Below are 72,089 nucleotides of genomic sequence, written 5' to 3'. Positions count from 1 at the left end.
TGGATGTTAGGAAGTTCTTCACAGAAAGTGTGATTTGCATTAGATGGGGCTGCCCAGGGAGGTGATGGAGTCACCATCCCTGGAGGTGTTTAAGAGGAGACTGGATGAGGTGCTTAGTGCCATGGTTTAGTTAATTAGAAGATGTTAGGTGATAGGTTGGACTTGATGATCTTGAAAGTCTTTTCCAACCTGGTTAATTCTATGATTCTGTGATTCTATTATTCTGTGAAAGGAGACAGGGACACTGATATCCTTTCTCCTCTTCCACACCATCACGTTCTGATCAAAGAATAACATACAAAAATTGTCATCAGGGAAGCCACCATGAACAGCTGGGAAGCTAAAAAGCAGCTATCATACAAATCATGGACTCTGGCTGAGTCTCTTCCATCAACCATTAGTAGCCAAACAACCAAGTAAGAGATACAAAGAGAGTGAAAATCAAAATGCAGTCTGTTTTTCTGCTTGTTTTTCCAATTAGTGTGCATATGATGGTGGAGTCACTGTCCCTGAAAGTGCTTACAAAGAGACTGGATGTGGCACTTTGCACCATGATTTAGTTGATTAGATGGTGTTGAGTGATAGGTTGGACTTTATGATCTCAAAGATCGTTTCCAAGCTCATTAATTCTGTGATTCTGTGATATGGGAACACTTTTTAATCAGTTTCCTGTAAGAAAACACCAAATACAGGTAAACTCTGTGACGTATTGAGAACATGTTACATTACAGAAGCAAAAATAACTCACTTGTCACTGGCTGTTCAACAGAAAGATGAGCACAAGAACATCTGCTGTCTAGAAACTGGCATCAGTCAGTGAAACTTGAAAACATGTAAGGATGTGAAAATGGCAGAGAAGGCAAAGGGAGAAAAAATCATGGTGGGAACTGGCACTGCTTCATGGCACTGACATTGCACGTTTTAGGATAAGAAGCAGCAGTCTGCTGAAGCAGCCAAGCAGATCCATTTTTCTCCATTTGGATGAAGTTTACCCCAAAATGGCCCCATGCCCATGAGGAACAGGTGCCAGGACAGAAGGAGATAAAGGACAACAAGTCTGACATTTTTGCAAGCAGACAACCCGAGGTAGGCAAGAAGCACAATAAATTAGAAGAGGAACACCCTGGGACAAAACAACAGCAGGTCTCGAGTGTCAGCATGTCATAGTAATGGCTTTTGGCATTGGCAATCGAAGAGGCTGCCCAGGGAGGACGTGAAGTCATCATCCCTGGAGGTCTTCAAGAATCATGCGGACACAATACTTTGGAACATGGTTTAGTGGCCATGGTGGTGTTAGGTTGGACTTGATGATCTTGGAGGTCTTTTCCAACCCAAACAATGCTATGATTCTATTGGTATCCCAGAGGAGTTGGCAGTCTCAAGCCAATCACAGTGTCACCTGCTGCTTCTTTCATCTGATCAGATCAAATCCAGTCAACATTACTATTTCTGTTACATAGGCATGGCTGGAAAAAGGATGTGTGCACAGCAGGTGATAACAATTCTTGTGCCAAGTATAAGTCAGACACCAAAACCGTGAAACAGACACCATGCATTGGAATAATTTTTGTGCAACATGTGGCTCACTTCAAGTCCATGTCAACACTGACACCATGATAGTCCAACTTCCAAAATTAACTACTGATTCTTCAAGTTTCATAGTATTTCCAGGCTCTTTTACCAACAACAGCCAACAGCAACTGTTTGAAAAGTGGTTTGGGGAAAGTGAAACTGAAATGTCTTTTGATACTGAATAATGTAACTTGACATGTTATAATTTAGATAGTTCAGTGCTGTGGCAAGAGTCTAATGGAAGGAAGGAGAAAATTGTTCTCTTTTCTTTCACCCTCATTAGGTGGTTTATCACTTTTCCTCTTGTTTTGTGCCCCTGACGACCCAAGCAGGGCAGGTGAACAAAAGAGTGAAGTATCTGCAGCAGACAGAAGTTGGCTTGTAGGATGATTTCAGGCCTGAGTGAATTATTTATCAGTTAATCAGCACAGCTCTTCTATGAGAAGGAGTAGTGCAGCATGTACAATGTGTGCTGGCTCATTTTTATGTCCAGGAAAAAAAACATCTGATCAAGATAAACAAGTGAAAAACAAAGTTACTGCTTATCTCCAAAGTTATAAATAACAGCTGCAAATGAACATCTTCTGGCAATGCTACTTGAAGATATTTTTAGATGCCTTACACTAACTCTCCCATTTAATCTGAAATGTACTACAGTTAGGAATGAAAAAGAGTTAATAATATTAACTCCTCTTACGTTTCCTAATGTCCTATTTTTCTTTCTGCATAAGAGTAGGACACAGTAGGAATATCTGATGCAGTATTTACTACACTGTAGAGACAGTGTGGATTATCCCAAAATAAGAGTTACTTTTAATTTTCCTTTCATTTGCCTATAATCCTGAGACTGTTTGAACACAGAGCAGTGTAGAAGGACACAGATACTCTGACACAAGTTATTCCTTTTCTGTTGTAAAATCAAAAGTCTGATTGTTAAGAATCGTGGAGGCTTTTAACCATGTATCACACACACCTATAACTTCTATCACCAGATAAAATTATGCCCTATATACTCAGATAGAGATCCTGGCCTTCCATACTCAGAATTAACATGGGATTTCCTTTAAAATGGGCAATGCTTCTTCTGTGATGTCTTTTGCTTCAAGAGCAAAGTCAAAAAGCTCAAGGCACTGGCTTTGTATTTTTTAATGCTATGACACAGGCACAGGATGGTTCAATGAAAAATCCAAAAGCCTTTCATGATACAGAATGGCAAGTGAGGAACTTGCCTACACTCAGAATGCTTTGTGCTTTGTACAGAATATGGTTGTTCAGCCTAGAGAAGAGAAGACTCCAAGCTGACTTTATAGATTCCTTACAGTACCCGAAGGGATCCTACAGAAAGGTTGGAGAGGGACTTGAAAAGGGTGTCTAGCAACAGGAAAAGGGGGAATGGTTTTAAGCTGAGGGAAAGTAGATTTAAACTGGACCTTAGGAAGAAGTTCTTCATTAAGAGGGTGGTGACACTCTGGAATAGATTGGTCAGGGAGGTTGTGGGTGCATCTTCCTTGGCGATGTTCAAGGCCAAACTGGATAAGACCATGAGCAGCTGAGTCTAGTAGAGAGGTGTCCCTGCCCATAGTGAGGAGGATGGAGTAGATGATCTCTAAGTGCCTTCTAACTTAAGCCATTCTATGGTTCTGTGATTCTATGATTCTATGTTTAAAAGCAGGCAGCAATTCTATGTTCTCAGCAGAGGCTTCCTCTCCCTTCTGTAGCACATGGTGGTCCCCTAGCTTACTGCAGTGTCAGAGATTGTGTAAGCACACTCTAATCTAGACAGTCTGGGCATTCATTGGCATGTTAGCCACAGCAGTACAGAGCTCAACATGAGATAATCTTCATAGCATTTACCTGCCTTCTCAGATGAGTTTTACAGAAAACTGTGCTCCTTGATCTACCAGTCCAGAGGCAGCAGTAGCAGGGAAAGTACTTTAAAGCTAGCTTAGCTATAGCTCCCTGTAATGTCATCATTGCTTCAGAGAGGCAACTTGAGAAAGCTTGACTGCAAAAGGTGTTTAGCAAAGTACTGTGGAAATTAGAGACTTTTCAGGAGTCCTAAATCATCTCTCAAACACTTGGAATGAGGAAAGGAAAAGGGAAAGGGAAAAGGGAAAGGAAAAGGGAAAGGGAAAAGGAAAAGGAAAAGGAAAGGAAAAAGAACACACACAAAAACCCTCAAACAAATAAACACACAAACCCACCAAAATGACCAAAAAAAAAAAAAAAAAAAGACAAAAGCAAGCAAACCAAACAATACAAAACCAAAGCAAAACTCCAAAAAACAAGTAGGACTCAAACAAGCAAAAGAAGCATACAGGGAAACTGCTATTGGGATTCTGTGGGATTTGTTTAAAGCACAACAGTCCTAACCCCCCAGACTCTCACGCAGTGCAACAATAAACTAAGCAACACAAGAGCTGAATCACCATGACTCAATCTGTGCCATACTAGAGTAAATGCAAGGATTAACCCTGCAAATCAGTAGCTCTATGGGTTACTCTGCACAGCCTAAAGAAAAAAACAGAACAGGGAGGACGTGCTACATTTAAGTAAAACTGGGGGATAGAGCCTGTGAGACAGGTATTCTCTAGCTAAGAGATCATTAAGCCTTGCTAGGTGAAATGCAAGACTAATAACCAAACACAGTGAATTTTGCAAACATTGCTGGATGAACTCAAAGTAAGGCAATCAACGGTGAAAAGAGGATTCTCAGAGAAAACACTTTTCAGATGTGATTTTTTGCTGCTGGTTCTTAAATACAGGAGAACCAACACACATCATAGAAGGGCAAAAAGGCCTGGTAAGTGATCACAAGTACCCCTGGCTCAGAGGACAACATTGTGTTGATAACTTGTGTATTATGTTTTGGTTTATGAGCCAGCTTAAAAGACACTTTGCACAAAGTGCCTTTGGATCTATACTGAATTAGGACTGATTCATTTAGCCACCACAGCAGAGCAGGAAAAGTGAACGAGTCAGAGGACCACACAACCAGAATTACATTTTACACTACTATTTTGTACCTGTAGGGTACTCCAACTTGCAGGCAATGCCAGTATTAGATTTCAATTGATTTTCACATGTTGGCATGCCACTTAGCTACTGAGGACACCAGACTGCACTACACCAGACGTATTCCCCTATGTGAGATTTGTAACACTTCAAAGTGAGTGAACTGCACTGCATAGAAAACTTACCAGAAGTCATTGGAAATCAGCCCATAAACTAGAATAGTTGAATATCAAAGATGGTGTTTTCAAGATCATTCACTATGAGATACTGCTTTACAACAAACCATTATTCTAGCATTATTAAGGAACAAACATTCAGCAGGGACAAATAACTCACTTTGTCTGACAAGCCACAAGAAACTTACATCATAATTCTGTAATACATTTCCACATTCTCTCCTAAATCCCATTAAGTAAATAGTTTTTACAGGATGACTGGAAGAGGGAAATATTCAACTGCATGCAAGAAAAATAATTTTTAAAAGAGGGAAGCAGAAGAGAGGTCCCCTTTTAAAAGAAGAGTTAGGTCTAAAGGAACTAACTCCTAAACAAAGTGGAGTTTACTTTGCTGTATTCAGAAGCCACTGACTGTAGCTCTTCAACACCTCTGTTTTGAGGTAAAAAGGAGGAAAAAATAAGCAAGCACACTTCTTTCAAGCAAGTGATATTTGTTCAGCATTTAGGACTGCATCAGATAGGATCTGGCTTCTATAGATCCAAATAAAAGACTTAAGAATAAAATTTTCTCCATGCATTTTCATGGCAAAAACAACAGCAAGAAAAAAGCTAGCAAAAGGAAAATGTGCCCATTAAAAAAGGGCTCTGTCTGCAGATCTTGTTGGAGACAATGAAAGCTTTATCACTGTCTTTAGGGAAACCAAAAGCAAGGCTGTCCTGTGACATGAAAGTAGGACTTCCCACTACTCTGAGAACACACTGAAAGACCACAGCCAACACATTTCTTACAACTGAGATGACACAGAACATGCCGGAGGGATTGTAAAGGCTACATTGGAGGATGGCATAGGGAGAATATGTCATAGAGTGTAAGTAACAGTGACATATAAATATGTTCACAATGAAAATTTACACTGGCTAGCAAAGGCCCCTCTACATCTATTCTATTACATTCATCTTGAACCAAAAAAGAGCTGGAGACTGCACATTTAAATAAATTTACATCAAGTACTTCATCAAGCTGTCTCATAAACAGCTATGCAGTTTTGTTTGTGGTTTTAATCTGATTGTCCAGACAACCTACATCCTTCTAGCAATACATGTAAGTATGCCTTAGATCTGGTCTTTGAAAAAGGTCCCAGAATTCACAATGTTAAAACAGAATGACCTTTGCTGACAGTCATAAATACAAGGACAAAACCTTGTAGTTACTGAGGCAGCTCTATAAAACTTAACCTGATGCATAGAGAAGCTCTTACTGACTACTGGTCAGGTGTTTTCAAGTTCAGCTCATTAGAGAACCTATCTCTTCCCACGTGAGATCTTTGCTTGCAGTTTGTCAAGGTGGGGTTGGTCTCTTCTCCCAGACAACCAGCAATAGAACAAGGGGACACAGTCCCAAGTTGTGCCGGGGGAAGTATAGGATGTTAGGAGGAAGTTGTTGGCAGAGAGAGTGATTGGCATTGGAATGGGCTGCCCAGGGAGGTGGTGGAGGCACCGTCCCTGGAGGTGTTCAAGAGAAGCCTGGATGAGGCACTTAGTGCCATGGTCTAGTTGACTGGATAGGGCTGGGTGCTAGGTTGGACTGGATGATCTTGGAGGTCTCTTCCAACCTGCTTGATTCCATGAATGTTCCAATGGTGAAAGGAAACAACTGATCCTTAATGACACGTCTTATAAAAAAGCACTGAGGCTCTCCACTGCTATTTCCAAGGCAACAATTGCATAAAGAGGAAAAAATCCCACTGGATTCTTGTGAATTAGCCTTAAAAAAAAACAAACAAAAAAACCTCAAACAACAGATTAAACATGAATATAATCCATAGAATGAGTCATGCAGGAGTAAAACTGGAGTACAAAAAATGAAGGAATTAATAAGATGTTCTTAGTACTTGCTAAGTGCAACTGACTGCAGCCAGTTCTGCCTTGGCAACTTAAAGGGAAAGGAAGGGTTTTTCCTTCAGGTTCCTTCAAATATACTTCCTGCAGAAAGTGGGACTTGTTAAACTCATAACACTGACATTTAAAAAGTAGAGATTATAAAGAGGGCAAGCTAAACATACCAAGCAAGTGGGTTTAAGTAGAATGCTTATAAGGTCCTTTTCTTTTCTTTTTTTCTTTTACAGCATCACAGAATTTCTTAGATTGAGAAAGGCCTTCAAGATCATCAAGTCCAATCATTAGTTTCACACTGACAAGTCCCTGACTAAACCAAATCCCTCAGCACAACATCTAATCACTATGGTTGGAAAGGACCACCAGGATCATCCAGTCCAACCTTCATCCCAGCATCCTTAATCACTAGACCATAGCCTCAAGCATCACATTCACTCTGCTTTTAAACACCTCCAGGGAGGCATTTCTTTTTTTCTTTCCTTTTTTTCTTATTTTCTTTTCTTTTTTTCTCATTTTCTTTTCTTTTTTTTTTCTCTTTTCTTTCATTTTTCCTTTTTCTTTTCTTTTTTTTTCTGTTTTTTTTTAATTTATTTTTATTTTAAGAGCTAAATATCTGCTAGAGAACTTTAATGAGGCAGTGCAAACAGGAATTATCTCAAAAGACATTCAGCCAGAGATAACACTGTGCAATTTCTGTTTGCTTCAGAAATTCACTCACGGTATCAAACACCTTGTTTAATTAAAAGAAACACTCATATAAGGGACATGAGGATCTTGAATATGAATTTACATATAACAGCCTAAGAAAGCAGTTAAGGTTGAGAATGGATTGCAATTCTAAATGAAGTTATCTACAATCCCTACACTTCTGGAAGTTCAATAGCTCTACAGATACAATAAGCTTTGGATTCAAGGTATCATATCTGAGCTGATGTAATCTCTTCAGAATAATTGATAAGATCACCTGTACCTGTGTGTTTAAGGAGCCTAAACCTATTCATACTGGAATCATTGCCAAAGCTCTCCAATACATCTGTGATTATATGACTCCCTCCAACACAATGCAGCACCCAATGTTTTGCTATTTTACTGCTGGTTTGATAAGCCTGTGCAGTACAAAAAGCAAACTATCACTCTACCCTCCAATCACAGAATCAACCAGGTTGGAAGAGACCTCCAAGATCATCCAGTCCAACCCTATCCACTCGATTAGACCATGGCACCTCCAGGGATGGTAACTCCACCACCTCCCTGGGCACCTGATTTACTTGGGCAATTAATGAGGCAGGAGTTCCAGCACCACTTTCCCTTTTCCACCACACCTGCCCCTTCCCCACCCTACATCTAATTTTCCCCTTTTTACCCCAAACCCAGAGCACCTGGCTTCTGTTGGAGTCTCCTCCCACCCCAGGTGTGACTACTTTGTCCTCCCTGCCCACTCCCCTTTATAATCCCCCTCAGGAAAGGCAGAAGCCCTAAGCTTGCCCAATTGGGCAGAGGATCCTCCTCACACCGTGACTGGTGAGTGCCCATGGTGCACACTGGGTGACTGGTGGAGGTGATCTAAAGGCCGGGGGGCCTGGTGGCCCCCCGGTTAGCTAGGCTAAAGACTCAATGATTGCTCTAACATCCCCCCACGGGTGCTGGCTGGGTCTCCTTACTCTCCTATGTTTAGCTGCTGCTTTCTGCTCACCTATGATGGGTTGAAGTGCTTGGCTGAACTGGAAGCCCAGGTTGGATGAGGCCTTGAGTGGTCTGTTCTGGTAGGAAGTGCCCTTGTCTATGGCATGGGGTTGGAACTGGATGAGCTTTGAGGTCCCCTCCAAACTGAACCATTCTATGTAAATATACCTTTATTTCTAAATATCAATGAGGTCACTCCTCAGTCTCCTATTCCCCAAGCTAAAGAACCCCAGCTCTCCTCAGGAGGAAGAGGTTCCATTTCCTTAATAATTGTTGTCTCTGCACTGGGATGTCAAGCAGCTCCCTGCCCTTCTTGAGCTGAGGGGCCCAGAACTGGGCACAATATTCTGAATGTGGCCTCACCAGGGCAGAGTAGAGAGAACCTTCTTGTAGTTAATTATACCACTTGTCCACTAGATAGAATAGAATCAACCAGGTTGGAAGAGACCTCCAGGGTCATCCAGTCCAACCAAATAGCTCACTAAGTTTGTTCTATCAATACTCAGACATCCCAGAGTCATGGGATTGCTTTGGTTTGAAAAGAACCTTTAAGGTCATCAAGTCAAATCAATACCTAACTCCACCAAGTCTGGTGCTAATAGATGTTCCTTGGCACCGAATTGGTGTGTCTTTTAAACACCTCCAGGGAGGGACATTCAACCACCTTCTTGGGAAGCCTGTTCCAGTGTCTGATAAGCTTTACAGTGGAGATGTTTCTTTTAATATCCAATCTGAACCTTCCCCGGTGCAACTCAGGGCCATTTCCTCTTGTCCTATCACTTATTAGAGAAGAGATGAACACTGATCTCACTACAAGCTCCTTTCAGGTAGCTGTAAAGAGTGAGAAAGTTTCTCCTCAGCCTCCTTTGCTCCAGACTAGGCAGTCTCAGTTTCCTCAGATGCTTCTCATAAGACCTTTACTGGGATTGTTGTCCTAGTTTGAGGACACAAGCTACTCTGGGCAACAGGAGTGACTCTTACTCCTTGTAGAGAGTAAGAATGAAGATACTGTACACAGATTGGAAGTTCAAAGAGAGATGCTACTTACCAGTGCATACATGGAAAAGGCAATAATGTACAATGAATACATCAACAGGCTAAGCCAAGCCTATCAGACTAAACCATCTAGAATCCTCCACCCGTTCCACCCTTGGCAGGCCTGAGAGCAGGCCACAACTGTCCCACTCCCCCCTCCCCATCTTAGGCCTACATAGGCCTCAGTAGGCTGCATGACAGCTCAAAATTCCCTGCCAGCTAGAAGCCATCTCCCCACAGTCCATGAGATAAGGATGTGTGCTCTTTCCAGAGAGAGAGGTGAGGAGAAGGGAAAGAGAGAGTGATGTGAACCAGGCACCACCTTGTTAGCTCTGATACTGGGAAATGGAATGGAATAACAACGTCACAATATCCTGGGACGACCAGGTCTGTCACCGTGGGACAAGCCTTAGTCTCTGCAGTCTTCTTAGGGGAACCTGGGACCCTTCAAACTACGACACTGCAGCACCTCAATGTCTTGCTTGCAGCGAGAGTCCCAAAACTGAACATGCTTCTCAAGGTGCGACCTCACCAGTGCTGAGTACAAGGGGGCAGTAACTTCTCTGGTCCTGTGTGCTGGTTTGAAGCAAGCTAGAATGTTTTGGTGAAAGAACTAGATAATGGGCAGTGAAAAGGTAAACATGGTTGTCTCTTCGCTCACAGTCCTGCTGAGAACTCTGGGAAGAAGAAGTAAACATTCTCCATTTTGTCTTTTCATTTCTGCCTCTGCCTTCAGACCTAGTCACATCTTCTTAACCCCACTGCCACTAACCTTCCTTCTTAACCTCTTGGCTGCACCTCTCTTCTTCCTGGGAACTGGGGTAAGGTTGAGAGGGGCCGGGGAAGGTGTTGGGGTGGTTTGAGAGCCCTTCCTGGGGACTCAGGTTTCTGGGAAGGGAGTTGTGCTTTTGTATTGTTTATCCTTTGTATATTTCTGTATATAACTGTATATATTGTAAATAGCTGCTTGTATATTTGCTGCTGTAAAATAAATAGCTTCATTTATATTTCTGGAGTTCCTTCTGAGTTAGCTGGGGCAAATTCAAAAGTGGGAGGGGGGGGCGGGTAAGAGCCCAAACCATCACATCCTGCTTCTCAAAATACTACAGGTCAGGATGCTGCTGCCTTCTTGGCCACTCGAGTACCTTTCTGGCAGTGTGGCAGGCATTTGTCAGCCAACATTGTGTACAATTCTGGAGCTCCCCACAGAAGAAGGACATAGAACTGCTGAAGCAAGTCCAGAGGAGGACCACAAAGAGACTGGAGCACCTCTCTTATGAGAACAGGCTATGAGAGTTGGGGCTTTTCAGCTCAAAGGAGAGGAGGCTTTGAAGAGAGAGACCTTGTAGTGGCCTTCCAGTATCTGAAATGGGCCTGCAGGAAGGCTGAGGAGGGACTATTTAAAAGGTCTTTTAATGACAGGGTGAGGAAAGATTTATACTACATGTTAGGAACAAGTTCATTACAGTGAGGTTGGTGAAACATTGGAACAGGTTTCCCAGGGAGGTTGTGGATGTTCCCTCCTTGGAGGTATTCAAGACTAGATTGGAAGGGGCCTTGAGTAATCAGTGGTAGTGGGAGGTGTCCCTGCCTATGGTGGTGTCCCTTCCAACCTAAACCATTCTACTATTCTGTGATTGTAACACCCCCAGATCTTTCTCTACTGGGCACATTTCCAACCACTCTTTCCCAGACCTGCAATGTTGCACGGGGCTGATGTGACCTGAGTGCAGGACATCCCCTGTACATTGAGATCTTTGAGCAGTTGGCTGTGCTGTAGCCCTGGGGCAAGATCAGATGGCTGGGCAAGGCTGGGCCTTTGTCACCAGTGCTCCATTTTGTATCACTCACTGTATATAACATTTCACAGTATTATTACTCAATAATTAGTATAATTGATATATTTGATTTGTTTTAATGTCTTTGTGATGTTCTATTAAGCTCTCCTTATTTCAATCCATTATTTCTCCCAGTTTTCTTTCCCATCCCACTGGGAGGTGAAGGAGGGCAGTTGTGTGAGTTGGCTGTGTGGGGCTCAGCTGCCAGTTGGGTCTGAACTGGGACACCAAAAAAACAGAAGATAGCAATAACAATGCATAAGCAAAGTGAAAGAAATGCTGTATGACACTGCACGTGTGAAAAGTCCTCAAACTATACTTTTAGAGAATCCATTTCCACACTTTGGCTTCATTTTGAGCATTTTATATGTTGAATCATCCAACCAGCCATGGGTGCCATGGACTGACTGCAACTAGGCAAAAGCCTTGGGCCCAGGTGATCCTCATGAGGTTCAACAAGAGCAAATTACAGGGTTCTGCACCTGGGCTAAAACTATCCTTGCTATCAATACAGACTGGGGATGAGATGAGAGAAAGCAGCCCTGAGGAAAAGGACTTGGGTGTGCTTATGGACAAGAAGCTGGACATGAGCAGTGTGCACTTGCAGCCCAGAAGGCCAATGGTATCCTGGGCTGCATCAAAAGAATCATGGCCAGCAGATCCAGAGAAGTGATTCTGCCACTTTGCTCTGGTAAGACCTCACCTGAAGTACTGTGTCCAGCTCTGGAGCCCTTAATATAGGAAGGACATGGACCTGATGGAGCAGGTGCAGAGGAGTGCCATAAAAATGATCAGAGGATTGGAGCACCTCTGCTCTGAGGACAGGCTGAGAGAGCTGGTTTGCTCAGTCTGGAGAAGAGAAGGCTCCAGGGAGACCTCGTAGAGAACTTCCAGTACCTGAAGGGGGCTACAAGGATGGAGGAAGACTGCTTACAAAGGTGTGTAGTGACAGGATGAGGGACAACATCTTCAAACTAGAGAAGAGCAGATTTAGATTGGATGTTAGGAACAAGCTTTTTACTATGAGGGTGGTGGAACACTGGAACAGGTTGCCCAGAGAGGCAGTTGAGGTCCCAGCCCTGGAGATCTTCAAGGTGGGACTCAACAGAGCTCTGGGCAATCTGATCTGGTTGAGGATGTCCCTGCTGACTTCAGGGAGGGGGGAGTTAGACTAAATGACCTTTGGAGGTCCCTTGCAGTCTGGACCATTTTACGATCCTGTGATTGTATGATTCGGCCTTTCAAAGGGCTAAGTTTGCCTAGACAAATGTATGTATAGCCCTGTGCACAAGGCCACATCCCTTTCATTACACAAGATCATGTGAAAAACTCTGTAACATATAACACAATAAACTTCTAACTGTTAATTACTAAGAATAAATACTTTGAGTGCATTATGTGGTCTATATTATCCTCACCCCTCTGATTTTCAGAATCAGTTAAAAACTGGATCTGTTCAAATGGGGTGTGTGTGGGAAGAAAGCTCAAAATCAGTAAAGTGTGACTGTATTGTAAAGTGAAGTGTATAGGTAGTTCTCATTGTAAAGGTTTATGGTCTTGCAAAGATTAGATAATATGTCAGAACAGTTAGGAGGGGATTTGGAATCCTATTTGTAGTTCCTCTCCAGTAGCCTCACTTCTCAGGCTGACCTGTTAATAAAGGCAACCCCTAGACCATGGAGAGAACTACTGAAGCAGAGCAAGGTGTAATGACCCAACCCAGTATTAATGCCAATTATGAATTACACATTATTTATGCCAAGTGGTAATATAGAAAAGGGTATTTCCAGTGCTGGCTAAATGAGGAGAGAGAAGAGAAAATTGCTGACTTTAATCATGATTTAGTATGCTGAAGGAATTTTTCCCTTCCTATGAACAATAGGAAAAATTACACATTTCTCACTTAAACTTATTGATATGAAAAAGGCAGACCAAGCTGTCAATAAATATCAGGTTGATACATCAAAGGCTGGTGGATAATTTCAAACACAATAATGTCTTGCTAGGAATTCAAGCAAAGCAAGACAGAAATGAAAAATGGCAGAAAGTGGAACCAATGAAGACACCAAGGAGAACAAAACTTAGATCTGTATTCTTACTTAAATACCTGTTGTATCTGTAAACCATATGTATTGAATCATAGAATCAACCAGGTTGGAAGAGACCTCCAAGGTCATCCAGTCCAACCTAGCACCCAGCCCTAGCCAGTCAACCAGACCATGGCACTGAGTGCCTCATCCAGGCTTTTCTTGAACACTTCCTGGGACAGTGCCTCCACCACCTCCCTGGGCAGCCCATTCCAATGGCAATCACTCTGTCTGGCAACAACTTCCTCCTAACATCCAGCCTAGACTTCCCCCAGCACAACTTGAGACTGTGTCCCCTTGTTCTATTGCTGGTTGCTTGGGAAAAGAGACCAACCCTCACCTGCCCACAACCTCCCTTCAGCTAGTTGTATACAGCAATGAGGTCACCCCTGAACCTTCTCTTCTCCAGGCTAAACAACTCCACCTCCCTCAGCCTCTCCTCATTGGGTTTATGTTCCAGGCCTTTCACTAGCTTTGTCACCCTTCTCTGGACACATTCCAGCATCTCAGCATCTATCTTGAATTGCGTGGCCCAGAACTGAGTATGGGTGATGTTAAGATTAGTTACAGAATCACAGAATTCCAGAACTTTAGAGGCTGGAAGGGACCTCCAGAGATCATTGAGACTAAACAGGCAAAATAGTCATTAATGTGGAGGCTTGTAATGGGTCTCTTGGCATTTATAGAGGACTTTGTCCTGTCCAGCTTTTTGTTGAAGACAAACAAAGTGTCATAAAACAGGGCAGTTCAATACTTTAGTACACTTTAGTGCTTCACTTCCCCCAGAAAACATAAGGCTCCTCGAAAGGGTATGGTCTTCATACTATATAGTATTATTAAACTTACAAGGCTGCCCATGAACAAAGAGGAATTTGCACCAGACTTCTACAGAAAACTATTTTCAGCTCTAAGCAAGCAAGATAGCAGAAAAGCTATGGGATAAAGATTTGAAGCAGTGCACAAAGCAGCAAAAGCTATAAAATCCTAGTTAATATACATGAGAAAATAATTAGTATGCATTGAAGCCTTAGGAAGAAAGCAGATGCACGAGCATTTCTACTGTAGATAAATGCTGTGTGGCTGCTGCTGAATGTAAAATACAGAAGACAAATTTTTCTTCCTATTCTTCGTCACAGTTGATGATCTTGCAGCAGTTTGGGATGGTAATTAAGTAGCAAAGTCATGGAAATTAATGTTTTACCTAGGCCATTTAATCTCATTTCCAGGATGTGACTGTGTGGGACAGAATCATGTGTCCCTGTGGTATCCCTGTTCTCTTAAAGATACTATTGCCGTACGCTGACAAAAGATGCAGACATAATGATACTCCACACTTAGGATCTGATGGAATTGTGGGCAGGGTGTGCAGAAGTTCTGGACTAGAGACCATAACTAGCTTTGTAAGTCATCATCATTGTTATAAAATACATTAAGAAAAATGATTTTGCTTTCCCTGCTTTTCTTGCTCCATTGGGCATCTTGTGCAGTGGCACTCTTAGGAGGGCAATTCAAGATCTCACTGCCTTGTAGTCTTTTGAAAGGAAAGTCAATAAATCACTCTAGCACTGTAAGGGATAATCACTCCAGCACTATGGAGAAGACAATTTCCTTTCCCATGCCCAGAAAACTGATGAATGCACCACACCAGAAACAGATATTCTGAGCAGCTGCTGATGTCTTAGTATTTGTGCTTACTACAGATATTCACACTATTTGGGGTCAAATATAGTATTTCCATATTCTCCTCACTGTAACTATTCAATCTACAACTAAAATGTGGTTAAGCCATAGCAATTTTCTTCTCATCTTTCAGTTATAAAACTTGCTGAGAAGTAGGGTCTGGGTTGTTTCAAGATTTGAAATGCAAAAAATCCATTGTGTGCTGTAGTAGTGGGACATTTTTTAAGTCGATATAGACACAGGATCACAGAACCACAGAACTTTAGAGGTTGGAAGGGACCGACAGAGATTATCAAGTCCAACTCCCCTACCAAAGCAGGAGCCCCTAGGGTGGTTCGCATAGGAATGTATTCAGGCAGGCTTGGAAAGTCTCCAGAGAAGGAGACTCCACAACCTCTCTGGGCAGTCTGGTCCAGTACTCTGTCACCCTTACTGTAAAGAAGCTTCTCCTCATGTTGTGGTGAAACCTTCTATGTTTCAGTTTGTAGCCATTGCTCCTTGTCTTACTGCTGCTGACCAGCAACAAGAGATTGGCCCCATCCGCATGGCACCCACCCCTCAGATATCTGTACACATTGATCAGATCTCCTCTCAGTCTTCTCTCTTCTCCAGACTAAACAGCTCCAGGTTTCTCAGTCTCTTTTCAGAAGGGAGATGCTCAAGTCCCTCAGCCATCCACATGCCTCTCTTCTGGACTCTCTCCAGCAGGTCTCTGTCTCTCCTGAACAGAGGTGCCCAAAATTTGACACAGTATTCCACATGTGGTCTCACTAGGGCAAAGCTGCATCCTATGATGCAATAAAATATTCAAGAACTATCCAAACGTGACTTTTCTGATACGTAGCAAAAACTGAATTAAAGGTGTGGTCTATGTCATTGATGAAGAGACATTAACGAGAAAGCAATTTTAGGGCCAGATTGTAGCCTACACCAACAATTAAGGTGATTGATTTTAAATAGTTTGCAAGTGCTTATATGTGAACCTCAAATGAAATCATGAAGTGAGGAGGTTTCATCAACTCTTTTCTTTTATGATAAGGCTTTCCAGCATCTATCAGACCAAGAGCTCAGCTTTTCTCCTGCATGACCAATAATGTGCTGGAAAAAAGGTATAAGCCAGAAGAGACAAAGAGCTTCTGGGAGGAGGGGGGGGGGGGGTGGGAAAGTGATAAAATGCAGTTCTGTGACAGGTTGTATGAATCTGGCCATATTTCTAATTTCTTAGTAGTCCTGCCATGAAGAAAAGCACCAAAATCTGAACAGAGGATATTGCCCAGTCCTCCTGTCAAAAGCTTTGGCATTGCCACCACAGTCCCACTGAAAATCAGCCCTGAAACACAGTCATCTTGCCAAAAGCATCCTTTCCTCTGCAGTAGTCCAAACCTTTCTTCTCTCTCCTTGTCATTAAGCAAAAAAACATTGCAAGCCCATTATGCACTTCCTATTGTTCCCAGAAGCATATTTCTACTACTGAGCTGCACAGCAGAGAAGTACAAGTAGCCACATGTTCATCAGCTCTCTTAATTTACACTCCCTCTAAAAACAGCACATATCTGAAACCTCATCAGTTGCTGAAACAAGTTACACATCACTTCTGACTTATATCAAAATGGAAGCAAAGCTCAGTAGGATTCATCAATTGTTAGTGAAAACTAAAGAGCATAGCAGGAGATTTCTAATGCCTGTATAAAGAATCTTTAAGCTATGCATATGGATGCCTTTTGATAGCACATTTCATCACATGTAACTAACAGCAAAGTGCAGTTGTCAGAATCAGAAAATGAAGGAGATCTTTGCAGTACATTAATATTTTGTGTTGAATTTGTCACCAGCACACAACACATCCTATCTATGCTACCTCTCTGATATTTCAGGCCAAATTGTACCATACAGGGGCTGAACTCCCCCATGATTCTTTGTGCTCTTTCAAGTATCAGGAGAAATCTGTTCTGTTCCTCTGGCAGGCAAAGAATTTTTCAGTGTTTTGAAATTAAAAATACCAGTGAGGAGGGAAAAAAAGGAAAGAGGAAAAGAGCTACTTCTTGGTCTTTGTGCATGTACTGCAAAGAAGAATCTGTAAGTAACTACCTGTTAGAATCAGATGCAACTGCAAGTGAAACTCAGTGGCTCTTCCAAACATTACCTGGTCTGCCTTTCCTCTTAAAGAAAACTCTACTTAAAAATATCAGTGGAACAAAAATACCCAGAGCACACATATCTAAACTCAATGCTCCACACAGTCAGCATCTATTCCCCATTGTCTGGGGCTCTATTTTCCTTCAGTTTTAGAGTTAGTTTTAGACTCAGGTAGAGGCGAAGAAGAAGAAATTTCTGCCTGTTGGAGATGTTTCAAACCGAGTTGGTCACAGGGACAAAGGATACTCCTTCTGATGTCCTTGATCTCTTTCCCAGCATCTGGTGTTCAGCCTCCAAACAATGGTGGTTTTCTCTCCAACTATACCTCTGAGTGCTGCCACTGCAAGGCACAGCTCATTGGGTACAATTCAGATTAGCACATAAGGTTACAATTCACTCATATCTGTGAAGCATCATTTTAAGGTGGTGAATAAAATTCCCACCAAGTATCAAACCCATTTTTTCCCCAAAATTTAGATTTTTAAGCCCATATTCTATTGGCAGCCCTGAAAATCAAGGTGGTAATACACATGCACCTTCGTGCCTTTGTGAACATAGACTGGATGCAACCTATCCTATCGGAGATGACCTCTTAAATTAAAGATTACAGTTTTGTGCTATGTCATGATTCATAGAATAAAAGGCCAAGGAGTAGCTGCAGTTCATTTGGTCCAGAAGAAGAATATTCTTCACTTTGGTCCAGGATTGTGTAACCAATTTACGTTGATTGTGCAACTTACACTTCACAGACATAAGCTGCTCTAAAACCCCTGATGGGAAAAGAAATCTTTCCATTGACCTTAGTATTTGAATCCTGTTTGTACTCTACAATACAATGAGTATTTCTCTCTCAGATCAATAAAACACAAACCAAAATATTCACTATGTAGTGTAATCCATCCTGCTCCAGTTCTGCAGCAGACAAATGAGATGCCCTTTATTGAAGCTCACAATGAATAAATGAGACTCTCTGCAAGTTTTATATGTTCATCAATGTTCATTACTTCTCAATTGATTTTCTAAGGTCTGAAATATTCTTCTGCCTGCATTTAATATATGTCCTTACTTTAGTTTCTTTGGCTGCAGTTGAAAGCCTCCTGGCTCTTCCTCCAGAATGAAAGTTCTCAGTTTGTTGTTTGGTGTTTTTTTACAGATGTAAGATGAAATAGTGCTAATTGCATCCTTCACTAAAGAGGGGTTGATACCTTATAGCTCATCAAGAATTTGTAGGTCAGCGAATGAGTTTACTCAATTGAATACCTCTAGCAATGAAAAACTTTCAATTAATATTAGTGCATATTCACAGAAAACAAAACTGAACCCAACCTTAAGGCTGTAGTTTAGGAGATTCTCTTCTATGAGTTATGTGCATTGAATAAGGGAATGAAAATGATAGTGCTATGAGTCACATAGATAATTTAAATTGTCTTAGAATTTCAGAGCCAAATATCCAGGATGTCCCTTGGACTTGCACTTTTCAGATCAACATTTAGTTTCAGGAATTATTTATTAATTGTTTTGAAAGATAAACAAGTTTCCCCAATTTTATCCACTGTGATGCCAGTGTATTTGTGAATGCCATGGAGACAACAGGTTATCAGTATAGAAAACAACAGGTTTCCATAAGAACTATGAGAACCTTTTGGGAGAATAGGTAGTGGCCTGCTGACAGCCAAGACAATCACACCAGGTCTCCATACACACGTCTCACACAGCCATTCCTGCTGTAAACTAAAATGCCTGCAGGAATCTCACAATCTCCCCATGCTGCTTCTTACCAAGCATTGGGTTTCAGCCAGTCTCCCTCCCAAGGGTGCAGAGTTCACCTGAAGGAACTCACCTCACCCAGCTGTGTGCTGCTACTCCTGATCTTCTTTTCATCTGGCTGTGACAAAGCTCAAATCTTTAAGACACTTAGGATGTGGTTTCACACTGATTCCAAGACTTACATCACCCTAAACAGGAGCCCTGCTGAAATCTGATGACACCGAGTTTCATCCTCGCTGGATTAGCTGCTGTGATAACCCAAGAGCACAGCAGCACAGATGCTAAAAGAGAAGGTGGCTAAACACATGGTCACTGCTTGATGAGAAGTGATCCTTTGGCAGCAATGGAAGATTTTAGCTGATAATGAAACTGCAAGTAAGAAAGACTTTGCAAGGTTGAATCAAAGCCACTGGGAGCAATGCAGAGACTGGAAGTACTGCTCAAACAGAATTTAAGCCATTGCTGCAGAATTATTGGGGGAGCCTCTCAGGCCCATTTGGAGGTCAAACCATACCAGAACAGAAGATTTTTACTTCAGAATCTCTGATTTTTTTATTTTTAATGTTATTCAAGGCTTCTGATTCATCAGGCCTGGAGAGCAGATTTTATTTGGGACTGGCAACAGCAGCAGCAAAGAGAGTATCTGTCCTCTCAAATAAGGGGTTGTAATGCAGAGATCTAAAGCCTGACAATGTGGTGTATCAGCTGCAGCAACGCTGCTGGCTTCAGTTCTCCCCTATCCACTTGCTTGTGCTCAGCTCTGCTGGCTGTTGCTAAAATGGTTTGGGACAAGGATACTTCTCAGCAGCTTTGTTACACAGTGAATCACTTCAGTGACACAAGTTTGTAGCGTCATTGCCCTGGAAAAATATTTCCTTAGAGCAGCTGTGGTTGTGGACATAGGTATGATGAGCAGGAAGAAGCTGACAAAGGCTTAAGGAGAACTGTAGGTCATTACCACCTTTGGAAATAAAATACACTGGTCAGGCCACACCTTGAGTACTGTGTCCAGTTCTGGGCCCCTCAATTCAAGAGAGATGCTGAGATACTGGAACATGTCCAGAGAAGGGTGACAAAGCTGGTGAGGGGGCTGGAGCACAGATCCTCTGAGGAGAGACTGAGGGAGCTGGGGTTGTTTAGCCTGGAGAAGAGGAGGCTCTGAGGCCTCATTACTCTACAACCACCAGAAAGGAGGTTGTAACCAGATGGGGGTCAGACTCTTCTCCCAGGCAACCAGCAATAGAACAAAGGGACACAGTGTCAAATTGTACCAGGGAACGTCTAGGCTGGATCTTAGGAGGAAGTTCTTCCCAGAGAGAGAGTGATTGGCATTGGAATGGGCTGCCCAGGGAGGTGGTGGAGTCGCTCTCCCTGGAGGTGTTCAAGAAAAGCCTGGATGAGGCACTTAGTGCCATGGTCTAGTTGACTGGATAGGGCTGGGTGCTAGGTTGGCCTGGATGATCTTGGAGGTCTCTTCCAACCTGCTTGATTCTATGATTCTAAATCAAGGAAGATCAATGGCCTATTTTGTGTATTTTCTGGTTTAGCCTGAAAGGAATTTTTCTCTTCCTAATGAAGATGGAGTAATTTTCAATAAAGGTAGTTAAAATGTGCTTTGCAGCAGTCAATCCATACCCAAGTCACCCTTTTCTCGTCATCCATCACTGCTCTATTTAGAGAGCACACCCCATTACAATCTCAATTATGAAGCTTTGAGAGCTCCATGGTATAGAAGGACTGGACATGTTCAAGGGCTTGCTTTTGGTGTGGCCTCACTGCTGGCACACTGGAGTCCTAATCTCAGCTGGAATTCCAAGCTATGAATATACAAGTAACTACAAAAATCTTAATTTCAGTAATAACAGTACCCTTATTCTGATTGACCTCAGTCCAAGCACACAAGTCCCAAAGATACCAGAAGAAAAGTCAGAACAAGTTGTGCCAGGGTAGGTATAGGCTGGATATTAGGAAGAAGTTCTTCACAGAGAGAGTGATTGGCATTGGAATGGGCTGCCCAGGGAGGTGGTGGAGGCACCGTCCCTGGAGGTGTTCAAGCAAAGCCTGGATGAGGCACTTAGTGCCATGGTCTAGTTGATTGGTTAGGGCTGGGTGATAGGTTGGACTGGATGATCTTGGAGGTCTCTTCCAACCTGGTTGATTCTATGATTCTATGATTCTAACACTATATATATACTTCTTTTTTTTTTTTTTTTTTTGTTAACAGTGCTGTTTTGTCCTGAAAATAGACTCACAGAGATACTAAAAATAGATTCAGCACAAGGCTGTGGCATAATGGTCAACAGTTTCCAGCATTTATGAATAATTTTAGCTATGCTGCCGACTCTTAAAAGTGGCATCAAAATTAACTCCAATGTTACATCATTTGGCTTTGAAAGATTTTTCGGTGTAAGGTTTGGGGGTTTGGCTTATTGGGGAGTTTTTTGTTTGGGTTTTTTTTTGGGGGGAGGGGGGGGTTTCTTTTCAAGCACTGCTGTTTCAGGTTTGGCTGGCAAATAGTGCTGAACTCACTCGATCTGTTTGCAGAGTTACAGTCGCTGCAGCTTTAGTTACACAAAGAACACCGGGGTTTTTTTTCTGTTTCTCTGTTAATCTTGGCCTGAAAAGACCACACATTACCCTGCCCAATTGAACAGTTTAGCCTTTGTTCCTTTGTTTGGGTTCTACTATTAATCTGCTAGGTCGATAGCAAAAATGTGTGAACCGCTAGTGTGCCAGGTGATGGACAGGCAATTAGCAGCTTCTAGAGAGCCCTGCTTTGAATTCCACACATCTGTGGCTGCATTGGGAGGCAGAGGCTGCTAAGCTCCCACACACACCCCTTCCCCCATTTTTTTTCCTCTTTTTTGTAAACTTTTGCTGCATTACTAAACCCAGGACCTTTAGAATCATAGAATCATAGAATCAAGCAGGTTGGAAGAGACCTCCAAAATCATCCAGTCCAACCTAGCACCCAGCCCTAACCAATCAACTAGACCATGGCACTAAGTGCCTCATCCAGTCTTTTCTTGAAGACCCCCAGGGACGGTGCCTCCACCACCTCCCTGGGCAGCCCATTCCAATGGGAAATCACTCTCTCTGTGAAGAACTTCTTCCTAATATCCAGCCTATACCTACCCTAGCACAACTTGAGACTACCATAACTTTCTCACAGTATCACAGTATCACAGTATCACCAAGGTTGGAAGAGACCTCACAGATCATCAAGTCCAACCCTTTACCACAGTACCCAAGGCTAGACCATGGCACCAAGTGCCACATCCATTCTCAGGAGCTTCAGCTGCAGGAGACCCCCAAAACTCAATCAGAGGCAAATTGTTAACCCGTATTTATGCCAACCTCTCAGAAAATAAGGTTTGCAAAGCAGGGTCAGCTTTAAATTTCACTTAATGTGCAAGAAAACTTTCTCATTAAAATACACATCTGAGAAAACATTCTTCTCCAATAGCCAGTTTCTGTGGGAAAGATGCATAAGCCTATGAATAATGAAACTTTCAGGATTGCTAGCTTTTTGCAGCGCTCCCTTTCTTTTCACCCTGTTACTTTCTTACTAAGATGGCCATATCCTTTGCTCTCTGTTAAGCTGGCTAGTGACAGAGTACACTGCAGAGCCACAGAGATTACTGAGGGAATGGAATATCTCTCTTACAAGGAGACACTGAGGGAGCTGGGGATCTTTAGCTTGGAGAAGACTGAGGAGTACCCTCATCAATGTTTACAAATAAGTAAAGAGTGAGTACCAGGAGGATGGAGCCAGGCTCACCTTGGTGATGCCCAATGCCAGGACAAGGGGCAATGGGTGGAAGCTGGGGCATAGGAAGTTTCATGTAAACATGAGGAGGTATTTTTCACTGTGAGGGTGGCAGAACACTGGAACAGGTTGCCCAGAGTGGTTGTGGATTCTCCATCTCTGGATATATTTAAAACCTGCCTGGACATGTCCCTGTGTGAACTGGTCAAGGTGATCCTGATCTGGTAGGGAGGTTGGACTGAATGACCTTTCGAGGTCCCTTCCAGCTACCCACACTCTGTGATTCTCTGGAAAGATAATAATGTGAGCAACATTCTAGAATGGTGCCCCTATACTCTTCATTGATATATGTGCTAGCTTTAAGCTTAGACATTGAAAACATGTACCTGTGGTTGATGTCTTCTCTCAGGTGGCCAGCGCCAGAACGAGAGGACACAGCCTCAGGCTGCGCCAGGGGAAATTTAGGCTGGAGGTGAGGAGAAAGTTCTTCACTGAGAGAGTCATTGGACACTGGAATGGGCTGCCCGGGGAGGTGGTGGAGTCGCCGTCCCTGGGGCTGTTCAAGGCAGGATTGGACGTGGCACTTGGTGCCATGGTCTAGCCTTGAGCTCTGTGGTAAAGGGTTGGACTTGATGATCTGTGAGGTCTCTTCCAACCCTGATGATACTGTGATACTGTGTGTGATACTGTGATATTCCATTTCTCTGTATATAAAATAGGTCAAGGCTGTGATAGTTACATATCCTTCTCTGACAACATTAGACCCCACCTGGAGCACTGTGTACGGTTCTGGAGCCCCCAGTACAAGAAGGACATTGAACTGTTGGAGCAAGTCCAGAGGACACCACGAAGATGATCAGAGGGTGGGAACAGCTCTGCCATGAGGACAGGCTATGAGAGTTGGGGCTTTTCAGCCGAGAGAAAAGAAGGCTTTGAGGACACCTTATGATAGCCTTGCAGTATCTGAAGGAAGCCTACAGGAGGGCTGGGGAGAGACTATTTACAAGATCTTGTAATGACAGGATAGGAGTAATGGGTTTAAACTGGCAGAGAGGAGGTTTAAACTGGATGTTAGGAAGAAGTTCTTTACAGTGAGGGTGGTGAAACACTGGCACAGGATTCCCAGAGAGGCTGTGGCTGCTCCCTCCCTGGAGGTGTTCGAGGCCAGGTCAGAAGAGGCCTTGAGCAACCTGTTCCAGTGGGAGGTGTCCCTGTCTTTGGTGGGGGCTTGGAACTGGATGATCTTTAAGGTCCTTTCCAACCTAAATCATCCTATAGTTCTGTGATTCTACAATATTTTGTCTGTGCCCCAAACTTCATTGTCTTCAGTACCAGGAGTGCAGGTCATTTATTACAACGCACATGTGCACCAGAATACTGCCCACTTAGAAATGATTTCGACATTTTTCCAGCCACCACAGGGATGGCTGGTTACAGATTTCCTTTCTTTCCCTGTACTCAGCACTGGTCAGGCCACACCTTGAGTGCTGTGTCCAGTTCTGGGCTCCTCAATTCAAGAGAGATGTTGAGCTGCTGGAACGTGTCCAGAGAAGGGCAACAAAGCTGGTGAGGGGCCTGGAGCACAAATCCTATGAGGAGAGGCTGAGGGAGCTGGGGGTGTGCAGCCTGGAGAAGAGGAGGCTCAGGGGGGACCTCATTGCTGCCTGCAACTACCTGAAGGGAGGTTGCAGCCAGGTGGGGGTTGGTTTCCTCTCCCAGACAACCAGCACCAGAACAAGAGGACACAGTCTCAAGTTGTGCCAGGGGACATATAGGCTAGATGTTAGGAGGAATTTCTTGCCAGAGAGAGTGATTGGCATTGGAATGGGCTGCCCAGGGAGGTGGTGGAGTCATCATCCTTGGGGGTGTTGAAGAAAAGCCTGGCTGAGGCACTTAGTGCCATGGTCTAGTTGACTAGACAGGGCTGGGTGCTAGGTTGGACTGGATGATCTTGGAGGTCTCTTCCAACCTGGCTGATTCTGTGATTCTATGATTCCTTATTCATATTTCATACAAGCGAATCTTCAGTAACTCAAGCAGGTTAAAAACCAGATGCTGTTCACAGTTGCTGTGACAGCCGGAGAGCAAGTGGACAAAGCCCCTCAGTAGCACCACTGCTGGACTGCACACCCAGCTGCTGCCCACAGACTTGCACAGGTCTGAGTATAACTGCAAGGAGAGAAAGAGACTTTGCAAAAAAATTGAAGTGGCTCCCACCTAGCCCCCTTTCCATACCTGCTGCAAAAACTTCTTTTGTGTAGAATCACAGAATCTCAGAACTTTAGAGGATGGAAAAGACCTCCAGAGGTCATCAGCTCCAAACAGGAATGTATCCAGGTAGGTTTTGAAAGTCTCTAGAGAAGGAGACTCCACAACCTCTTTAGGCAGCCTGCTCCAGTGCTCTGTCACCCTCACTGCAAAGAATTTTCTCCTCATGTTGAGGTGAAACTTTCTATGCTCCAGTTTGTACAGACACAGAGTAGTCAAAATCTTGATGTTTTAGCTTTTGCCCACAAGATTTGTGAGTTGTAAGTAGCATTCCATTGAGTATTCAGTTTGCTTTGCCTGGATGAAGCCTGGATGATGAGCTGAGTGTAGTACCATGGATTTGCATCTTTGGCTCCCAAGAAAGATGGAATTTTACAACCTGAGGCCTGGGCCATGATATTGTCATATTCTTATAGCTTTGCAAAAAGTAAGTGTGCAACAATTACAAGATGTTTGCTAGAGAGGATAATGGCATTGCACTTCAGTCAGGTAAGAGCTGTTTCCAAACAAATGAAGTGCAATCTGTTCACACTTAAACTCCCCAGAATATCTTTGCCTGTTCCTTTTGCAACCTGCAGTATCTTTCATGTTAAAATGTCTGTGTTTAAAAAAAAATCAGAATAATTAGGTAGTTTTGTTTCTTTTTCTTTTAATCCAGCAGCTGCAAAGCTTTTCAGATGTTCTACAGTGGAAATAATTTTATCCAGCTAGGCCTTCCTATTTCAGTACATGACTCCCTTTTGGCTTTCCCTCCAGCAAATTCTATTCATGCAATAATTTAAGTTGCTCCCAATTAGGCCTTGGAAATTAGGCATTCTAGACATTTCCATTAGAAATTCTTGATATTGGTTTAATAAGTACTTTGTTACACAGCTTTACAGCAGGATGCTTACTTCAAAAGATGATAACCAGGACAAACCCTGAAATAAAGGTTTCTTTTCTTGTAGCATCAAGGGAACAAATGGAAATGGATAGAAACAAAGTCTGTGTATGTAGGAAAGAGGGGGGCATATTCCTCAGTTGCTATTCATTCTGCTTTGCCTCAGACATTTTCATTACTGAGCTATCAGCTGATAGAGCTTAAATTAGTCCCCACCACTCCTGTTATTCCAAGATAAGCATAATATTCAGCCTAGCTTTTCTATTCTTTTAACTTCCAAATGGTTCAGGTATTTTAGCTTTCTTTTTTCCTACTGATAAGAAAAATAGGGAAGCACCGAAAAGAGAGGGGAAAAAAAAGAAACCAAGACCTAAGCCAGACATAGCTGATACTGTTTTAAAAGAGTTGAAGTTTCACAACCTGAATACTTTCAATTATATTAAATGATTGAAATGTAATAGAATTGAGGAAAAAAAAAAAAAACATGACTTGTTGCTAATTAAAAAAAAATGAGATTAAGATAATGCCTGATTCTGCCTTCTGTGATAGCTCTTAGAACAGTGACTGGAGACAAAGGTGAGTATTTAGGCCCACAGTAGCTCTGAGTCAGTCATAAAAATATTCCTCTTCTTTCAGGAAGCCATTTATGAACCCATTCATCATTGTTATACACCAAGGCCTGTCTGCTACTGCAGAAATTGCTTTGCATCCTGTTGTACAGCTACAATTTAGCTCAGTTACAGCAGGTTTCATATTCACTGAGAGATACAGTTGCCTGAATCTAATCTTGAACCGTGACGGGGCTGAGCATCATCCCAAATCCCATTGTGTCTCATCCAGCTTAAGTTTCATTGCACAATGGGCAATATCACCCTTCAGGACAGGGTTTTAGTTATGCTGCACAGTATACTACACAATGATGCTCAGAAACTGTGTAGTGACCAGAGGCACCTGCAAGGGCAAAACATTTCAGGAAGCTTACATTTGGTGGGAACGTGATCAGGGTTTGAACTGATAAAAGCCTCCAAACCTGCTTTGCAGTCCAGGGTCTCACAGGGAATTAAAGCTAACTCTACAGATCTTTCAGGAGTCTGAGACTTAGCATCCTTAGAGCTTGGCTCTGGGTCTGTTTCTTCTGATGATGGGAAGGTGTGTGCAGTTAGACCCTTGCTTGCAGCATCAGGCCTAACATAATCACTTATTTAGGCATCAAATCTTACATTTCAGTAATACAGTATCATGATCTGAAAAAGCAAGTATCAATGGATCGGGAAAGGAAAGTAGGAGAAGTAAATAAGTAACAGTAGGTATTGCTCAGTATACCTTCTACGATTTTGTTAGCTCCAAATTTAGCTGGATATCTGTATTTCATAGAATCATAGAGTCAACCAGGTTGGAAGAGACCTCCAAGATCATCCAGCCCAACCTAGCACCCAGCCCTAGCCAATCAACTAGACCATGGCACTAAGTGCCTCAGCCAGTCTCCTCTTGAACACTTCCAGGGACGGTGACTCCACCACCTCCCTGGGCAGCCCATTTCAATGCCAATCACTCTCTCTGGGAAGAACTTCCTCCTACCATTCAGCCTGTGCTTCCCCCAGCACAACTTGAGACTGTGTCCCCTTGTTTTGTTTCACTCATTAGCAATTCATCTATTCCTTACACAAATGATGAGTTTCTATATACCAACAAAATCAATCTAAGAGTAGGCAACGTTCGATTGGATTGCAGACCTATTTGGTTGGATGTGGAGGAACAACATACAAACAGTGCTTTTAATGAGGCACTGAACTTGTGTTTTCTGCTTGGTTGTCAGCAATCCAGTGTTTCTCCTCATGTATCAAAAGAACAATGATAAAACTCAGCCTTCCTGTAGGTTGTAATGCTTGCCGTGTCAAATCCCAGCCAAACACTCAGCTTCTTTGGATAGCTGGAAGATTTAAAGTCCTCTTTGGAGGATGCCTGTTGGAAAGCATCAGGAGTACTGATTTCCATCAAGAGACTGTCAGGAAGTCACTAACACAGCAGAAAAAATCTTCTGTATCTCTCAAAATCCCACTGCACCTATGCATTTAACACAAAAACATTACCTTGGGAAGTACTTCTTCCAAGTACAGAAACAAGCAAGCATTATGACCCCCTGTCCATAGCCAAACAACTGAAATATCAACTGAAGATTTTGTAAAGTCCCAAAGAGTTTTGTTGTGGTTTGTCTGAGTTTATGTGCTGTAGCTTTCAGTATCCTTTACAGACCTCAAACCATTTGTTTCCACCTAATACTTAGGACTTCTCATGTTCAAGCTGAATTCTGGTGGAAACAAACTTGGGCTCAGACACCATCTTCCACACATTTTCTCTTGCTCACAACATGCTGTGCATCTAGCCACACTTCACCTAGTCTAGCAGCAGAATGCAGGTCTGCCCTTACACAATGAGTGCCAAATATCTTGTGAGATGCCATTTTAGACTGTCAAGTCTGCTGGGACATATTTGGTACATCAAGGGCATGCCAGCTCCTGTCAGGCCCAGGGCTCCTATAATTTAGCACATTTGGATAGACAATGTTTGAGTAAGGCACACTCACCCTACACTTTCTTCCACTGTTAAACCACTGGGCGTCTCTGACCTTGTGTCAATATGTAGGCACACAGATGACCTAAAATTTGGGCACTAAGCCCAGGCCATATCCTTGGGGAATATGCCTTCTAAAGCCACATCCACTATAATCAGATTTTTGAATGCAGATTTCAAGAAATAAGCCTTCCCTCACCTCTGGCTTGCTTGCTCGCTCTCCAGGGACTGTGGATTTGTATCTCCCTATGAATTTCTCTCCCTCATTGTACTTACATTTCAAAACAAACCAAATCTTGACATTTCTCAACCTTCTCCACTCCCATCATACTTACTCCCTGTGCTGAATTCCTTTTCCATGACTTGTTTTTCACCTTGTGCATCTCACTCTTGTGCCTGTACTCGCTCATTGCAATAATCACTGAAGTCAAGGCTTCTGCTCTCCATTCTCCTGTCGCTTTCTGCTGCCAGCATTTTCTTCATGCTGCTACCTGCTCACATGAGAGCATACATATTCCACTCATCCCAGTGATGCAGAGGATGACAGCAGGTTATCAAACAATAGACACAGTACAGTATCACATCTTCACTGCTTTAACCACACTTTTCCATTTTTGCAACATCACGTCTCAGGTTCCAAATCAGTATCTGTTGTTCTGGGTTTTTTTCAGAGTAAAAGTCATGTAGGTTTCAGAATTGAAGTGAAAAGAATTATTAGTTACTGAAAATGTGAAAAAGAAACCTGTATATAATGAATAAATTTCCCCACTGGAACAAGGTGCTCAGTATAGGTTCCCATTTCAACATGTGGTCTTATTAGTTACCACTTTTAAAGCAACTTGGTTTCCAAATGGGCTCTGTGACACTCAAGCACCTACCTTGTTCTACGGCCAGGTGAGATGGAGAGGTTGGTAAGCCGTCTTTAGAATGAAAAACTGAGTATCAGACATATTTATTAACCTGAGTAGAATGTTCCTTTTCAGCCCACCCAACAGAAAAACCATGGCATCTCAGCTGCATACACACTCCACTCAGAGCAAACCAGGCACATTTGCTTACTGTAACAATTTCTTTTTTATTTCAGTTACTTTTTCACATAAAACTTTATGTCAGCTACAAAAACTGTGAAATGCAGAAATGGTATTAAAACTCCAAACTCAAAAAGTTTTGATAACACACAAAAAAAAACCCCAACCCCAAACAAACAAACGAGTCTTTCCCTGCTACCAACGACCATTTAGAACAAACCGTGGTTTGATGGATTTGTTTAATAAACAATACCACACACTTCCCCCCAAATAAATAAAGAACAACATCAGAAAAAACAATGCCATCAACAACATGAAGCATTTAGTTGTCTTTCTTTTTTTTGGTGTTTTTTTTTTTTCTTTTTCCTTTCAAGACAGAAATGAAATTTCTAGGCACAGTTTTAGGCATTATAGAGGACACGGAGGCAATAGGTTAGTGTGCACTGCGCTGTACAAAAATACAGTCTGAATAAATTACATTGCTAACCATTAGACTTCACTTACCAGTCAGTTCATTGCATGTTTAATAATATACAGTTACATGCTAATCCATATATATCATTTATGTTTCAAACACGTAGGTCTCTCTATAGTTGTTTTGTTTCTCTTTTAATTTACAAAAGCTAAACAGAGTTGTGCAAGAACTTCAGAAGAGGTGCTAGGTACTTGTCAGCACCGGACGGTATACTTTAAGCTTAAAAAATACAAATAACTAGCCCTGCTTGCAAGTTTGAGATATATTTATATATATATATATATTTATTCATATGTATTTGGAAGAAAAAAAGACAATGGATTTATTGTGAGAATCATCCTGCCAGTGAAATAAAGGCAAACAACTGAAATAAGCGTGACATGACACAAGCGCTGCGTACAAAATGATTGATTTGTCATACGTACACTGAAGACACAGATTTGTGGCTAGAAAGAATGCAAGATCAGTATAATGTTGTAGCTACTTTTAGTTCAGTGCTGGGGAACAAAATGCTTGCCAAAATTGGCATGGTAAGGAGGGGTGGGAGGAGAGAAATGACAGTAGCAACATAAGCTAAAGGTAGGTACATGAACCCATAATAGTAGATGCACAAACACAAAGGACCTGAGGAGCGTGAGAGATGAGTCCTCATACACTTTGCTGCCTTCAAGAGGAAAAGTAGGTGTTGAGATTGAAAACCAGATCTCTGACTCGATGAAGAATTTTGTCTTTAGGCATTTGTGTTGATGAATGTTTTGCCTGAATACCTTCCATATTAACAGCCAGGTGACTTTCGGCACACATGCCACTAATGTGCATATGCCTTAGGCCTGACAGTTGTTTTCACTCAAACTCTACATAAAGAAAACAATGGATCCGATAAAGTAGTGGACATGATACAGGTTCAGCACTGTACCTTCTTGTCAGCACAGGCAAAGTGCCACGCAACGTCAGCACCAAAACACCGCCCTCCTAGAAAGGTACAGACAACTTCTCACAGTGGGCTTCTCTACATTAACCTAATTCCCATGCCAAACTAAAGTGTTTTCCATGCTGCTAAATAAAAGCAGAGCTACACAGCTGTTCAGAAAGATACACTGAAGATACACTGAATATCTGCCTTAAGTCAGTCTCAAGAGAAAAGAAGTCCCACACAGTTACAAATGCTCTCTGGTGCCTGTGAAACAAGAGGATATAATTTTTCCTCCCATCGTTTTGGTTCTCTGCCATACAATCCCTTCCAAGTCGAGCTATCTTTTTGCTGCATCTAATCTAACCAGTCACCACTGGTCTTGGAAAGACTGCTGAAACAGAACATTTTGCCACAGTAGGGAAGATTTAACACCAGAGAGCTGCAGAGTTCTTTAATAAACTATCTCCATACATCAGCAATCCTTTCACAACAACCTCCTAAAGGCAGCCCTGTGGTTCCACAGCTATTGCAGAACCTCTGTGCCCTGCAAACAGCAGCACAAGCACTAACACTGTAGATTTGCTCTTAACATTGAGTAATTTAGCAGTCTTGTCCATGTAACAAGCAAAACCACTTGTGTAGAGGTGGATGTGCAACCCTAGCATATTTGCCTTTGCACAGGTTAGCATAGAATATAACTTTAATTTTCTCCATTAAAAAAAATAGGTATTTCTAGAGATTAGAATTGTATAAAAATATGTTCACAATTAATTGAAGATATCCAAAGAAGCAAATAGTAAACAAAAATAAAGGTGATGCAGATTAAATTCATGTGAGAGCTATTATCTTGGGGTTTATGGATACAGTCTCTGGATGCTTTAAGTGGGAAACATACTAGGCAAGGAGAAATTAGGTGCACAGAATCATCAAGCAGTCCATTATAAACTCAGCTTTTAAAAACAAGAGATCAGATTACCTCCTGAAGTGTTAATGTTTTAGTAGGGACATGATGGGGTCTCAGTTGTGCTCTTGATGATCAGAGATGCTCACAGTCTGACTAGATGTTATTTTTTTTTAGCATGGCAGTTTTTTCTTTGCAATAGCCTCAGAAAAGAATGTTTAGTAAGTACTAGATTACACATGGAATAACAAGGAGTTGTTTTGTCCAGGTCTGTCTTAACTTGATGTGAACTTTAAAGCATTTCCCATAACACAGAGTCTGTACAAGAGCATATACAGAAGACAAACTGGTTTATGTTGATTTTGTAACACCAACCAAAATTGGGGACACCAGTTAGAGACTTTCAAAAATGTAGACAAAGTTAGCATTTTAACCACTGCATCACAGCTCCTATTACCATTTTAAGATGGATCACCTCTCTCCCTCTGCATTTATATTTGTATTACATATTCATTTTTACTCACAAATACCTCCGAAAAACAGAACTGAAGTTGTTCCAGATTTGTTATTTTCATGATGGCACTGAGAAGTTTAAATGGGTACTCAGGACACCTGCAATTCATTCATACACTTTAGATGTCTCAGGGACAGATCAGTCTATTTCTGCTCCCTCTTATCTCCAACCTACCAGCACGACACTCACTGCTGAGACACCTTCCAACTAAACAGTCTGAAGCACGTGTCTCCTGCTTTGGACTTCCTTCAACAATCTGCCACAGCTGGCACACTGAAGCAAATTATCAATTCATGAAATCTTGTGTGGTTGGTACCTTGCTTTTATTTTTTTTAATTATTATTACTCTCCCAGAAGACTGTTGAATGAATATATTAGAGAAGTCATTAACCAGTTACATTCACTGCCCTCAGCACAGTCACTTGCAACTAATTCCATTTTTTAAGCAAGTAACAAGGGGCCAACACAGCCTACTGTACAGGATGCCTCTACCTGCTTATCAGCCATCTGAATCCTCTATGATACAGGGAAACTTCTAAATGGAGCCTATCCCAGCTGCCCCCCTGAAGGCAACAGCAGATGCTGGCATTGCACTCTCATTCCAACTAGTTTTCTCACAACGATCGCAGTCACGTAGATCCTCTTGCTTGTTGTCAGGAAAAATGAAGCTTATGTATCAGCAGCTTGCAGCATCTGCCTATGTAAGATCAGCAATCCTAGTGTCTGCAGTTCTTTTTGAATGGTTGTAAAAGCTGGTTACAGTGTTCACACCCAAAAGGCAAAGGCTATTTTATCGAGAGAGCAGACTGTTTGGTGCTCCACAAGTGTCCTAAAAAAACGGTGAGTTAGAAAAGATGGGGCAATCCTTTTGCTAGTGTAGTTTTCATTGAGTTATTCTAGTAATAGTCTTCATAGTTCTTAGGGTTCAGGCAATAAAGAATGGCACCCCCAAATGAAAATATAGTTGCACCCCAGGCCAGGCCATAGCCCCAGTTGAACTCATGATATATTTTCAAGCTGACCGTTTCGATGAACTTGATTGGGTAAAGGACTAAGCTGCACACTTGAAGGACGACTGAAAGAGAAAAAAAACCCAAACAGCCAAATGTCAGAAGCAGCCTTCATTCATTTCCATAAAACAAGGAAAACATCACATAACTCACATTCACCTTTAAAAGGCTTTTGGTGCATTTTTACCTTGTAAGTACTGCTCTTTTTGAAAAAAATATCACCTTCATTTCATTCACAGAGAATAGAGAAGTTCCTCCACATTGCCTTCTTGAGGAACAAATGTTACATGCTATGGTATAACAATGATCCTTCAGAAGCAAACAGTGAAATCAATCCATTCCTAATTCTGTTTTCTCCTCTGTGTTTTACTTTGCAGTCATCATTCTTTCAATACCAAAAAAAAAATTCACTAAGATCACTTGCTCTTAAGTCAAAACAAGAAACAAGTATTAAAAAACACTGAGCAATAGCTCAGAATTAGTTTACTTAGCCTAGAAATAATTCATTGTAGTAGGTGATAATAATATTTATGTTCAGGAGATGCTCTCTGAATTAATATTTCACAAAACTGTGTACTGTAATTAGAATTAATGATACTGTTACACGAATACCACAGAATATCTAAAATCTCATCAGTCACTAAACTTCCAGCCAGCAAAGCATTGCCTCATGTTACAAAGTTAGGGCGTGGATCAGAAATGCTTGATGATAGAAATCTAATAAAGCAGCTCAAATCCAAGGCAGTAAAAGAGCTTTAAAATCATTACTTTTTACAGCCCCCTCTCCAATAACAGCTTGATCCTCAGGTCTGCAGTAGAATTCAGCAAACCTGTTAATTATTGTACTACATAAAAAAAAACAAACCCACATGCAACAAGTCTGAAAAGGAAAATGCAGAGATGAAGAACACCAGTTTCACAAGAAGAGTCTGTTTCATCTGTTTGCTTTTAAATTCAGGCACAATGCTAACAGAAAACTGGGAGAATAGTTTCCAAGGTAAGCAGGTGAAAACTATACTCAAAGACAATGAGCTGCAAGATGTAGTGATTCTTCAGGCCTTTAGTTCTGCCACCCACAAAAGACTAAGTATCACAGGAATGTACAAAACATCCTTTTTGGACCTGATATATATATGATGGAGTCTTTTCACAATGCTCCCTCCCAGCATCTAACACAGGGAATTTTTATGGATGTCTCTCTGCAAACTGCCCCAGCCCTTGGATTACAGGCAGGATTGGCACACTCATATAGCTAATTTTAAGCATGTGCTTAAGCATTTGCAGGTCTGAAATATACCTGATGGGAGTTTGCTGGCACACAATATAATGCCATAACAGCTTTCTTCAACACTGGGTTATTTTTTAGTTTATTAGGTATTGTATAAAGAATGAACACAGTTTAGAGAACTGTTCCAAAGCCAGAGTCAGTTTAAAATGCCAGTAGATAACAGGAACACTACTTTGGAGTACAGAAGCACATCTGAAATTACACTTTAGAAATTATAGGTAAGTAAAATAAGATTAATTATCTTCTCCTCCTGCTTGAGCTCGCACACACTCAAAATCCATCATTTGCCTTTTTATTCCCACATATGCTCTTCGGTGTTTCCAAACTGGCATCTTAGGCCTGGAGTCTAATGCTTGCCTGCCCTCTGGATGGGACTGGTATGGGGAGATGATTTCCAATGTTCATTACACCCTCAGTGGTAACACTTCACAAAACACTCACTGAGTATTTCACGGCTCTACTCTCAGCATACAGAAGTCTTTGGAGCCTTACTTGAGACTGACAGCCTGAATAATATTTTGGACAGTGGATTTTCTAGTGTGGAGACCAAAATCCACAGGATTTTTTTAATCCTGAAGTTATTGAAGTATTACATTTGTGTTATTCCATTTTAATATCACTTTTTTTTTTGCCTGCCAGCTCATAAAATATGGAGAAATTTTGACAGGGTACACTAGGGGACGCACCTACTTTTATGAAGAGATTATGCATTCCAATGCTGTATAATGAGAGCATCACTATACCTAAACCCACCTGAACATATGCTCAGCTTTCAGACACATCTTTAAGACCATTCAAAGTCAAAAAGGATTTCCTAAAATGAATGGAAATAAGCAAAATTTTTAGTGGCTTCCTGAACTGCCAGATGAAGAATCTCTGCTGAGTCAACACAGAATCAGCTCTGTGTGTCAAACGCCAGCTAAGGAAGGTTTCCATCTTCACTCAATCCAACACATGAAGTACGATGAATTTTAATCTGCAGATTGGACTTGTCAAAACAAACAAAAAAGTGATTCTTTTGGAAGAGAAACCTGTTTCTAAAGCAGCAACATCCACAACAGGTATCTTAGTCATTTTTATAGTGAGGGCTCTTGCTTTTGCCACTACTGGCCCAACTACACTACTGTAAAAGTCATAAAAAGTCCTGGCAGCAACTAGCCAGTGGAAACAGCTAATTACCAGAATGACCCTAAAAGATGTTAAAAACAATGCTTGCAACTACTAATCTGCTTCCAATGAATTAAAAGAACTCCATGCTACATTGATTTGCTTATGGGAAGTGTGTGCACTACCTTTCTTCAATGTGCTAGTTTTCTCCTGTAGGAAAGAAAAGTGATGTGATCTGGGACAGTGTCAGCAGTGGTGGATTAGGTTAGGGATGACATAAGAGTTGCACCCACATCTACGGAGGCAGATGAGTTTGACCAAAGGGTGATGAAAGAGCTGGTCAGATAAAAAATGAAATCACACTGATCAGGAGATACTGGGATGACTTGGAAAAGGTTAATGTGTCCATTTTTAAAATGCTAGAAGTGAAAAACTCACTGAATTATAGGGTGGTTAGTCTCAACTCGATCCCTGGAAACTTTGAGGATGCCAGGGCCAGTTCGGTTCATCAGCGCTAAGATACTCCAGGAAGTACCTAAGCTAGCGACCTTGGCTAGACCAAAAAACTCTGGGAAGAGCTGAATGAGCCTCCACACAAGTGCTTCTCCTGCAACTCCCTCTCTGTATACTCCACATTTTCACACTACCTGAGGTATTGCTGGTCCTCTCCCATTACGGAATGCTGACTGTATTTTAAACACACATCTGCTCATCACTTGCTGGTTTACTCTCAGTACCTAAGTTGAATTTGTTTTTGGTCCCTTTGCTTTCTCATGTCTTCTAGCTCTTCCAGTCCTAGTCAGTCCATCTTATTCCTTACCTAAAGAGTTACTAACTGAAATCTGAGGCTGAGAAAAAAGAGAGAAATAAAGGCAGAAGGAAGGAAGGAAGGAAGGAAGGAAGGAAGGAAGGAAGGAAGGAAGGAAGGAAGGAAGGAAGGAAGGAAGGAAGGAAGGAAGGAAGGAAGGAAGGAAGGAAACTAACTACAAAAGGGGAAAAAAATAAAAATCAAAGCTAGAAATAATAAAAAAAATTGCCTGAAGCCAACTCTTTAAAGTGCCTGGAACCACTTTTACATTTTGTCCTTTCTCCCACAAAGTTGTGCTTCCTACGTGACACTCATGCAGATCATTAAATGTGTCCAGGCAATGCAACCTGTGTCCTTCCTCCAGAGGCAGCTGGTAGATCCTAAGCGCAGCCATACAGAATGTTTAGTCCTGCCAGCAGAGTCACAGCTGGGGCCAGGGTTTACCCTAAAAGATCTGTGAAATTCACATGAGATGCTTTGAATCCATGGACAGCTGCATAAGGCATGAACTCCACTGTACTGCAATCTTAACCTTCCACTCTTCAGTAGGGAATTCTTTCCATAACTCTTTCAAGAAATGCCAGCCTGTATTCAACTCTAAAAATAGCTGATACGAAAGACAAAATCTGTAGGAAATTACACTAATGATGTCAGTGTCAAATCCTAAAAGGATTCTCCTTAGATTTTCCAGATAATGAAGAAGAACAGGGCAAGGTAACCTTGGCCTCATCATCTCTCATCTTCTTATCAGCTTCAGGTCATGGCTATTTAAAATGCACATACACACACACACACAGGGGCAAAGGAAAGAGCTGAACACCACTCAAGCCTTAAAGGACCATTATATTTTCCTTTTTGATGTAAGCAAGCATTAAACCTCTCTAACCTCAACCTTTTGTAGTAAAGACTAGAACTAATTTTATGCAGAAGAGAACACACTAAGCTCTAAGACAAACAGCAGGATTTGGGGATTTTTTTTCCTTGAAGAAAGTGGTTTCTTGGTTGGTTTTTTTTCTCCACTACAAACTTAAGTATAAACTACCTGAGCAATATGGCAGCTTATGGCTGAACAATTACTAAGTTACTACACAAGGTTATGAGAACTTAAGTCAAATGCCAAATAAAAAAATCCTGTTTCCTTCAAAGTTAACTGCCCAGATTGCTTCATAGCCTCAGAATGCAAACAAGATTTTAAAATGATGGCACTAGTGCCTTTTTCTATTTAACCAAGCAAGCAAAGCAACACAGAGAACAACAAGAAACGACTTCTGCTGAGGAACTCTGATCTGATCCTAGATTGCACCCATTTCCTAACAGCAAATTAAATCCAACCTACCAAAGTGTCTTGAGCAAAGAGAAGTGCATCTTGGAGAGCTGAGGCTCAGCTAAGGTAGTGTTAACAGCAGGGGGCAGCAGGAGCCTTCCCCGGAGCTTTGTTTCATTGCTGAATACAAATTCTGCGCCCTTATCTTTTCATAGCCTGGTACATGCTTTTGCTTTGGTTCTTTTTTAATACATCCCAAAGACTAGGTCCTGTCATCCTCTTCGTTATGGGCTATCAGAAGGGGCTTAAGCTGCTGGCTCCAGTGCAGGTTATGAGTGACAGGATGAAGGCAAACCAGCCTTGGTGAATCTCAGGAGAGACAGAAACATCCATGCTGACTAAGCCTCAAAGCACCAGAATGTACAAAAGGAGATGATTTGATATTGTAATTACAGCTCAGTGGATCAGTCTTACAGACGATTTGGATTCATAGGTCTCCCTTAAGATTTTGAGATAGTTTATATAAACTGTTCCATTTTCATGTTTTTAAAAGCAGACAGGGACTACACTGTGACAGCTTGTTAAATTAATAACTAAGTATGCAGGCTGATACAATGAAATTAATTCCTCATGGCACAGGGGTATATATAAACACCTTGCAAGATAATCTTATTAGTTTTCACACATAGAGCTTCAAGGGTTCATATTTGGGCATTAATTTTCCTGATTTTTAAAGCTGTAAAGGGAAGAACATTAAAATTACAGAAATGGCTTTGCATGAAGAATAAAAATGAGGACACTGAGCAGCACAAAGCCACAGATTAAAAATTGGTACTGTGAGATCTATCCTCTGTAGTCTCCCCACCTCTGCATGGACTTCATGAAACAATAAATGTAAAGCAAATAAGTAATTGCTTATGAAGCAGTAACAGTGTAACTGCCAAAAGTGGCACTGTCAGGCAGAACCAGCGCGCTGAGAAACCTTACCAGAGGTAACACAGAAGTAAACCAAATGCCTCTGAATTAGTATGCAGAACAAGGTACACCTGCCTTCACAAAAGTGAAGCTGCTCTCATGAAATTTTCATAGTGGTACCAGTAATCTGCTTACCTGCAGCAAAGAGCATGACTGCAACCGGTCTGTAGAACCGCCTCCGAGATCCCACGCAGATGGAGATCAACCCAACCAGGAAAGCTATAAGAATAATGGCAGCACCACCCAACAGCAAAGCAAGAGTAGCTATCTGCCAGTCTGGGAGGGAAAAAAGAGCAGAGGGGAAAAAAATTAATACAGTTGCAGTAATATAAGCCCATAGGCCTGACAGAAACAGCAGAACATGAGGAACAGAGACTGAACAGAGACTGCATTGAGGCTCAGGTAAATAAACAAGCATGCTTTGGATTTCTTTCCTTCCAATTACTGAAACACCTTTATACAACAGATGCAACTCGGGAACAAACTGCTGCAACCTTAGTTGGCCTCGTTGGGACTTTGGCTCAAATAAGACTGAATAATTTGGTCCTCTGTTTGTTTTTTTTTTTTTTTTCCAGTTTAGCATGAGAGACTGCAGCTGGGTCAAGAGTAGCCAGCATGTGTTAGCTGCCTCTCAGTCCATGTTAAGTTTCTCACAGATGAGAGTGAAAGCCAAACCTCTGCTTCAGCTGATTAGGATGACATAGGAAGGGAAATTCGTGGAGGCTTATCACATACACTCATCCCTTGGGAAGAACCCGGGCCACATAATATGAATAATAAAACAAAAGGTAAAAAGGAAGAAGATGCTCAAAGGGGCAGCTAAATAATTAAATAAATAAACTCAACACTAGGAAAAAGCCAAACCATGGAAGTCAGCCTTTATAGAGGCAGCAATGATCATAAGACATACATCAAGTAAAATATGAAATCCAGTTGAAAATGTCAAGTTATCTGAAAAGATCACTTTTTCTTTTCTCCCCCAAAAGCAACTTCTGGATTTGGCCCAGTGTGTTTTCTAGTTATTTTTATGCATAGTGGACACAGTTATAAACAATATCCTTGCATGTAAGTTACAGAAACCAAAATCTTTCTGCAAGCTGGTGGCTATCATAGGCCTATACAACATCCAACTTAAGAGCCTCTGTACAACTGCAGAATGGCAAGGGTTTTGTGCCATCTCTTCTTTGCAAGACCATCACAGAATCATAGGATGGCTTAGGCTGGAAGGCCCATTAGAGATATCATCTACTCCGACTTCCCTGCCCTGGGCAAGGATGCCTCTCAACTAGACTTGGCTGCTCAAGGCCTCATCCAGCATGGCCTTAAACACCTCCAGAGAAGAGGTATCCTCAGCTTCCTTGAGTAGCCTATTCCAGAGACCCATAGCTCCCAAACTGATGAACTTCTTCCTAAACTCCAGTCTAAACCTACTCTCCTTCAGCTTAGAACCATTCCTTCTTGTCCTGGTGAAGGACACCCTTCTGAAAAGTCCCTCTCCAGCCTTCCTGTAGGATCCCTTCAAGTACTGGAAAGCAGCTATAAGGTCCCCCTGGAGTCTTCTCCAGGCTGAACAACCCCAGCTCCCTCAGCCTATCTTCACAGCATTCCAGCCCTTGGATCATCTTTGTGGCACTCCTCTGGACTCGCTCCAACATCTCTGTGTCCTTCTTGTGACAGAGGCATCAGAATTGGGCACAGTATTCAAGGTGGTGTCTCACAAGAGCAGAGTACAGAGGTAGAATCACCTCTCTTGTTCTGCTGGCCACATTCCTCTTGATGCAACCTAGGATACAATTTGCCTTCTGGGCTGCATAAGCTCACTGCCAGTTCATGTTGAGCTTCTTGATCAATCAACACATCCAAGTCTCTTTCTTCAGAGTTACTCTCAACCCACTCTGCACCCAGCCTGCATTTGTGTTTGGGACTGGCCCAACCCAAACGACAGGACCCTGAACTTTGATTTGTTAAACCTCACACAGTTGTCATTGTCCCACTTTTTGAGCCTGTCAAGACCACCTTCCGGATTGCATCCCTTCCCTCAAGTGAGTGCACAGCACCACACAGCTTGTTGTCATCAGCAACCATGCCTCTCTCCAGTAACAGGCATCAAGAAAACTGCCTACAACTACCTGAAGGGAGGTGGTAGCCAGGTGGGGGTGGCCTCTTCTCCCAGACAACCAGCAACAGAACAAGGGGACACAGTCTCAAGTTGTGCCTGGGGAAGTATAGGCTGGATGTTAGGAAGAAGTTCTTCCCAGAGAGAGTGATTTGACATTGGAATGGGCTGCCCAGGGAGGTGGTGGAGTCACCGTCCCTGGAGGTGTTCAAGAAAAGCCTGGATGAGGCACTTAGTGCCATGGTCTAGTCGACTGGATAGGGCTGGGGGATAGGTTGGACTGGATGATCTTGGAGGTCTCTTCCAACCTGGTTAAATCTATTCTATTCTATTCTAAAAAGAACCAGATCACTGATTATCACTGCTATCTAGCAGGTCAACAAAGACGACCAAAAATCATCTGCTGGGATGAAATGCATCTCTCCTTACTTCGAAAATAACACCCCTCAGACAGTATGCAGAACAGTGTCAAAATGCATCATATAAATTAAAACAAATATCCCAAATTAACGTGGCTACATTAAAATCATTTTAGTAAGAACAACAACAAAAATCCACATTCTCTTCTTGAAAAGAGCAAAAGCATAGTTTTTTTTACAAGTACCCCCAGATTCAAAAGGGACCTAATCTGCTGAAGATACCAACAGCACATCTGTGGGGTTTGGGAAGGGAAGGCTGGCAGCTATTCTCACCAGAAAGCCTTCCTATATTCCATGTAAAAGAATGAAGGAGATTAAAAGAAGGTGGTGAACAGAAGATCTATAAAAGCACTGCTGAAGAAGGAAGTTATTTAAAGGCTTGTTTGTGCAAGTACACACTAATTTCTTTTAGAAACTCAGGCATGTTGTTTACTAATACTTCAATTACTCAGTACTCGACCTCCTTCCAAGCTATTTCACTCCTCATTTTCTTACAGAACCAAACTCCAAGGATGGGAACAATCCCTCATTCTCCTCCTGTCAGTATGCAATCTCTAACACCCAGTTTGCTGTGTGGCCTGTTGTTCTGCTATTACTGGGATAGAAATACAATTTTAGTTATGGATGGGAATGCTGTCAAGAGTGGCTTTTAATGTTGACATGATCCTCAGAAGCACTAAGTGGCTGGTGGACTGATGATTTAGAAAGCATTCTTCCCATATCACAGAATCAACCAGGTTGGAAGAGGCCTCCAAGATCATCCAGTCCAACCTAGCACCCAGCCCTAGCCAATCAACTAGACCATGGCACTAAGTGCCTCATCCAGGCTTTTCTTGAACACCTCAAGGGATGGTGACTCCACCACCTCCCTGGGCAGCCCATTCCAATGCCAATCACTCTCTCTGGCAAGAACTTCCTCCTCACATCCAGTCTATCAGAGTGCATTACAAATATAATATACAGAAATAAACAATCAAAATGGACCACTGTTGGAAAATAATGACAAGAATCCTTGTTACTAGAAAATTAGGCAGATACAAAGATGAGACACACAAATCCATACAAAATTGATGGATAATATCAAAGTGTCAGATGTGAAAACTCAGAAGCTAAGATTTCTGGAAGCCACTAGAAATAAATGAGTAAATATTATCTTCACAAAACCTATAAGGAGAGGCTGAGGGAGCTAAGGGTTGTTTAGCCTGGAGAAGAGGAGGCTCAGGGGTGACCTCATTGCTGTCTACTACTACCTGAAGGGAGGTTGCAGCCAGGTGGGGGTTAATCTCTTCTCCCAGGCAACCAGCACCAGAACAAGGGGACACAGTCTCAAGTTGTGCCAGGGGGAGTATAGGCTGGATGTTAGGAGGAAGTTGTTGCCAGAGAGAGTGATTGGCATTGGAATGGGCTGCCCAGGGAGGTGGTGGAAGCACCGTCCCTGGAGGTGTTCAAGAAAAGCCTGGATGAGGCACTTGGTGCCATGGTTTAGTTGACTGGCTAGGGCTGGGTGCTAGGTTGGACTGGATGATCTTGGAGGTCTCTTCCAACCTCATTGATTCTATGATTCTATGATTCACAGCATTCAGACAGCAAAGTCTAAATGGCAAACAAAAGGTGTGCAACACTGGAGCAGCAATTACACAGGGAATAAAAAAACCCCAATATTCTACTGTTTTCCAAAACATTGGCAAAATCACCAAATAAGTGAAAATAACTAAGGAAAAGGTGATATAAGTGTGAGGTTATGAGTCTGAGGTTCAGCTTCTAAGACAGATATATCTATGAATTTTGGAAAGGTTGAAAAATAAACAAACCACCTTATTGTAGTACTGATGTGGGAGGTAAAAGGACAAATGACTGTTAGAAGACACCTACACTTCCAACTGAAAAAAGAACTGACTTAATCAAACAAAATTAATTTCTTGGAAAAGAAAACCTACTCAGTAATGTGGACTGTAGGACAAAAGGGAGGCTTTTAATGTTCCTTACTGCTAGCTGAGGGATTAGGTGCTGAAGGGTGTGTTCTGAGCCACAGTGTCTGGAATTGCCTCTTTATTTCTGCTCCAGCCTCCATTCACAGGAGCATACACTGCTGCCAGCTGCTGCTGAGAGGGATGCTGGTTAAAGAATATCATGAAGGTCAGACATTAGTGCACAAGGAATACTAGACTGAATTTTCCTATATTGCCTCTATTACCATGGAAACTACATGTTTAAATCTCCTTGTCATCTGAGAAAAACCTTAACTTTCAATCCTGAAAGCCATTTGATCTGGTGACAAAATAAAGCTTATGTTGGATTAAGGAAATAGAATCTTCTGTATGGACCTTCCACTTAACAGTAATTACTTTTTCAAGAAAAAAAGTCCAGGCCACTGGACTTTACAAAAGAAAAGAAACATCCAAAAGAAAGTGGAATAACTGTCTCTGAAAGAACACTCTGTTAAGTTAGATAGGCACAACAATATAACCACACACAGCAGAGTTTTCCACAGTTAAACTCTCTTAGTCCTCAGAGTGCCCAGGTGTGATTTGTAGCACATAGCATCCAAACGGGAACAGCAGTTACACAGCGTTGCTGGTACAGAGACCGCACACATCATAAACCAAAATAAGCCTGCACCATTTCTAAGCACGCACCAACCCTGCAAGTTCCTACACCCAGCTCAGGAGCCTGGGTAGCTCAGAGGGACTGCTTGTTCTCACAGAGATAGAAACATGTATAAACATGAGCAAAACAGGAACTTGTAGATAACAATGATTACTTTCCTGGATTCAAAGTGCAATTTGGTTACGCTTCAGGAATACACAACGACATTTCACACTCTACATCACTACAGGTTATTTACAAAACACAGCCACTAAGAAAAATGTTCAGAACTGGTAAAATTTCACTCCCACAAATCGCTTTAGATTTTAAAAAGCATTCTCATCTCACAGTCATGCTCCAAGTGAGTTGTTTCGTTTGTAACTGCAGTCAATCGAAAGCACAGCTTTAGACTTTTCCAGTGCTTCACCATTATAGCAATGTTAAGAGTTACACCAATAGTGCCACCCTATCAAAAAAAATAAAGCCCAGCCCAAATTGACACATTTGTGATGATTATTAAGCAACTTGAATCATAGAATCATAGAATCATAGAATCAACCAGGTTGGAAGAGACCTCCAAGATCATCCAGGCCAACCTAGCACCCAGGCACCTAACCAATCAACCAGACCATGGCACTAAGTGCCTCAGCCAGGCTTTTTTTGAAGACCCCCAGGGACGGTGCCTCCACCACCTCCTTGGGCAGCCCATTCCAATGGGAAATCACTCTCTCTGTGAAGAACTTCTTCCTAATATCCAGCCTGGCACAACTTGAGACTGTGTCCCCTTGTTGAGAGATTTCTTAGTAAAAGACTCCCTTAATGTGCGCTGGGTTTAGGTGTGAAATTCTAAGCCTGTTTTTGTACTGCACAAGGAGCATCACAACATCTATAAGCACGAGAAATACATACTGCAGTTCTGACTGTGATGATAGAGTGCTTGCATAGATCTTCTTATAACAATCTGACTATTAGTTTTGGGATATGGATTTTGATCTTTGGACTTCCATATAAATATGAGCTTAGATACTTACTATGTACTTCAAAAACACATATGGGATAAAATCAATCAAAATTACCATCTTCAGTTTCAAACAAAAATCACAACAAACCAACCCAACCCCCCCACCAAAAAACCCAACAGAACCCTCAACCAGGGAGGTTGTAGCCAGGTGGGGGTTGGTCTCTTCTCTCAGGCAACCACCAATAGAACAAGGGGACACAGTCTCAAGTTGTGCCAAAGGAAGTTCAGGCTGGATGTTAGGAGGAAGTTGTTGCCAGAGAGAGTGATTGGCATTGGAATGGGCTGCACAGGGAGGTGGTGGAGTCACCATCCCTGGAGGTGTTCAAGAAAAGCCTGGATGAGGCACTTAGTGCCATGGTCTAGTTGATTGGATAGGGCTGGGTGCTAGGTTGGCCTAGATGATCTTGGAGGTCTCTTCCAACCTGGTTCATTCTATGATTCTATGAAATGGCAAAAAATCCACAAAATCCACACAAATCACACAACCCCGAAAAATCACAACAAACCAACCCCCTAAACCATGACAATGATGTTTCCTTTCAATTAATATATCATATAAACCTCAGTGCCTTTTGTAAGGGCATCATGGTCTCAGTGGCCTGTGGAAACTCTGCCTGTTTATTAATGATACGGAAGAACAGTGTTAATTGCACACTGAAATGTGTGACTCCTCTCTCTTCTTTCGCCCCCGAAATGAAACGACCTAAGGCTTTAAGCTGTGCATTCATTTTTAATTAAGAGCAGCTCTATCAGCTCTATTTCTTGGGAAAAATAATACTTCAGTACTAGGATAAAATCAGGAAGAGTCATGAAAGGAGAAAACATCTCAAAGTTCTGAAATGTTTAATAACTACCTAATCTTTTCACACATAAAAAAGGCAACACCAGGGGCTAGCTTGCACTGTCATAGATTTCATGGTTTTAGAAAGCTTCCCCCACATTAAACTTCACCTACATGGGACTCTACAGTATTGTGGGTTGGATTTAGACTCCAACAATTTGGAATTTGCCCCTGGGAGTAAATATCAAATAAACTAAGAACTTTGGAAGCAAAAAGAAAGTTATGTTTACAAAAGCAAACTAAATTCTAGAAGCATAAAACGCAATGAATAGCCCAAAATATATTTGTATGTATTTACAATTCAGAAAAAAAAAACCCACAAGGATCCCCCTGTACTGGTTCACACCTCCCTGGAAAAGGGAAATGTGAATAGCTCTCCCCTCAGAGAGAGAGCCCTGCTGCTTAGCCATAACAAGAATCTCAGCCAAGGTCAGCAAAGCCATGCAAAAGCACCAGTCAGCAGCAGCCAGAGTGAAGAAGAGAAAAAGGAGACAAGAACAGTTTGTGCAGTAAACTATATACTAATAAATGATCCCATGGAATGATAGAACCTATCTATTATTTTCCTTCTGTATCCAAACTCTTACTTTATTTAACTTTTACTCAAATGTCTCCAGAATGTTCCTATTCTTGTTTATAATTAAGAACTAGGCTAAAGTATCAGCTTCAAACCATCACATACAGTAAAAGAAGTGGTGGACATCTCTTAAGAAACAATCACAGAATCATAGAGTGGTTTAAGTTGGAAGGGATCACAAAGATCATCCAGCTCCAACCTGCTGCCTTAGGCAGGGACACCTTGCATTAGAGCAGGTCACTCAAGGCCTCATCTAACCTGGCCTTGAACACTTCCAGGGAAGGAGCAGCCACAACCTCCCTGGGCAACCTTTTCCACCACTCTCACTGTAAAGAATTTCTTCCTAACCTCTAGTTTAAATCTCCCCTCTGCCAGTTTAAACCCATTACTCCTTGTCCTGTCATTACAAGACCTTGTCAATAGTCCCTCCTCAGCCTTCCTGTAGGCCCCCTTCAGATACTGGAAGGCTACTACAAGGTCTCCTCAAAGCCTTCTCTTCTACAGGCTGAAGAGCCCAACTCTCATAGCCTGTCCTCATAGCAGAGCTGCTCCAAGCCCTCATCTTTGTGGCCCTCCTCTGGACTCACTCCAACAGTTTGATGTCATTCTTGTGTTTAGGGCTTCAGAACAGTACAGAGTACTCCAGGTGGAGTCTGATGAGAGCAGAGTAAAGGTAGAGAGTCCCCTCCCTTGCCCTGCTGCTCTTGATGCAGACCAGGACACAGTTGTTACCTGGGCTGCACAAGCACTACTCCTTTGTTCTATGCAAAGTTTTTTCACATCCTCTCCTCATAGAGGGTGAAGTAAATGCATGTAGCTGTTCTATGATGAAAAGTAATGACTGATCTCTTAGTATTAAACAAATCACTGGTAAGTGAATAAAACTCAATGCTGCCCTTAGGTTAAGTTTTTTTTCTGATTTATTGCAAAGCTTTCACCTAACATGCATCCAATAAATATTATTAGAAATTATAATATAAGCATTTAAATGCAAGAATAATGAATTCTGAAGAACATGTCAAGCAAAGCATGGAAAGCTGAGGCACCCACGCATAACAAATTAAATATAACCTACTCAATGTCACAACAATCAGCTAAGATAAATAAGATAGCCAGAGATTCCTAATTGCTTCATATTCAAAACTATTTCTAAGTTCATCAACATTCATCAACTTAGTCACCAAATAACCAACACAAGTTTAAAAAGCAGAGTGATTATACAAAACCAAAAAGGCAGTTTCTAAAAGTGCATTTGTCACACAGTCAATTGCTCTTCTTCAGCATGTCCAGAGCCACAGGAAGGCCAAGTTCCATTAAATTCAATGGAAATACTCAGGTAAAGCAAGTACTGCAGTGGCCATTAAGAGGAAGTTCTTCGCTGAAAAGAGTGATTTGCCATTGGCTGCCCAGGGAGGTGGTGGAGTCACCATCCCTGAAGGTGTTCAAGCAAAGCCTGGATGAGGCACTTAGTGCCATGGTCTAGTTGACTGGCTAGGGTTGGATGCTAGGTTGGGCTGGATGATCTTGGAGGTCTCTTCCAACCTGGTGGATTCTATGATTCTGTGATCTCACATAAAATTATTCCATGGAGAAGTCAATCCTTTGTAACCTGACCTGGGAACAAAAATGGTGGTTTCTAAGGACATGTTCAGATGAATTTTGCTCAGGATGAGCCCGTGTTACTTGGCCCATACTCCTCCACCCTTGTACAGCCAGCACCACAAATAGAGGGTTTTTTAACTCTGCAGGGTACACCTCAGTACACTGCAGTGAGAAGCACTTTCAGGCAGGTTCCATACCAAATCTCCAGTAAGTTGCTCTAGCTACAGATGTCCACAGTGAAGCCTTGTGCAAGAATGGCAATAAACATGTATTTTTCTGCTCATTGTCAGTTTCTATAGTATGGTTATTGCTAATAGCTGCTGGGCAGATAAACTCTGCCTTTTATGTTTTCATGTTATGGACTGAGAAGAAGATTTTAAGTATGAAAATGATTTGTCTGTGTATCTTCCACATCACTTTTGAAAGCACCACTGAAGCTATGGGAACCAGCCAGCTGTGGCTGAATGCATTATTTTCTCAAGACAGAACTCAAAACTCTTTCTTCTGAAAGCTAGAAATTTGAACACATGAAATAACTCTGTGAGGTCACAGACATGTTAAAATAAAGGCTGTTTGTAGAAGAGACATAATTATTTTGTGCCTTTTTCTTCAGCAGGAAATTTGCTTACTGAGCTGTTCCCTAAGAACCTGGTTCTTCATCCACACAGAGCAGTAAATGGGACAATGCCCTCAACAACTCAAGCTGCACAAGACAGGTGGGTTTAACAGCAGCTCTGATTCACCAGATGTTTGATAACCCCCATGCAGAAATTGCTGGATGTCAAAAACCTTAAGTGTCTCCAAAGGACATTTCAGAGGCTACACAACAAAGCATCATTTGCTTTCCAGTTACTGTACAAGGTGCCTGTATGATGAAGTGCAACAAGGCAAAGTGCAAAGTCCTGCCTCTGGGTAGGGGTAAATCCCAAGCACAAGTACAGGATGGGTGATGAGTGGATTGAGAGCAGCCCTGCAGAGGACTTGGAGGTGCTGGGTGATGATGCACCATAGCATCATCGAGTGGTTTGCACCGGAAGCAATCTGAAAGCACTTGATTTAATCCAGCGACATGCAGTGGCAGACCCAAAAGCCAAGCATGTCATTAATGTGGCTAGAAGGTCAAGAGAGGTGATTCTGCCACTCGGCTCTGCTCTGGTGAGACCCTACCTGGAGGGCTGCATCCAGCTCTGGAGTCCCCAACACATGGAGGACATGGATCTGTTGAAGAGCATCCAAAGGGCCACAAAGATGATTAGAGGGCTGGAGCACCTCTTCTATGAGGACAGGCTGAGCAAGTTGGGTCTGTTCAGCTTGGAGACAGGACAGCTCTAGGAATACCTTACAGCAGGCCTTTCAGCACCTCTTTAGCTGCAGTATACCAGGGTCTAGGGGGCCTTTCAGGTCTTTGCTTCCCAGCTCTGGTTCCAGACTTGAACCTCTGCTGACATTTCCCAGAATAATTTCTTAAACCACTAGGGTACTGAAACTGCTCTCCTCTTCCATCTGCTAGATCCACTCAAGCTGGAAAAAGAGAATCATGAGATCTGTGGAGTCTGCGAACAAATATCTATGAAGGAATCTAAATCTGAGTCTTCCTTTGAAGTGCCTCTTACCTAAGTGATCCCTTACAACTTTCTGGTGCTATTTACACACCTTTCCGCTGAAAAATAAACACACTGACTGCTACTATAAGGCAGCCACAACCCAGTGTGCTCTTGCCTTTGGTCAAAAAAAGTCCTTAACAATCTCCTAAAGAGTTGCACCTTTCTCACTTGGGCTTCTTCCCATGGTTTTCCTTTTCCCCATAGCAAGATAATCATGATTAAAGAGGAGAAGGCTGGCTCCATTCTAGGCAGGGCAATAGCTCAGCAGCAGGTTGCTCCAGGCAGAAGGTGCTCTTCCACCAACCCTCCTCAGCATGGGAAGGGCATGCTTGCTAGGTTGGGAAAATAATTAGGTAGCCATTGTACAGATTCCACTCACCTTTCAATGGCAAACAGCCACCCTGCCTTCTACCCAGTGAAGCCACTCACCATGCAGCAGACAGTCTGGCTCCCAGAGTGGCAAGCAGCACACAAATCAGAAATTATCTGTTTCTCAGGATGGTCTTTACAGCAGTTTTGCATAAACCACAGGCTACATTAATCTGTCTGACATCTCCATTTCAGCTACCATGCTCATCAGACTATGTGTGACCCTGAGACTGCTAGACTCAAACTTCCTGCATGCTTCAACACCACCACAAGTTTTAATTCCCTTCTCTACAGGAGATCACACTGAACAGCAGAAGCAATAAAAATATGGTAAGCAACTCTACTGTTGTGCAAAGGAGACAGATTTTGCAAGACAACTATGCCCAAGGGAGTAGAGAAAGCTACAGATGTATGAACAACTTGAAACAGCAGGTGCTTGCTCATCTGCCCACTGATACACATCTCTCCAGAAGATGAAAGCTTCCATTCCTTAAATGCAGTACATCTTCAAATAAAGAGTTAAATGGTGCCATCACTTAGATCTTAACTTTATTATTTAAAGGCAACATGCACTGCACATCACTTTTGCCAACAGAGGACTTCAAGACAAACACAGCATCACACAACAAAAATGTAATCTATCATTCATTCAGAACAGGACAGCATGTGCTCAGGAATTTCTTCCACTGGATACATGGCATTCTTCTGAGATTAGCTGGCTACTATGCCATTTTAATTAGTGGATACTCATTCATTCGATTAGAAAACAAAAGCAACCAAAAAAGGCAAACCAAACCAAAACACACACACACAACTCCAAGAACCTCCCCAAACCCTGGAAGTCTTAGAATTATGCCATTAGGAGAGAGGTGTGGGAGATGTGTTATGCAAGCTTTTCAAGTCAAGATCGCCTTTTCTGACCTCTCCTACATAATGTACTACTACATTTTAGCAATCTGAAGAAGGAAGAAGTACGCTTTGCACTGGAACAGCAGTGCAATTATTTCCCACAGTTACCAATGTTCTTCAAGCAAACTGGCAATCTTTTGCAATTTTCAAAACTCATTCTGTTGTTCCTTGAGAAAAAAAAACAATTAGCATTTAAAATAGTTCGAGAAGTACTTCCCATCAAAAGGGTGGCTTTTATATTACACAACTGGAACAAGTTAAGCTAAAATATATAAAGCAATGTAGCTGAATAGACTTCATCCCACCTGCTGCTTCTTATTTTGAATCCTGTGTGGTCATCTCTGGCCATCAAACAGTAACAGAGGCAAGATTACTCTCTCTACGATTCTAAATATAATAACTCATCAAATCTTTAGACCACTTATATTATCCCTAACACAAGGAACATTTTAACTTATTGGTGCAAGACTTTTTTCTTTAACAAGTCTTAAAGCAACAGGATACACTACTGATTTTAAAAGTGCAATAAATGACAGCAGTAACAATAACCCACTAAGTCTAGAAGTCTTCCTTCATTTATGTTTTTTTTAAGAGTATCATCAGTGATAAGGTGTATGGTGCTCTTGACCTGATCATGTAAACTCACATAAACTTCATGTATTACATACAAACATGTTGTGTAACTATATCTTTTAGCTGGTTGGAGGTGGGTGGCCGAAATGGTATCCCACATCATGCTAAAACAGTAGTCTTAGATCTGCTTCTCACCCAGAATACGGCTTGGGGCATCTTGAGGATACAGTAACTGGTCCATTTGTAAAATAGGAAGCACACCTGAAAATATTCTATCTGGGGCAACTGTGAGGGGTAGCAAATTCAAAGCATTTTGAAAGTGTTGAAAGAGTCAGGCAGACATCAAGCATAAATAGACCATCAGTCATCACAGACTCACAGAATAATTTAGATGGCTAAGAACCTCTGGAGGTCAGCTCCCCATGGAAAGCAGGGCCAATCTTCAAGTCAGACACAACTTCAAAGCTAAATCAGCTTGCTCAGGGTCTTAGATGCTGAGTTTGAAGTAGTGTGGCTTTTGATTTTATGTCCACCTTCAGATGAAGTGTTTGGGATGATTATTAAAAGGAGTAATATGCAAAAGGCAGACTAGTTTCCAAAACCAGAAGGAATGTTTGATTAATTCCTCTTTACATTGTACAAGCCACTTTCTTCAGGCTCAGTAAAATTACATTTGTTCTTCTTATGTTATTTTATAGAAACCATCAGCCTTGCTGGGCATTTTACAAATATTGTCAACATCAACTCTGAGCAATGATCCAGATCTTCTCATGAGGAAGCCGCTTCTGAGTTAGCAATTTCCTCTTGGAACAACTCCTTAGATTCTAAACAAGCAGATACCATCCAAGACTATTGAGCCATGTCAATTCAGATATCTGCATCTAATGTATAATTAAGGTTAAACTCCTTCAAGCACTACTAAATGAGCAGCCCCTGATGCTTTTTTTAAAGAACAAATTAGAACAGAATTATAAGCACCAAACTAGATCCAAGTTGTTTTACTGCACTATGCTGTAAGTTAAGCTTACCTTCATGGTTTGTGGCTGCTCAAACACATACAGAGACCCTGTTTTACTTACTTCCTTGAGAATGTTTTGTCTTTCAAACATTTACAGGCAGTTCTTGAGGAGTATGGTATGCTTAAAGAAAACTGAGTGCTGCATAAACAAATATACAGGGTTGTAAAGTAAGAAGCCATTCATGGCTCCATGAGAATGAATGCAGTCCATCAATATGAAACCACCCAAACATGATTTTATATACACTGTTTCCACAGTAAACTGAAATGCTGCAAGGGAGGGATTGTTTTCTACAAGTAGTATATACATGCATTGAAACCAAAATACACAATGTTTTCCTGCACTTCAGACTCTAGTGAGCCATTTACGTCTCACATCCTATTTGTGCATCTGTCCTTCCAGGATCTCTAATATAAAGAACTATAATGGCTGCAGCCTATGGTACAAATTCAAATTGACTACTATTAATTCTTGAAGGCAGAAAACAACTCTCTGTACAGCTACAAGTACACTAGCATGTAATTTTAGGAAGATTCCGTGACAGAAATAAATATTCATACACAACCCATAACTCTTGATAAATCTGTAAATGAATCATCACAAATTAGGCATGATCCACTTCAAATGAAGGCTAAAAAAAAAAATTAAGACACTAAAAGAACACTCCAAACCCTGTAAGCTGTGGAGGGTTTTTTTTTCAGTTTAGCACATGAATTTAAAATACAGCTGACTTAAAGACAACTTGTGCATTATCCCAGTTAAGCTTTGATCATAGATAATAATTTTATGCCCAGACAGCTGGTGAAACTGTAAAGCAGCATTGCAAGATCTCCATATTTTACCTCAAAGCTTTTCATACTGGCAACTTTAATAGTTTTTCAGCTCCTGAAGTTGCAATTAATAGGAATTCTAGAATTTCATCAAGGGAAGAGGAAGATGAGGGATATGCAAGAATATCTTGCTAGCTCCTACAGTTACAGGGAAAAAAACAACTTAACAGGTAACTTACATAGACTCTAAAGCCTCAGAAAGCAAAATGAGGTATTTGTAATCTTCAGATTTCAAACATTATTTTGACTCATTATTTTACATACTTGAGCTACCAATAAATATTGTGAAGTACTGACACAACTTTAAAAGCAGTATGAGAGCAAAGGATTGCCTGCAGGCTATATACATATATAAAAAAAAAAAGAGCCCTCAAAACAGTAAATGAATGAATGTAAGGACATAAGCAGTAGCAACGCTCAAGGAAAACACAGGGATTATTTCCGGCTGTACCAGACGATGTAATCATGCTCACTATGTTTTCCTTCTGCTCTCCACTACTAAATTGCCCTTTTGATAGCAGTCAGGGGTCCTATATCTAATTACAACAAAGATTTTTAATTAAACCTCGAATATGCTTTAGCAGCTTCTAGCGTGAGCTTGCCCTTGATGGTGCCACTTGAGGTGCTCTCCTTCAAGGGATGATCAAGTAAATCTCCTAAAAACAGAGGTGAAGATGCCTTTTTCCTGTGTGTGCTACTGCTTTTCACAGCTAGCTAGCTCCAAAGCTGTTTGCACTGGTATCAAGCTAAAAGAGCTTTCCCTGTGTGAGCTCTCTCTGTAGGAGCTCTCCACTATCTCAGAAATACACCACTTGCTACATTCTCAATGTGGGAGGAAAGTGCACTTTAAATATTAAGGCAAGCATACAAAATGGTCTCAAATACGAGCCAAATCCAACCTGGTGAACTTACTGGAAGCCTTCTTATTGACTTTAATAGGAACAGTAACAGACTAGCAAAAGGCAAAGAAAGCACAGTACAGTTTCTCAAATTTCAGGTCTCCTCAGAGTGCAGCATTGTGTGCAAAACATGGGGAATATGAAGGCTTTATTCCAGTTGCCTCAAATAACACAATCATTCATTTCTCCCCCAGCAGCTTGTGAAACGTGGCTCCCCTAGACTGGAAAGCAGCTGAGCAAAATAAGTAAAGCTCAATCAAGGAACTTTTATTACAGTGGACACGCATGAATTTCTGCACAGCATAGAACACAAGGACGGGACAAAATCTCAACACACAGCAACCAATAAAACTACATTTCATTCCTATCCATCCTCACTCATTCATCTTCCACCTTCCCACAAACAGACAGGTGACCAATAAAGATAGAGATTAGTGTCCTTTTATGCTGTTCCATAAGCTGTCCTGCTTTTCTCACTTCTGTGTGTATACACGCATGCGTCTTGGGGAAATGGATTGAGGAGGGGAGCCCAATAAAGCGTGTGTAAAGGGGGGGGTGGGGTGGTGAAGGGGGGATTTGAAGCAGGTTTTCATTCAAGCTCTTTGAAAAGTCTTTCTGCAATCATGGGGATACTATTTCAGGAGACAGGGAGAAGGGGCAAAGGATTCACGTTGCTAAGGAGACACGCAGAAGCTGACATTCCTACATAAATTTCCATTTATACGGGGGAAGGAAAAGAAAGCTCTCCCAACTTCGTGTAGATACCCTGGTAACTGATTGAAACGGACATCTCTCTGTAATTCGTTTTGGCATTACTGATTTAAAACAAAACCCCAAACAGCATGCAAACTTGCAAATATTATTACACACAATGCCAGGGGGTTGGAGGGGAAGAACACAGCAACAAGGGAATCTGTGCAATTTCTACTCAAGCAGAGATCTGTTATTTTCCAGAATCTACAGAAGGGCTTCAGAGAAGTGAGATAAAAAGAAAGTATCTACAGCCAGCCCCCTGCCTTCCCTCCCAAAAAAGCATCTTGTCCGTCTACCATTTACTCAACCAAATGGATGACTTAGTAAAGCATCCATGTGTCTGCATTTGTATGTGTGAAGGACAGGAATGGGGATGAAAACAAGGGCCAGGCAGGAGGGGAATGAATCTGGCTTCATTTGTCAGTGTTTCTACTGAAACTCCAGAAGTTAATATCAGGCATAAAGTAAATAAGGCAAACCATGAAAATCGAACCAATTATGGTACTACAAAAGAATTTTTATTCAGCAGTCAGCTCACTCGTATCATTCACAACCTGTTTAAGTACTGCATTTAAAAAAATAAATCTATGATCAAAGACCTAGGGAGCTGAAGAACAGATGAACATCGAGAAACCGACACAGGGAGCATGGCTTGAAGGCAAATGAGTATGAAAGACGATGCGAAGATCGGTGCCCGCTGGAGAAAAGGCACACACAAGCACACCCGGGGGATGGAGAGAGTCAGAGTCCAGGCGTCCTCTTTCGGGACAAAGTAACAACCAGTCTTGGGTTAGAAAGCCCCAACTTTCCAAGACTAGTGACTTCGGGAGATGAGGTCGGAGCAGTAGGGGAGTCACTAAAAGATACTTGATCCCCAACAGTTTCTGAGTGAGAACAACTGCCATAAGGAAAAATAGTCAAAACTAGTCCAAGCCCCAGATCGCTTGTGAAAACACAGTCCAGTGAGACAAGCAGTCAGGCACCCACTTCGCTCACAGAAACCAAGCTCACGTCCCTCCTGCACCCTAGATGATCTCGCAGAGGGACGAGTCGAGCACGGACTCTCGGTGCACCCCCCCTCCAACACACGCTACTGACAGCGACTGCTGTCACCCAACGCGCCAGGCAGCGAGGTGCGGGGTCGGGGACGCGCAGCCTGGGGAGGGCAAGCGCCGGGATCGAGAAGACAGAGAGAAGGGTGAGGATGGAGCGGCTCGGGAACAGGAAGGGTGGCGGAGGGCGGGAGAACAAAGGTGCCAAGGACTTTTGCCGGCGGCGGCCGCCGGAGCTAGGCGGGGGGCGGCCAAGCGGGGAGCCCGGAGGGGCAGCGAGAGGTTGCAAGGCGGCGCCCCAGGCACTGCTGAGGGCTGGAGGGGCTGGCCCCGGGACACAGCACCGGAGAAGACAGGGATGAAGGAGAGGCGGCTCAGGGAATGGTGGCGGGGCACCCAGGGCACGGGGGAGGCGGCTAAATCTCAGTGCCCAGGGTGCGGCCAGGGGAGCGGGAGGCAGTCCATGCTGGGGGGGGGGAGGCAGAAAGCCCCGAAGCGCCCGGGGCCAGGCTGCGCTGCTGCGCGACAAGAGTGTCGCCGGCGGGGGACAGCGGAGCCGGAGGGGGCTGGGGCAAGCCTTGGGGCAGCCGTATCTCACCGCTGTGCAGCGTCGACTCGCAGAGCCAGCTGTCCAAGTTGCCGGGCTTGCGACAGGACTCCCAGAGGGACAGGTAGTACTGGTGGTCCGCCGTCACCCAGGCGGGGCTCAGCACGGCTCCCAGGTCCAGGCACAGCGCCAGGAAGATGCACACCAGTCCCACCAGCTTCAGCGGGGTCAACACCGAGACGCGCACCTCCTCCATGCCGCTGCCAGCCGAAGCCATGGGGCTCGGGGGAAAGGAGGAGGAGGACGCGCTGCCGCCGGCCCCGAGGGGAACAGGAACGACAGCCCAGCACCGCACAGAAGGGGCGGGAGGAAAGAGAAATAGCGAGACCAGCGCTGACTAACGGTAGGGAGAGGCTTTCGCAAGCGATGGGCAGCGCCACTCCCTCCTTCCTTCGCCACACTCCCGCCCCGGTGTATCAGGTGCAGCAGCTCCCCCTAGCCCCCCGATACCTCCGGCCCGGCCCGACGCGCTCCTCCCCCTGCCCGCCCCTGCCGGGGGAGGTGGCAGGGCCCGGCCTGACCCCCGCGCCACCGGAGAAGGGGCGGGAGCGGCCGCGCCGTGTGAGCAGAGGCCGGCAGCGGGGCGGGGGCGCGGCCCCCTGCAAGCTCCGCCCCGACCCGCCAGGGCGAAGTTTGGGGAGAACTTTCTCCTCGCCGCAGGCGGCGCTTGGTCTCGCTTCTTTGGCTTGGCGTCTAGCGGCGCCGGGCTGTGCGGCTTCTTTCGCTTGTGGCTTCGCTGCCGTCGTTGGTCGCGCTTGGGGGGCGGAAGAGAGCACGGCACTGCTTGGCGGAGCCGTGGCCGTGTGTGCCGTGACCCCGCACGTCTGGGCAGGCGTCGCGGGTGGAAGCGAAGCGTGTGCCGGACGGGCCGTGTCGTGGCGGCAGCGCGGGTTGGACAGCACCAGCCGCGCCGCATCCGCCGGCAGCTCTGTTAGTTAAACGCACCGCTACGGCGAGAAAACTGGACGAAACCAAAGGCCGCCTCGGATGCAGGTTAAGCGGTGCCTGACCTTGATTCCTTTGCTGAAGTGGCCTTTAACTCACAAGTGATTAGTGGAAGTTTAAAAGAAGCCGGCATTTCAGCGGTCGTGCGCGGACGCAGTCGGCAATTCCCGCTTCTCCCCCGTCAGCGGCTTTTCTGAGCCCAAATTAAATCTTGAGGAGGCATAAGTACTGTGCCCGGTTTTCATTTCATCTCTGTTTATTTTGCTTAATTAGCATTACGGTGCTGAGAATGTCAAGGGCAAATGTTTTGATTAGTTATTAAACATGAGTACTGGCATAATTCACTGTCTAAAGCAGCTCTCCCTCCTAAGACAGAGACACATACAGGCACCGACATAAGTGTAGTGTCCATTAAGGATGATCTGAAAAGAAGAGGAGGAAGATTCAACTCACCGGTTTTAAAGTGAATGCTTCTTCTTAGATTTTAGGGAAAGCTATGTAATGGGAGAAGTCAATCCAGGAAAGCCCTTTTCTAGTAAAGAACCAGAAAAAATCTGTTCCTTAACTGCTGATTATTATTGCTCTATTGAGAATATTTTCCCCTCTTCAAAGCTTCACTTACCTAAGATCCTGATCCTTCTTTTTCTTCCCTAACTATATCTATTTTCTCACAAATTTCATTTGTGAGAAATCCTAATGGTGTATGCAACTTTCTTCCAAGTTATGTGTTGTTTTGTTCAGAGTCTTTTAAGGCTGAAACAGAAAGAAGAATATTATTTACATTACAGAATCTACCGGGTTGGAAGAGACCTCCAAGATCATCCAGTCCAACCTAGCACCCAGCCCTAGCCAGTCAACTAGACCATGGCACTAAGTGCCTCATCCAGGCTTTTCTTCAACACCTCCAGGGATGGTGACTCCACCACCTCCCTGGGCAGCCCATTCCAATGGCAATCACTCTCTCTGGCAACAGCTTCTTCCTAACATCCAGCCTATACATCCCCTGGCACAACTTGAGACTGTGTCCCCTCGTTCTGGTGCTGGTTGCCTGGGAGAAGAGACCAACCCCCACCGGGCTACAACCTCCTTTCAGGTAGTTATAGACAGCAATGAGGTCACCCCTGAGCATCCTCTTCTCCAGGCTAACAGAGCTCAAATGGCTCTGCTTTTACAGTTGTTCATGGAAGTTTGCTTATGAGATCTAGTCTTGGTTTCCCAGTAGTATTATGTTAGAGGACACATCTTGCAACCATTTCACCTTTTCTTAAGTACTTAGGTGCTTTCTCTGTTAAACATCCACCAAAGCTCAGTGCCCTGGTAGCACAGTGAGGGTATCAGTGTATACAAGTACCTCTATGAAGACAGGTGTACTTCTAAGGCCTTTTAGCCATACACATGTGCAAATCAACTAACATCGGTATGTCACGAATCTTGAAGAACAAATGCATTTCACTGACCTGTTACTATTACAGTATGGAAGGAAATGAGATTTTGGGGTTTGGAGTTTTGTGAAATTCAGTTTTGGTTTGGATGCTTTTTTTTCTTACTCTTTTTTTTTTTTAATGCCTGGTATCAGTAGGCATGTACCAGACTCTAATGTGTTAGCCAATTAGTTCATCTGAGTCATATTTCCTTTGCCTTCCAATTGTAACATGTTAATTATTGGAAGAATATAGCAAACATGATTTATAAAATTGAAAAAGGATTATAAGTTTTGTAAAGGCCATAGGTGTGCCAGGCTATCCAACACAGCACCTCGAAACTGGACTTCATAAAAAGGAGAAAATGCCAATAATATATGTGAAAAGTTGGGATATTGTACACAGAAATAGTACTGCTACCTGTAGTGAATGTTGCCAGTGCTTTCTGTACAAGACTCAATTAGTTTTTGCTTTATTAAACTTTACTGTTTGGAATTGCCTGCTGTAAATTCCAGCTGAAGTTCAGTCATATGTAGTGTGAAAAATAATCATTTCCAGTGTCTACATAAATGGAAGACTCAACAGGCTTCTCAGTGAGAAGCAGAAAGTTGACATGTAGCACCCTCCAAAACAAAAAACCCACCACAACCTGCACACCACAGCACAGTTCACTGTGGTCAACTGTTGTTGACATCTTCAGTTCTTCAAAGGCTCCATCTGTAGTCAGTGTACTACATCCATTTACAGCTTCTGCATCTGAAGAAACAGCAGGTGGGTGCTTGGGCATTCCCTAGCCTCTGCTTCCTGGCTATCTGCTCTTCCTGAAATACCTGGAGAACCCATTCTGAGTGTGATAGGTTCCCTAGCCTCAGACGTCTTCTGCTTAAGGAACACAGGAGAAACAGACAATGTGGTGGGACTACTTAGTCCTAAGACACAAGCAGACATCAAGGGCTCAAGAGCTAGAAAAACAACTTGGGCTTCACAGCATGGAGGGCTGGAAAGGGGAAGGCAGAGACAGAGTAAATTTACAAAGTTTAAGTGAATAGAGGCAAAATGGGAAAAGGAAGGGGGGAAAAAAGAAATTGCAGAGTTCATAACAAAGTAACAGGCACCATTGCTTCAGAAATTTATCTTTGACTTAAGGGGTAATGTGACTGTCTTTTTCCCTTTAGTGAATGGATGTGAAATCAACTGGAAAAGTCTCTGCTCTGACTCCCTGGAGACTCAGTCCGCTGAAACTGTTTGTTCTAGTGATAAGGATCTCGTCCGTGTCACTACAAAGACCTGACCTTTGCTGATGACATAAGATGCAGGTCAGTGCAATTTCACACAGTGTCCACAGTACAAATGGTTCATTTTTGCAGTGTGTGAACGACTTACCTTGATTCAGGTTTGGAGCTCATGTTGGCAAGTTAAATCAATTGCATGGATGCTTTTAACATGTAAGTTTATACAGGCTTGTTAAAATATTTTCAAATACCAGGTGCAAAGCACCCAAGTTTCTCTTATCATCAGGGGGCAGTTTTGATGAAACTCAATTGGTCTGTATGTGAAATCCCTTTGAGGAAACAGGTTAAAATACACTGTCTCCACATATGATAGAGGTGTTCATTACTTTTTATGACAACTCATATGCTAAAGTCACAAAGAACCATGGAAGTATCCCAAGAGAATTAATGCTGTAGTAGTCAGTAAAAAGTCAGCATGGAGGTAGAATGCAATAAATAAGTAGTGAAGCTTCTAAGAATTGCTGCCTGCCTGCTTCATTCCCTTGGAGGGGCAGAGATCCTCTGAAAATAATAGCTCATGCTCATGTATCATGTTAGTATGCCACTATTAACTGTGTTCAGTACCCCTGCAGAAACAGCTGAATTAAATCAGTCTAAATCCTGTCATTTCCAGACTTCTAAGTGGTATACTTTGAAAAAACATCTTTAAAATACAATATATTATTTTAGACATAACCTAAAATAGAATAATCTAATCTGAAGCACTTCCAATAAGTAGTATTTTTCTGAGATGCTCAAGGATGTTATAAAAAGTGAACATTGTAGGGGATAACTTCTACAGTGACACACCATTTCTTTAGTATTTTTCTTAGGGTATCACTGTGACCTCAGCATTTACTCTTTTTCTGGTTTGTTTTGTTTTTTTTTCCCCCTCCAGTTTCTCTTTTGACTATTACAACTTTATTTTGGTTTCTTGCTTTCCAACATCTTGGTTTTTCTTTTGACGCTCTCTTTCTCTTGTCCATTGTACCACTACATCCATAGACTCAAAGAATAATTTAGTCAGAATGGGGACCTTCAGTGGTCATCTAGCCCAACCTGCTGCTTAAAACCTGGTCTAATCAGATCAAGATACTCAGGGCTGCTTTCCACTCAAGGCTTGAATATCTCAAAAAATGGAAATCTCTCAGTCTCTGTTTGCCCAGTACCATGGTATTTGAGTGCCCTTCTGGTGATAAAAAAGCTTTACTATCTAATCAAAATTTGCTGTGTTCTAGCTTTCCCCTTTCGCTTCCTGCTGCATCACAACACACCTCTGTGAGGAATCTGGCACCACAATTTTTGTATCCCGTGGTTGCAAAGTAGTAAAATCTCCATGAGCCTTTACTTCTCTGGGCTCTAAACATCTGTCTCTTTCATCTCATGGTGCTCTGATCATCCATATTGGCCTGTGCAGGACTTGCTCCAGGACGTCAATATCTTTCCTGCACCAGGGAGCCAACATTTTGTACAGAGCACTCCATAAATGCTCTCACAAATGTTGAATAGATCCATGCAAGCAAGACGTTGATTTTTGTGGGACTTCTTCCATTATGTATAGTATCTTAGCACTAGATCCTGTGCTAACAGCAGCACGACAGAGACATCAGTTCAGTTATCTTTCCCTAAAGTGGGTTAGGGGCTGAATTATGCATGGGTTGAGGTTGCTGCTGCTAACATGTTTGGTTTTAAATTAGACTCTGAAGCCAAATAGCACCCAAAATGGGAAGTACTTCACCACCTAAGAGCTGCTGCATTTTCCTCAAGCATGGTGAACTGTCACTGTGCAGCAGAAGCAGTTTAGTTCTGGCTGTGCCACAAAGTGCACAGTCACTGAGGAAGAAAACAGGGCAGGATACTAAAAAAGCATGGGAAAAAGTTTCTCTTAGTAGGAATAGAAAGTAGTGTTATTTCTATACGAGAAAACAAAATGTCATTTGAAGACTGTGATGAGGTTGAATATTACATGTTAAAGAAAATAAAAAGGTAAGTAGAAACTACTCTTTGCAACAGGTGGTAGATGTATCAAGGGAGAATGTATAGTTAAGCTAGTGATAGAAAATTCAGTGTGACTGATTTATCTAAAACTAAGATGAGCAACATTACTGCAAATTTTAATATCCCTCTTTTCCCCTCCTTCTTTCTGTGTAGGCTAGGATTGTAAAAATGTTATCTCCTGATATATTGTCACCTTAGATGGTCAAATGAGCTGCTGTGATACCTCCCAGACATAATATCTGAGAAAGTGTATTTGTTCTGCTTGTTGATGCCTGTTGGAATTTCTTTCACAATGCTTTGAATCTTTCCCCAAATCGCTGTCATTTGTACATCTGACTGAGTGCATTTCCTCACTCATATATTTTAACACTTCCCATATGCCCTTGAGCATCAACAGAAATGCATTTTTCATTGGCTGGATTGATGTTGCTGTTTTTTTTCATTGCTTTTGTAACATGACATTCGGTTTTCTTTTGTTATGTGGATTTTTTTTCTCCTCCTGGTACTCTGCTTAAAATGGCAAAGTATTTAGAGCAGGCTGCTTCATTTTACTCTGCTGTGTTAAGAATGCCTCTAACTACAATGTTAGAGCTAATCTAGCTAAAATTAATGACAAAAAAAAGCATTTGAAAAAAGGGGATACATGGGAATTTACAAAACACAGCAAGAAGTCAGAATTTGCACTGTGTCTATGCACCTTGATTACTTTGGTTAATGTAAAAGTCCCCTAGAAAGCCATTCCTAGCCAGCGTCACAGAATCACAGAAGGTTAGGGCTGGAGGGGACCTCAAAGGACCATCCAGTCCAATGCTCTGCTGGAGCAGGATCACCTATACCAGATCAGAGAATCATTGAATCAGACAGATTGGAAGAGACCCCCAAGACCATCCAGCCCAACCTATCACCTAACCCTAGCCAGTCAACTAGACCATGGCACTAAGTGCCTCAATCACACAGGAACACAGCCAGGCAGGTCTTGAATATCTCCAGAGAGAGAGAGAGACTCCATACTGAGGATCTTGCTTCTCTACTAGTGTGAAGGACAGCCAAGGATGGAAGCTTTGCTGATTTTCTATGTATGAGATCTATCCTTGATCTGCACTCCCTCAGGCTTTTACCTTCCTGCAATCCATTTAGCATGACAAATACCACACCTACAAGAAGTCCCCTGGCTCAGTCCTGAAGTTCACACATGTGGAATCACAGAATGATAGGATCTGGAAGGGATCTCTGGAGATGATCTGGTCCAAAACTTACTTCACTCCTAGGTGCACAAATGCATGACTTTCAGGGAAGTTCTCTCTGGAAGAACACTGCCCCAGCTTGCAGTGAAAAATCACCCCCAAAAAGCAGAAGAACTGATATTGCTTCTTATCCTCCTGAAGGGACTTCTAAAGCATCTTCACAAGACACAAGTGATTCCAGTCAGAATTAGAGGGGCCCTACCTCCAACCAGATGGAGGGGAAGACCAGCTGGGTTTATGGGAATGTATGGATCTGATGGCTTGGCAAGTTGAACCCATGAGAGTATAAGATTTAGTAGATACAAGTGCAGAGTACACTCTGATGGCATCAAACTACAAGGGCTGGAAGCCATCTGTATTTCTGATGTTACAAGGGGATCATTGTTTGGCATTACTAAGCAGAGCCTGGTTCCATCCTCCTGGCACTCACCCTTTACATATTTATAAACATTGATGAGATCACTTCTCAGTCTCCTCTTCTCCAAGCTAAAAAGCCCCAGCTCCCTCAGTCTCTCCTTGTAAGAGAAGTGTTCCATTCTCTTAACCATCTTTGTGGCTCTGCACTGGACTCTCTCAAGCAGTTCTATGTCCCTCTTGAACTGGTGAGCCCAGAACTGGACACAGTACTCCAGATGTGGCCTCATCAAGGCAGAGCAGAGGAGCAGAAGAACCTCTCCTGACCTACTAACCACAGCAGGGCAGAGTAGAGGAGCAGAAGAACCTCTCCTGACCTACTAACCACAGTCCTTCTAATAGAGCCCAGAATGGCATTGCCTGTCCTGACCATAAGAGCCCATTGCTGACTTTGGTTAACTTCTCATCAGCTAGAATTCCCAGATTCTTTTCCCCTTTACTGTCTTCCAACAGGTCAGTAAGAGCAGCTAATGCTTATTGAAGACAGTCCTGGAGCCTAATTCTAAACATCTCTTTTTATTATTGGTTTATGTCCCCTCTTACTACTCTGTTAAGGTTATTGTTTCATTCGTATGTGGGAGTAATACATGGCAGGATTACAGTTGTATATTTGCACTGCCTTCAAGCAAGTTGTTCAGATCTTTCTCTAAATGAGGAAATGGACAGCCTTCTGGTTTGGTTTTGGGTTTTTTTTGTTGTTGATTTGTGGTGGTTTTGGTTTTTGTTTGGTTTTGTGTTTTGTTTGTTCAGTGGTGTTTTTTGGTTGCTTGGGTTTTTCGACTCTGGCAGTTTTTATGGATACCCTGAGAACTTATTCTAGATCCATCCTATTTCTTGTAATCTTTTCTCCTGTCAGATTCATGCCATGCATGTTTAACAGTTAAGAGAAAAAGAAAGTTGATACCTAGCAGTATCCTACTTATCCTTCCTTCACACTGTACACTCACCACTTGTTTTTAGCCAAGAAGTGCTACTCTGCAGTTCCCATTGCTTTGTTGTTTGTATCAGACTGCCAGTAAAAGATTTCCATTTGGCTTCTCTCAGTCGTATAAGAAGTAGTAAAATAAAAGGAAGCTTGCAGTCAGAAAGGCAGCAGTCAGAAAGGTAGCCAAGTAAAGCTTGCAGTGAGCAGTCTCAAGAAATGAAAATGAATTCTCAGGAGAATAGAATACCAAGTTCCAACAAATAGGATGACTGTTTAGAAGATGAAGGAAATAGTGGATGTTAATTAGGATATTTCTCTAATCACTTTTTTGGAAGTTTTGTTCATCAAGATCCTTCATTTTTCCTGAACAATCAATGCAAAATCAAGCTTCAAAATTACTTCAAAGTGAGAAAAAATAATTAAAGTTTGAGCCAAAAGTTCACTTTGAGAAGAACAAAAAAATCTCTTGTAGAAGATAGCTGTTGTGCTTTCTTCTAAGGTATGCATTTCTCTGCTGGCTTGTTAGGTAAATTGCTCAATCCCCTAGTCCATTTAATCTGGTCAATGAAAATCTGTTGGTAACATCACCAGAAATAAAAGGTGAGTCGATTTTTCTCTATCTGTTTACCACATTTACCACAGTCCTGCATTTCTCCCTTCATTGGATGTCTCTAAGAAATATGGAGAGCAAAGGAAGCTGTCATGGTCTATTGAGAGATGTCAGGGCACCTTTGATGTCTTCAAGATCTGTGTTCACTTGAAGTGAAACATTAGTTATGAAACAAGGGCCTGCAGAACTGGTGGGGAATGTGAAATTAGCAGAATCGAGAGTACAGTGCAACTTACAAAAATGAAATTTGTCATTTAAAAGACCAGCATAGCTCACACTCATGTCCAGTGTATTAAATCTACCTTCACTTGAGCACAAAGCGTCTATCAGTCAATTACTGATTGAGAGAAAAGCCAGATGTCAAATACAGTCTATGATAGAGTGAAGAAAAATCACTTTGACTAGCATGAAAATTAATCCCAGTGCCAGACTCTTTGCATATTCCAAGCTCTCATTGATTTGAGTAGATGAATATATTAGGAGTGCAGACCAGATGCAGAACAAGCACTGGTAGCAAGTATCCCATACGTTTTTGCAGTATCATTTCATATCCTCTTCCTCATCTTGGCAGGCTCTTGAAACATCTATGTTTTGGCATTGCTTTTTTAAAATCAATAAATAAAAAGTTCAAGATCCTTTTCAATTTCAGGAGTGCAGGCACACACTGAGGTTTTTCCCTTTTCTTTTGTCACTCACGGAAACATTATCTAATGCCCACAGCTTTATGTCCTTCCTAGACCACAATGGGATGACAGCTAAGTGCTGGTACCAGTGCTTCTGGTTTTGCGCTGCTGCTGGAGTCTTGGCTTCAGGCAGCATAAGCAGAAGCACACTAAGAACACCTCTGTGGTGCACTGTTTGTTTTGAGATGAGCTGCTATAAACCTTTTGCACTGTGCATCCCCCCATCTCCAAAATATGGATGTGAAAACTGCTTTTCTGTTTGAAGGGTCCCATCAGTGTGAAGAATGAAAGAACCAAGGCACAAATAGGTGCTGCCTGAATGTGCTAGGAATGTTAGGAAGCAAGGAGCCATGTACTGGGTGCTTGCCTTTGTATGAGAACACCTGCAGGTTAGTAGTGCAGGTCTTGGGTCTGAGAAAAGCAGATTCCTTGGCCATGTTGCATCTTACATCTGGCTCTCTGACAGTGGCATTTGGGGTTCAAAACCTGACTGGAATCAGTGGCACTGTACTGAAAACAAGTTAGTTTCCGACACTATGAAAAGTATGAGACAAGAATTGGTTGGAAAAGTTTGTTCTTCGTAGCCCACATCAGCTATTATCTGCATCTCCCCTGAAATACAATGCCTGACAACAAAGATCTGCTCGAGAGAGTCCTACAGAGGGCTATAAGGATGGTTGGGGGACTGGAACACTGCCTGATGAGGAGAGGCTGGGGGACCTGGGGCTTTTTAGTCTGGAAAAGAGAAGGTTGAGAGGGGATTTGATAAATGTTTATAAATATCTGAGGGCTGGGGGTCAGGAGTTGGGGGACAGGCTCTGCTCACTTGCTCCCTGTGATAGGTCAAGGAGCAAGGAGCTGCAGCACAGAAGGTTCCACCTCAACACAAAGGGGAACTTCTTTACTGTAAGGGTCACAGAGCACTGGAACAGGCTCCCCAGAGAAGTTGTTGAGCCTCCTTCTCTGGAGACTTTTAAGGCACATCTGGATGCATTTCTCTGTGACCTGAGAGAGATTGTATGGTTCTGCTCTGGCAGGGGGGTTGGACTCGATGATCTCTTAGGGTCCCTTCCAACCCCTAACATCCTGTGATCCTGTGGTCTCTGTGGGAATGTCAATGAATTTACTGCAGTTTTGAGCCAGTCTCCCATCCATAGTAACTCACATTGTTTTGGTAGGGTGCAGTAACTGAGAGTTATCCTGATACAAAAGAAAATAATATCTGGCTTCTTTTGTGCTTAACAGCACCAAATCCCACTCTGGAATGAGTTCTCAGATACTTTAGGTCAGAAATGTCTTCAGTGCCCTGACAGAGAGAGGCAGATGTGTCTCTCTTTGCTGTGCTCCATCTGGCAGGGAACAGGGCTGGAACCAGCCTCATAGGCTGCCAGAAGAAAGTTCTTGAAGAACAGAAACATAAAACACTGCAGAATTTGGTCTGACTATGACCAATAAAAATAGAAATTTCAAAGTATTTACCCACAGTCCTCCATTCCTCACTATTTTAAGGGAGTTACTCCATCTTGCTGTCTACAACCACCCAAAGTTTTAAAGTTATGGGACTTTCTGGGTTGGGGGTTTGGCTTTTTGTTTGGTTGTTTGGTTGTTTTTTTTAAGTTTCAGCTTTTGGGAAATTATGTGACATCCTTGAGGGCTGGGATGACATCCAAGCTGTCTGTGTCATAATTGTTTTCAAACCCTGCTGAATTGTGTGACAACTTTAGCTTCATGCCAGTGTTTCTGTTTAACACATAAGCATCAGATGGTGCTGTGTATGAGCAAGTGCACATGGACATGATAAACTAGCATGTCCATATTGACTTGGAGCAGCTCCATGTCCCTGGCTTCATAACATTTCAAATTAAAGTTTGCCATCCTGAATTTGTCTTCTCTGCCCACTCCAAGAAAGATGGAAGAAGAAGAATATGAATTTCAAAATGCAGTAGCAAAATGTGGTGTCTTTTTTGGGGGGATTGATTTCTTAATGAAAATTAGTGAATTCTGTGCCAAGAGTAGTACTTCCTAGTGGAGGGAGGACACAAAGGACTGCTGAGAATAAGAAATCACCCTCCAATTTGGAGAAAGTAATTTCTGTCAAACATTCAGTGGCCTTCCTATCTCAAAACACTTTAAAATGATGATTCTGACTTTCATTCTAGGTATTGGTTTATTTCTTGTGTTAACGAGCCACATGCATTCGTTCTGGCTTTTGGTGGCTGTTACATTTTCATTTGGGAGCTTTAAGAGACAATCTAATGTCTAGCAGGAGTTTAATACAGTTTTCTGAAAGGTCCTATATCATGCTGACCTTTCATACTTAGGAAGTTGGGAACTCTGCCTTTTCCCTGCTTCTGTGTGTTTTTCTTCTTGAGAAAGAAAGTGCAGAGAAATGAAAGAAAACAAACAAATAAATAAATACCACAGCCTTCAAAATCCCTCTGTGCTGCTACCTATTGGAAAAGTTGATGAAAAGTTGGAGAGATAATAGGGAGAAATGCAATGGAAAATTAAGAAGGCTGGAGAGGAAGCTGAAAAAGGATGGGGATTAAATGCCAGGGATCCTGAACAGAAATTGCAAAAATAATCAAAAGAACACCAGGAATACCTGCAAAATGATGTAAAGAATGATTAGGTACATTGAGGTATTCAGAATGTGCTAGAAGCAGCAGCGAGGTCGAACTGCTAAACTGGAACTGCTGAACTGTCAATGCCATACAATGAAATTTGTAGTCTCAATATCAATGTTAAAAGTAATCACAGAATCATAAAATGGACTGGGTTGGAAGGGAATTCCAAAGGTCATCTAATCCAACCCTCTCTGCAGTAGCCAGGGATATCTTCAACTAGATCAAGTTGTCCAGAGTCCTGTTGAGCCTCATCTTGAATATCTCCAGGGATGGGACCTCAACCACCTCTCCGGGCAACTTGTTCCAGTATTCCACGACCCCCATGGTAAATAACTTGTTCCTAAGCAGTTATGCAAGCTCAGATGCATTCAAGTGTTGCTGAATTCAAAAGTTTGGATACCTGGTAGTTTGTGTGCTGCCTAAGACTGACATGGAAAAGATGGATTACACGTAAAGATGCAAGCCAATTGACGCTCAGTTGATAGGCATATTGTATTAAAAAAGTCAAATTTGGAGGAGGATGGAAAAAGCAAAAGAAAAGACATGGAATTTATTTTTGATGAAATTCATGGCATGAACACACTGTGAATATCCTACATTATCAGAGCAGAGGCTAATACTAATAAAAGCTTTAAGTCAGTTTAAAGCATAAACCACCCAAACCAGAAATAAGCAACACTAGAATGTATATGTTGGCAGCAGAGGTGATACCTTATCCAATAACACCACTGCTGTAAATATAAGAATGACAAAACTGAGAGAAGCAGTGGGACTAAGCTCATCTCATAGCAATGAAGAACCATGGCATTGAGGGTCAAAGAGTATTTGTAGGAGCAAAGGCATCCAAAACTGTGAAACACATGGGAAGACACCAACCTACAGATTAAATGATACATATATTAAGCATGAGAGGTAAAATGAAGAAGGTGAAATATCGTCCAGTAACACATCCAGGTCACCTAGAAACCCACTAAACAGTCCTGAATAAAGCACTCTTACCAGGGAATTAATCTTTATTTCTTGATGTGGTATCATCAGCAAAGAAGGATGACACAGTTGAGTCTACATGTAGGTAAATGTGATTATGTAAAAGCCCAGTATGACTATTCTCTAGTCCTTTAGCACATTCAAGTTGGCTTTTTTTTTCTCTTGGACAAGCTTTCAGGCAGTGTGGCATTGTCTGGGAGATTATCAGCCATATATATTTTTCACTTACCCACTGAAGAATCAGAAGACAGTAGAAAGCAAGCTACCCAAGTGGGATGTTTGCAAACCTTTCCAGACTCTGAAAGAGAAGTACAAAACAGAGACAATCCTACAAACACTGTCACAGCTTTCAGCTTCCTCTATGCTTAGAATCAAGTTGCTCAAAATTGCAGTTTGGAACCAAGAAATTAAATATCTTTTAAGATATTTTCTTTTTAAGAATGAGTATTATTATTTTAAAGTATTTCAATACCCAAGAACTTTAAAAACAACAAAAGAGTGTGATAATAAAGTATAAAATTCAAGGGCCTCCAGGTCTTGCAAGATAATTTACTTCTGATAGATATTGATAGAATGAAAAATAGAGAAGAATCCATTCCAAAAATAGAAAGTTTCTTAGGAGAGCAACAGCTACAGACAATTTCCAATCATTTCTTATCCTACAAGAATGAGGCCAAGAAATAAGGACCAACCTCTTACCAGAACAGTCATCTTACTGTTTGAAATAGCCCAGGAAGACAAAAAGGAAGGAGAAGAGTAGGGAATGAGGAATTTCAGTATAGCATTCAGTATGTTGCATATGCCAAATATCTGGAAGGCACATTTAGTCTTCCTTGGTACATGCTGAAGAGATCAATATAATGAATACTTGATTTCCTTTTTTGGAGGGACTATAAAGTCTAAATGACATTTATAAAGTGTAAATGACATTTATGAAGTCTAAATGACATTTTTACCCATCTTCTGTCTCAGGCTCAGACTGTTTCTGACAGTAGCCATCTAGAAGATGATGAATTGATAGATTCCAAAATACTATCACTCAAGCAATACCTGTTTTATGGAACCAGAGAAGAGAATAAGGCAGTAGAGACATTTAATTAGGATTCTTTTATGTTAACAACTTGGCTGAGTAATTATGTGTTCTTATATTTAATAAAATGAAGGTGCTGTATTATCCACCTTCTGCTGTACTCTCAGTTTTATCACTGTCACAGAACTACAGCAACAATATTCAATGCTGGTTTCTTGGTCTAAAATCTTTTCGCAGGAGATCATGAAACATTATTCCTAAGAGCTGGATATTGACTCTAGTCTAAAAAGAGGCATGCAAAAATTCTCAGTAATTAGGTATTTCTTCTACTGACTGTATACCTAAGAAGCTTGTGTTTGCAGTTTATGGCTACCTACGTACTGAATAATTGCACTCAATAAATTGTTTCCTGCTATGCCTTACTCAGATGGCTGGGTAAGATTAGTCACAGCAGAAGGTACCTTCATCCTTCTAAAAAGGCAGCCTACCTTTTCCAGAAACACAGCCATTCATTTAGATGGAGGAACTGCCTGATAATCTGAGTTGCAATGGGTTTTTTGAATCACGTTTTCACATACCTATTAATTGTGGAAAACTGTAAATAAAGGCAGAATGTTTTGTTGTATGATTTTACCTGCACTTTTTAAATGCACACATATATAAAACACATACAACAGGCATGTTGTAGGCTTAAATACAATCTACCCATAAATACATGTATACCACAGATTTTAAGTGGTGGAAGAAAAGAATAACTGAGAAATTCCCATCCTTCATCTATGGTTATCATAGAATCATAGAATTAAACCATGTTGGAAGAGACCACCAAGATCATCCAGTCCGACCTAGAACCCAGCCTTAGTCAGTCAACTAGACCATGGCGTTAAATGCCTCATCCAGGCTTTTCTTCAACACCCTCAGGGATGGTGATTCCACCACCTCCCTGGGCAGCCCATTCCAATGCAAATCACTCTCTCTGTGAAGAACTTCCTCCTAACATCCAGCCTAGACCTCCCTTGGCACAACTTGAGACTGTGTCCCCTTGTTCTGTTGCTGGTTGTCTGGGAGAAGAGACCAACCCCCACCTGGCTACAACCTCCTTTCAGATAGTTTTAGACAGCAATAAGGTCCCCCCTGAGCCTCCTCTTTTCCAGGCTGCACACCCCCAGCTCCCTCAGCCTCTCCTCATAGGGTTTGTGCTCCAGGCCTTTCACCAGCCTTGTTGCCCTTCTCTGGTCACGTTCTAGCAGATAACTGTGGTCAGAAGATTGGCTCTGAGCATAATCTACATGTTGAGCTTCTCCTTAAAGCATGGAAAAAACAATTTTCCACCGTCTCTCTGAGAAGCTTGTTGATTTAGTCTCGTGTTGAAGAGAAAGAGGAAAAATGTCCTGAGAATACAGCTAGGTGAAGACATCCCCATCCAGCTGTACTGATTGGTGTTCTCTACAGCAGGACACGTAGATGAAGGTTATCCAAACTAGTCTCTACATCTGTAGCT

At 42.3% G+C, this 72,089-nt stretch overlaps 1 protein-coding gene and 1 long non-coding RNA gene across 3 annotated transcripts; one reads left to right on the top strand and one right to left on the bottom strand.

Annotated features, from left to right (window-relative positions):
- Window positions 1-29,423: 29,423 nt before the first annotated feature.
- Window positions 29,424-56,861, bottom strand: TMEM47 (transmembrane protein 47). 2 transcript variants are annotated; one of them, XM_064151945.1, is made up of 3 exons: window positions 56,425-56,856; window positions 38,792-38,932; window positions 29,424-33,279 (listed from the first exon to the last, which is right to left on the bottom strand). In XM_064151945.1, exons 1-3 carry the CDS (start codon window positions 56,648-56,650, stop codon window positions 33,101-33,103), a joined length of 546 nt encoding a protein of 181 aa, XP_064008015.1. In that variant the 5' UTR covers window positions 56,651-56,856; the 3' UTR covers window positions 29,424-33,100. The 2 variants fall into 2 exon arrangements, with proteins under 2 accessions (XP_064008015.1, XP_064008016.1); XM_064151946.1 differs by lacking the exons at window positions 29,424-33,279; window positions 38,792-38,932 and adding an exon at window positions 55,258-55,672 and having other exon boundaries at window positions 56,425-56,861.
- LOC135180020 (uncharacterized) lies at window positions 48,455-50,320 on the top strand. The gene is made up of 2 exons (XR_010304248.1): window positions 48,455-48,534; window positions 49,987-50,320. It is a non-coding gene; the product is annotated as an uncharacterized LOC135180020 (long non-coding RNA).
- Window positions 56,862-72,089: the final 15,228 nt, after the last annotated feature.

Source organism: Pogoniulus pusillus, chromosome 12 (assembly GCF_015220805.1).
Source record: "Pogoniulus pusillus isolate bPogPus1 chromosome 12, bPogPus1.pri, whole genome shotgun sequence".
Taxonomy (NCBI): Eukaryota; Metazoa; Chordata; class Aves; order Piciformes; family Lybiidae; genus Pogoniulus; species Pogoniulus pusillus.
The sequence above is the reverse complement of the archived record's forward strand: the minus strand, read 5'-3'. Positions and strand labels throughout refer to the sequence as shown.

Coding starts and splice junctions, on each gene's coding strand:
- TMEM47 (XM_064151945.1), bottom strand. CDS start 56,650: ATGGCTTCGGCTGGCAGCGGCATGGAGGAGGTGCGCGTCTCGGTGTTG. Junction 38,933..56,424: donor CGAGTCGACGCTGCACAGCG/GTGAGATACGGC, acceptor TTTCCCTCCCAG/ACTGGCAGATAGCTACTCTT. Junction 33,280..38,791: donor AGTCATGCTCTTTGCTGCAG/GTAAGCAGATTA, acceptor TTTCTCTTTCAG/TCGTCCTTCAAGTGTGCAGC.